Raw genomic sequence first — 61,829 nt, 5'->3', positions numbered from 1 at the left:
GGAGGGACTTCATAGCAGTACAAATGGTGACTTTGACACCACCAGCTGCTGATATGAACTTGGCAAGAATTTGTGAGAAGTGGTGGGTGTCATTGCAAGCAGGAGAGTCCTGCAGCTTTTGGGGTGAACAGGCAAAGGGGAGAGCAGATATGGTGGCTATCCAGGGGCTATTTTTGTCCTGAATGTGAAAATGTCCAGTCCCCTGTTCAATTTTGCAGCCACAACTTCACATGACTCAGGGCATTATTTCCACCAGAATACCATAAAAATATAAACAACCTCTGTTTCCCAAAGTGTTTGTTCTCGATCTGAGATGACTGTCCTGTGCTGGTAGGTAAGTGGGCGATGGGGCCTATTACATCACCCCCTTTCACTAGAAGTCTACCTCGCTGCTTTTCAACCTACTCCTAGAGGTGCTGTCATTCTGTTACACCTAGACCTGTAAGACCGTCTTGCCTGAATCCTCACGTGAAGAGGGATGGTTATGTGCAGTTTTAAAAAATTGCTTGGGTCATGTGGTCCTTTGTTCCTTCCATTGGAAATCACTATTCCAGAGCAAATAGTATGCATCTATACAAACTATATTGTTTGTAAGATGTCTTTAGAGGTTTTGCAGTAGGTTTAAATATTTGCTTGGTGATGGCATCTTGATTGATTGAAGGAGGCAACCCTCACTAGGGGCATTGTGTGCTTTCTGTCTGAGAGTTCCTTTACTGGCAGCAGAGTGTTCGTAGGCAGAGTTAGAAAGTTACCTGGTCTAAGAAGCCGAATTTGCCCGCAGCTGGGAATTGGCGGAAGAGTCTGTTATGGAAGGAAAGCTTTAGGATTATCTGGTAGCAGAGTTCTGGGATCCAAACCCTGGGAAACCTCAGCTTTTGTAGAGTATGTTCTGTAACAATAGGCTATAGGATAATTTTTACACTTGTTATAGGATGTAGAGTTGGGGAAAGGCTTAAAAGTGCAAGAACCTTAAAAGAGAATCTCCGAATATTTTAAAGAAGACAGTTCTCAGAATGAGAGCTTTTCTGGAAAAGACTAGCTCTTCACTTCACAGGGGAAGCAGGGAGCAGGTGTAACTGCACTTACGGTAACTTCAAAGGTAAACCTTACCCTCCCACTTAGCTGTTTCCTGGTGTAGGTTCATCTCCCACATCTGTAGTTATAGACCTGATGTGTCATTTTCTGGTACTCCATTCTGCTTCTTAGTGAGAGACTGACACAAAGTCACATAGCAATTGAAAAATTGCGCAAACGACTTTATTGTTAAAAATGTAGACCTGTGGCTGGGTGCTTCATTTGAAAGTGACTTTCAGTACAGAGAACACTGAAAAGAATGCAGTGTTATTTCTTATTTTATTCCTTTAAGCCTTTGAATAGAAGGTTTTCTTTGCAGAGTGTCTGGAGTACATCAGAACAAGCAGGAACTGAAATAGCTTTAAGAAAGCTCCAGTATAGACGTTGCTTATAGTGTGGTATCTGTCTTATGTTAATTCTTTAAAGCAGGAAGTTGTAACTCTCAATTTCTTAAGCAAATATAAACATTCTTGACTCTTATTGACGTTCTTTGTTGGGTGAAGCTGCTTTTGCTTCCATTCTGAGCATTGAAAGGCCTTCTATGATACTTCTACCACTCCTCAGTATTTTATTTTCCCTCTGTTGTGAACTTGTTTTTAAACTTGAAGCATATATAAATATCACTAACTTGCTACATATGTAGATATTCTGTGTTACATACTCAGAAAGTTTGTGTACATCACACGTATCTACATAATTCCCCCCTTTCCAACTGTGTTCCTGATGAAAGGATGGTGGGAAATGGCATTATGGGGATATGTCTTACAGTACACAGTGTTTCCCCTGTTCCCTCTACCATATCTGGATGTTCTTTCATCTTTCAGCTTCTAGACTTACTAGCTCTTTTTCTTAAGCCAGGTGTATCTCATCCCCCTGCGCACACACACATGTGTACACACACACACACACACACATTCTACTGTAGGGAGTAGTGTGCACCATCCAATTCTCCCACTCCAGCTCTGGACCCACCCACTGGAGGCAGTGTCTTGCACGAATTAATTTGTAAGTTGCTTTTTAAAACTCGAGTGGTCAGGAAATAGGACTGATATCCACACCTAGTAGGCAGGCCCTCAAGGACAACTTCTATGGTTAATGCCAGGTTATCTTAATGTTTGAGTACCTGGGTTTCATGTCTTCCTGTGCCACCTGTGTGACCCATGATTCCCACATTTCTGTCTCCTGCTAGAATTTTTCTCTCCAACTCTGGACTCTTACAATCTTCTGCTGATTTGACATCTTCACTTGAAACTCTGATATCTTAAAAGCAACATGTGTAAAAACTGAGCTCTTTGTTCTCCTACACCCCAAACTGGTTCTTCCTGCAACCTCCCCCATTCAGTTAGTGGAAACTTAATCCATCCAGCTGCTTGGGTCAAAAAACTTGGGGTTATTCTGACTTTCACTGACATACCATATGAATTCTGTCAATAGATCTGGTTTAACACTGCCTTTAAAACATATCCAGAACCCAGCCACTTCTCACCATGGTTCCTGCCTCCACTGCTGCTTCCCTACCCTGAGCCACTGTCCTCTCCTCCTGCACAGCCCTTCTCAGAGGCTTCCCTCCTTTCATCTCTGACCCGTTTCGACTATTCTCACCTGGCAGTCAAGTGAGCCTCGAAAACCTAAGTTAGATTGTGTCGTCCTTCGCAGTGCCTCCCCATTTCACTCTGGGTAAAAGCCACAGTCCTTACAACGTCCTCCAAGGCCATACAGGATCTGCACTGACCCTTCTCCGCAGCTCCAGCCGTGCCCCCATTCTGGAACATGCGAAGTGCACACTGGCCTCTGTGATGGTTATTCCGTCCACCTGGGACTTCTCACCTCCAAGTCTTAGTTCTAACCTCAGTCCTCAGTGTGGCCTGCTCTGGTATTTAATACAACATCACCCTCATCCCATACCCTAAACTCTCTTTACCTTGCCCTTTTTTGATTTTTCCATGGTTCCTCTTTCCTAACATGCCACCTCCTCTGCTGCTCTGTTGTGTGAATTGTCATCTCCACCCCCATCCCAGCTAGACTCCAACAAAGCTCCGTGAGGACAGGACTTTTGTTTTGTTTATTTATCTATTCCAACTGCCTAGACTAGTCCTGGGTACATAGTAGGCAATCAAAAATTATTTGCTGAATAAATTAAAAGACTATTTTAAAAATGAATCATCCTTTCAGGAATGGGTGAGGATAGGAAGCTGCATCAAGGACAATGGTGCAGTAAATAATGATATTTGCCTGTTGTTCTTTGTGTGATTTATATATGTGTTTTAGTCTTAATTTTGTATCCCAGTTTCTTAATTTAATATCTGTATTAAGGTGTAATTTACAGGCCATAAAATTCACACATTATAATTGTACAAGTCAGCCATTTTAGCTATTTCTAGATTTGTGCAACTTTGTCCTCACAAAGTCCCCTTGTGTCCGTCCATATGCAGTTTGCCCCCCCTCAGTGGCACCCTGATTTTATTTCTTTTTTTTTTTTTGGCAATCACATCTCAAACGGATAATTTACACAGCAGTACTAATATAGCTTTGCACTTTTAGAAATGACACACTTAAATATGAAATTAGCGGTCATTGCTGAATGTAGGTAGCAGTATCAGACATTGGTGAGAAGAATGGACCTGAGTGTCAGACTGGCTGCAGTCTTACCCAGCTCCACCATTTACCAAGTTACCCAAATTATTTTCTGCCTCAAGCTCTTTATCTGTTATATGGGGGTAATAATAGCAGCTTACAGAGTTGTTGTGAGGATTAAGCAAACAGGGAAACAAAATTTAGTATAGTGGCCTGCTTATGTTATTACCTAAGAAATAGCCTTGCAGGTAGAGGGCAAAATTCAAATCAGTTTCTAAAGTATATGTAAAATATAATCCAGTTCCTGCCTGGTTTGTAAACACTTATGCCTACTGAAGAATTTAAAAGCAGGCTAATTTCCAACAGAAAAGATCATTTCTCAGCATTTCTTTCAAAGAGAGCTGCAAAATCACTTTTACTAACTAAATGTTCCATGCCCAACTCTGACAGAAATTTGACAACAGGGACGTAATTATCTACATTTTTGTTAAAATGATGCTGACCATCAGGAAGTGTTCTCAATTATATTTTAGCCTTTATGTTGAGAAATACTGTGAGACTTCTTCTAAATTAATGGGTGGGGGCATTCATTGTAGCTCTTGTAGCCTGATAAGCCTGCACTAAATTATCTTTTTTAAACTTTTAATTAAAGTAATAAATTAATTTTTTGCTGGGGGGTGGTAATTAGGTTTTTATTTATTTATTTTATTTTTAGAAGAATTACTGGGGATTGAACCCAGGCCCTTGTGCATGCTAAGAACATGATCGTTCACTTGAGCTATACCCTCCCCCCTAAATTATCTTTAATAAGGTCTTTTTCTCTGTTTTGTTACTTTATGTACAGAAGCACAAAGCAGGGTCATCCGAAGCCTCTCAATCACAAAGATGATAGTAGTGAGAAACATTGCGCAGTGACAGTGAATCCTTGGCATATGAAGAAAGATTGTAAAGTCCTGAATGAATTAAGAAGGTATTGTTACCTTAACATACATGTAAGCATGGCTCTCTTACCTTTATTTTTCACTTAATAATGAAAATAATCCCCACCTGTCAAGGTTGCTTTGTTTGATAGAGGGAATATCTAAACCGTTTTCTGCAAGTTTTTTAAATAAGTAAGAGCAGTTAATTTATCAGAAGTGTGAATGGTGTAATCTGGTCTGTGTAGTATGGTAGACACCAGCCACATGTGGCTATTGTGAATTGAGATGTTTTATAAGTGGAAAATACATAATAGATTTTCAAGACTTTGTACAACAAAAATAATGTAAAATATTAATAAGTTTTAAAAGTGTCAATCACACTTTTGAAATGATAATATATTGGATATTTTGGGATAAATGTAATTATTACTGGAATTAATTTCACTTGTTCCTTTTTATTTTCTAAATGGGATTACTGGAAAATTGTGACTTGCACTATGTTTCTATTGACAGTGCTGGCTTCTAACTTATTGCAAATAATATGAAAAGAAAATTTTGATTAAAAATTTTGTAATTGAGTAGTTGATTTGCATCATATTAGTTTCAGGTGTACAAAACAGAGGCTCAACATTTTTATAGATTATATTCCATTTAAAGTCACCATAAAATAATGGCTATATTTCCCTGTGCTGTATGATACAGCCCTGTAACCTATCCATTTTATACGTAGTAGTTTTACCTCTCAATCCCCTCACCCCTTCCTGCCTCCCCTCTTCTCCTTCTCCCCATTGGTAACCACCAGTCTGTTCTGTGTACCTGTGAGTCTATTTCTGTTTTATTATAGTCATTAATTTGTTTTATTTTTTAGATATACATATAAGTTAATACATAGAATATTTGTTTTTCTTTCTCTGACTTATTTCACTTAGCATAATACCCTGTAGGTCCATCCATGTTATTGCAAATGTCATTATTTTATTTTTTAGTGGCTGAACAGTATTCCATTTGTGTGTGTGTTCATGTGTATATATGCGTGTGTATATATATGCATACATGTATATATACATATATATATATATATAATATACCACAACTTCTTTATCCAGTCATCTGTCAGTGAACATTTGGGTTGTTTCAGTGTCTTGGCTATTTTAAATTGTGCTGCTGTGAATATTGGGGTGCATGTGTCTTTTTGAATTAAATTTTTCTCCAAACATATATCCATGAATGGGATTGCTGGATCACACGGAAGTCTATTTTCATTTTTTTATGGAACCTCTTTTCTGTCCTCCATAGAGGCTGCACCAATTTACATTCCCACCAACCGAGTAGGAGGGTTCCTTTTTCTCTTAAAAGGTAAAAAATTCTCTACATTTACCTACTTTCCTTTCAGTTTAGGACACAGTTTGGCAAAAGCCAGATAGAATTTAATAGGAGTAAATACAGTATTTATTTTGAATGTCCATGCATTATGGATAGATATGTTATTGATGAGTTGGTTCCCTGTTTTTGTAGGTGCAGATGTTTTTATAGCTTCACAGACATTTCAGTCTTGCAGAGAGAAAAATTTCTTTGTATTTTGCTGAACTTGTCCGGGTGTCTTTATCGGACTTGGTCCAGGCCTGCAGAGGTGAATACACATCCAAACCTGAACCATTTGAATGTCTGCAAGATATTAAGAGTCTAGAATATCAGATCTGGACTGTAACTCTGGTAAATGACATCAGTGACTGGACTCAAGAAAACTCCATTTGAGGGCAAAACCTTTCATAAGCCAAAAAGGCTTTGAAACTGTGGCAAAGCCAGAGACTTTTGTGCGCCACTTATGGCCACAAACCCATGAGGACAACCACAGGCCTTCTGGAGTGCCAAGGAAATTCCATGTGAGGAGTCCAGCACTCACAGGAATCCAACAAGTCCCTGTCTGCCAGAGCACCTTCATTGCTACTGTGCTGTTTTGAGTAAATGTCTTTTCATCAGGTTCAAATTGGTTTGTTGTTATTTTTTTGCATAAGAAAACAAATTCTTGTTCCCTGGTGTAAGTAAAAGCCTAACATTTTCTGATTTCTTTTGACAGAGAAAATATGAGCCTGTGGATCTAACATCATCTGTGATGGTCTGCAGCTGGGAGCAACCAGATCAGTGTCAGTCCCCTTGCAGCCATTGGCTGGGAGCCTGCATGTTCCTTGGAATGGTATTTGAAACATGTCACACTAGCCGTGCCTTTGCTGTGGGCTGGGAGGCGAGTCAGTCAGAATCTGCATTATGGAATGTAAGTTTCAGATCCACAGCTAGGAGATCTTTTTTAATAGCCAGAGAATATAGTCATAAATATATCTATTAATGTATTTATGCAAGAACCTTTTTAAAGATTTTTTTATTATAAAAAGTTACCCCCAAAATTGAAAGTGAAAGAACAGTGGAATTAAAAACCATCTGTACCTTAATTATATATAAAGGATCATAAAATCCTTCTAAACTTTTTTTTGTTCAAATGAAGATATTTTTCCCTTCCAAAAAGGAAAATTATTATTTCACATTTTTTTGTTTTCTCCTTTTATTATATATTCCATATCAATAAATATAAATCTTTTAAATCCCTTTTAATGGCTGTTTAACAATATATTGAACAGATATGTAAATAGTTCTAGGTTTCAGAAATTTAAAAAATTGTCATTACAATACCACTACAAAGAATATTTTGGTGTTTCTATTTTTAGTTACTAATTTGGACTAAAAATTAACAAGTTTGCTTTTCTTTAAAACATTGGTTATTTTATGAAGGAACTGTAAGGAATTTAAAAAACTTTTCAGTAATTTCAACAAAGAAATTATCTTTAAGGCAAAAATTTATGATGGATTGCAAATCTATTTTTATTATATCTTCACTTTTACTAGTGTGACATATGTGTGTGTTTGCACAAGTGCTTTAACTACCAGCAACGTAGGAAAAATCTGTATACTAAAAATGTGAAAATATTTTCCTGGTTTGTGTTTTCATTCTCCCAATATAGGTTTTGGATGACAAGCTTGTATTTGCAAAAGTACACCCCCTGTGGGAGGTGTTCTGTACATACGCTGAGATACTGCACATAATATTGCCTCTGAAGCCCAATGATTTGAAAACCCGGTCCTCAGCCTTTGATAACTTCCGCTGTTTGATGAAAGTCCTCCAAGTGGATGAAAGTATCAACAACCGGAACAAGAGTTTTTCATTGCCCTATTTGAGAAGAGCTCCATGAAATACTTTTATATTCAGGATAGAGATACATTCTTCAATCCAACCACCAGAAACCGCATTGTAAGTCTAAACCGAGTTTAGCTGCTGTCTTGGGGGTGATTTAGAACCTGCTGTTGAATTATCAGTGATTTGGTTTGGTTGGTTTGATTTGGTTTTTAAAAGCTGCCCATGAAAAGGAAAAAAGAGAAAGAAAAGAAATATGCCTACAGATTCCTGTTAGGATAGTAAACAGTGGCTGGTTAGTTACCTTGTATAAGCCACAAGCTCTCTTAGAACATTTTTAGGTTTACTTCATCCTTTCTCAGATCAAGTATCAAGTAAGGGACAGTGTTAAAAAAAATTCAGGATTAACAGGTTTGTGAGCTCCAGGATTTGCAAGGCAGCTTTCCCTTCCCATGGTGTAAGTCAAATGGCAGAATTGAAATAAAGCACCTCATGTATCCTCCGGTGTTAACAGGAAAAGGCTAATCTTCTTGAACTTGTTTCTTCCTGGGTAAAATGAAGATAATATATCAGGAGGCGACAAGCTCATTTAAGGCAGGAAACATGTTGTCTTGTTCACTGCTGAATCTCAGGCACCGGGAAGGCTGAGTTTAACGAGTGAATGAATGAACTGTACTTCCCCCACAGTTACTATGTGAGACAGTGAGGATTAGCAGCTAAGAGCATAGACTCTAGAGGGGAGGGCACAGCTCAAGTGATGGGGCACATGCTTAGCAAGCATAAGGTCCTGGGTTCAGCCCCCATCACTTCCCCTAAAATAGACATATAACCCTAATTACCTCCCCACCCCCCACCAGAATTACCTTATTATCTCCCCACCACCAAAAAAAAAAAAAAAGAGAAGTGGCCAAGAGCGTAGACTCAAGCTGGAACACCTGTGTTGGTTTCTCGCTGTCGACCTTGTAAATGTCATTTACCCTCTGTGTCTATCAAGTTCCTCACCAATAAAATGGGGATAATTGTAGTACCCACCTCGTAGAGATGCTATGGGGATTAATGAATCTGTGTCAGTGATACAACTGCCCTGGCTTATATTAAGTACTATGCATCTGTCAGCTCTTTTCATAATTACTGACAGATGTTATTATCCACAAAAGACATATTAGTTCTTTGAAAGGGAAATGCATGTTAGACCATTTCATTTATCACTTTCTGTAATTCAGGCTTTTCCCTCTGAAATACCATTTTATGTCTGTGCACTAGAAAGCCACAGGGCTTTCCAAATTTCATCTGTCTGGGTTCTTGTCATGATGGCAATACTGCAGATTGCTGACATTTTTTAGGGACTCTGTCTGAGATGACAGCAACCCCTCAAATTTAGGAGCTCTTCTCTAACTGATAACATCTCGCTAGAAATGAAGTTTTTATAATGTAACAGCTTCAGACGCTTAATGATGCCATAAATGCAAGGATGTTATATCTAAGCTCTTTAAATAAATCCTGTCATTGAAATAAAGGAAATACTATATTATAGCCCTCTATGACTTTGTTATCTTTGCTATCCATTTATCTGAATCTCTAAGACCAAAGAAAGCAAATACTAAGATTGATCATTACTACTATGTGGTACACGTATTTGTGGATGAAGACAATATTGAAATGCACTGTTTAAGATATTAAAATGGACACTAAACAGCTTCTTGATGCATATGCATGAACAGAACAGGGAGCTGGGTGCAGGGAGCAGACACTGAGCTTCCTGGATTAGAGACCCAGCTTAGCAGTCCAGCCCAGCAGTCCACATGTTTCATATTTATGTCCCAGCAAAATTAGCAGTGAGAGTCTTAAATGAACTTTGGGGACACTTGCAAACAGCTGTCATGATTACTATTGTGGGACACCAGGAATCTACAGTGTTTAGTTGGTATCTGTGCATAACCAGTTCTTTTCCACTAAAGCTTCTTGTAATTGCTGGTCCCACATCCAGGCTGAGGAATCATCTCATGTGGTGTTTGGGAGGGAGGTAAGTGGAGTCAGGACCCTTGTTAAGGCTGGGTGGGTAATAATCTGGTGCTAGTACAAGACAAAGGAAAGTAGGTCAGGTGGGAAGGAGAATGACTGGATTTAAACTTTGTTTCTTGAGTAAGCTAAATATATAACATCATGTCAAGTTACTTTGTTGTTTATATTCCATGTGCTGTCACCAAATAACTACTGAATTGTGGGGACAAAAATGCCTGGGTTTTAGAATTGACCCTGCCCCTAACCTGTCAGGGTCCAAGTTCCTCCGGGTGTCCAAAGAGGGGGCTGGACCATCAGGTGTCCCTCCACTGCAGCAGTTTGGGCACTTGGGTGGACTAGATTTTTGCTGTGGAACACTGGCCCGGTTGTAGAACATTAAGCATCTGCAAGGCTCTCACCAGGTACCCACGGTGGTCCCAGGACTGTGACATCCAAGCGTTCCTTTCCACCCACGTTTGCAAATGACCCTCAAGGGGTTAATATTAATCCTGGGTGAGAATTATGAAAAATTATATGGTACCTCCGTCCCTCCTGGCAAGTGAGGGCCCCTTATTTACAAATGACCATGAAGTGTTAGCACCAAATTTTATCAACAGAACATGTGAACATTTTGTGACAGTGACGCTCACCTGTTTGCTTCTGATCCCCAGTGCCACTTCAGCCTCCGTCAGAGGACCTCAGCTGCCCCAGTGATCAGGGCCTTCTGTACAGGGAATGGGCTCCTCCTCGAAGCACAGACAAGCAGCAGCCCTTAGGTCTCATCAGGTGAGCTGTTGTGGAGAGCACCCCAGTGGGAAGGGCTCAGGGTTGTCCTCATGGCATCTGAGTGTGACAGTCCTCCAAGAGTGTTACCAACCAGGAAGCTCACAGGAGCTCTGAGCTTCGTTGCCCCAAGTTTTTACTGCAGGCTTTATTACAAAGCCATGATTTATTGGGTCACTACCGACATGGCTAACCCAAACCCTAACTGTAAGTCAAACCTTTCCTTAGCCCTAAATTTTGAGCCCCTTCCTCTCCTGGTAGCCACTCACTTGTCACAAAGCTCAAAGCCCCACTCCTCTAATCACATGGTTGGTGTCTCTGGCTGGCCAGTCCCCATCCTGAGTCATCTCATGAACACAAGCCATCCAATGTTCCACCATGAATAGCAAAGACACTCTTATCTTGGGAAATTTCGAGGCTTTAGCGGTTGCTGCCTAGGAACTGGGAACAAAGACCTACCAATTTCTTCATTACATAGGAGTAAATGTTATAGATCATTTAAATTATAAAATAAGAGAGAAATTCTCACTGCTTTTCTGTATCTGCTGTTCGACACCGTTTCACTACACCATGTGATTGTAATGTCGCGCTCAGCATGTGTCTTCTCAGAGCACCAGCGCCGGCTGCTCCCCGGGGGCTTATGCTGTTTGGGCAAGGCTGCTGGGGGGATGGAGGCCAAGGACAACCGAGAAAACAAAAATAATCGTGCAAATAAGGAAACAATGTCAGATTGAAATGAAGAAATAACACAGTGTTGAGATGGGAGACTTGGGGGGAAGTGAGTTAAGAAAGCTATCTTTGAGTAGGTTACATGTGAGCTGAGATGGCGATAAGGAGGCTGGAATTTGAAGATCTGGGAAAAGTCACCCATGGAATAGAGGCAGCTTGTCCATTGGCCCCGAGGCACAAATGTGCTCAGCAGGTTTGTGGAGACACTGGAGCCAGCGCTGGTGAGAGTGATGAGACGCGAGGTTTAGAAAGGCATCAGGAGCACGGAAAGGAGTGTAGACTCTAAGCGCAGTGAGAAGCAGTCATGATAGCTTAAGCACTTAAGTAATTTTCTCTCACTCACATTTTGCAAAGATAATGTGGAGAATGTATGGCAGGGACCCAGGAAGCAGGGAGGCCAGGTAGGAGGCTCTTGGATTGGGCCAGTTGAGAGATGGTGGGAGCCAATGAGGAATGCATTTGGGGAGTGGGGCTGACGGGATGCAGTTATGGGCTGGCTGTGGATGGTTAGGAGAAGAGGAGGGTCAAGGTAGCCCCAGGTCGGTCTGGAGCCAGGTGTCTGTTCTTTCTTATCTCAGTGCCCCATGCAGGTGCCCACCTACTTGGGCAAACCTCTTAACCTTCAAAGTGAGGGTTTTAAAACACTGAAGTCTATTTGTTGTTTCACATTTTATGGAAAGATTCAAACATGTACAGAAATAGAGAGAACAGTACAGCCAGCCTGCCTGGGTGTTATCAGTCACCCAGCTCCAGAATTATAAACTCAGAGTCACTGTTGTTGGAGATCTTTCATCTCCATCTCCTCCCCTCCCCCACTATGGGGTCATTTTGAAGACAATCCTACATAGCTTAACCTTTCATTAGTGAAATGACAAGGTCTCTTTCAAATAAAATTGGAATATTCCTTTTTTTTAGGGTTACAAAATAATTCCCTGCTTGTCACAAAAATACACTTTTAAGTAGTTTTGGGGTTGAAATCAAGATCCAGACAAGATTCAGACATTGCAGCTAGCATATCTCTCAAGTGCGTTCTAATCTATAATTTTCCTGTTTCTCATTTTCCTTGAAACTGCTGAGGGGTTTCTCTATTTCCTGTTTGGCTGATTTCATTCTCCCCTATGGTGTTAGACTTGTTTCTCCATCCTATGTATTGGCTTTAGCTAAGTGATTTAATCCTCCCCTAAAAGCTTGATCTGATTGAGGTTCAACTTTGTGCAAAAATAATTGTTATGTGAAGTTTTGTACTCCTGTCATAAGGTACATAATATTACATTTGACTCTCTTTTTTGTGATGACAGCAACCAAAAATGATTGTCACCCGGGATCATTATTTCATAAGGAATTTTATTTCATGTGGTCATACTCTAATTTCCTCCCTCAATTATCAGCAGGATCACAGTCATGAAGAGGTACTTTCTCCTTAACCCGGGTTATCCTTTAGAACACAGTTTTAAAGGAGGATATTTGTTAATATGTAAATATTTAAAATTGATAATTTTTTTTTCTTTTTAATTTTTTTTTCTAATGGAGGTACTGAAGATTGAATCTAGGACCTTAAGCATGCTGAGCACACACTCTGCCACTGAGTGTACCCAATCCCCCTTGAGATTCATATTTATATGATATCTTCCTTCTGTTATTTTTGTTTTATGTTATACAGAATTTGCAGGCAGGGCAATGGGTTTGACCGCTCTTTAATCATTCTTTATGGGCTTTTGGGGTTTGTGTGTGTGTTTGTGTTTGTAAAGAAAACAATTTTCCCACTATTTTAAGTATGTATTGCTAAGGCAATTATGTTGATCTTTTCCCTGATCCTGGTCCATGTATTCCCATGTTACTTCCCACTAGTGGCCCCATGAGCTCTGTGACAAGACTAGCATGTCGTTAATCCATGTGGAAGGAGATCTGAGGAGATTTATTCAAGGAGATGAAATTTGTAGACAATGTATTGGAAAGTATTGTGAAAGTTGTTCGTTAAGAGAAGGTCTGAGGTTGAATTATTAAGTGCACAGAAATCTAAGCAATGAAAAACCAAGACAATTATTAACTCCAGGAAAACGAAGTAGGGAAGAAAAGGTAAGACTAGCACAAATTGCTACAGCTTTGAATAGTCTGTACAGAGTAATAATAATGTAAATCAAGGATACTGAGCTGATGAAAATTATAATGTAATTGTATCAAAAGGTTGGAAGAATGAAGGTTTGGGTGTGTAGATGAGATGGGGTTTGAAAGAGAGCTGAATCCTCATTTTCCAAAATAGAAAGTTAAATAGGTGATACATAAAGCTGAAAAAGTCAGTAGGCTGTGATACAAGGATATTAGTCAGAGAAAGGGAGTAAGTATTCCAAGAGTCAGCAGTAGGAGCTGAACGTGGTTGTTTCTGGCCAGGAAATGGGGCGGTTGTTGGGAACTGCTCCTTTTTACAATCGGTGTTCAAGAACTGTTTGACTCTATTAAATGTATGGCATTACTTTGATAAAAAGAAATCAAAGCTGAATTTTGAAAAATTTATGTTAAGAATTGGGGTGCTTTTGACAGAGAGAGATAACAATCAGGCAAAACTACATTTGAAGGGATCCTCATTATTCCTTGCCTTTCAGCAAGGACTAGGAGGCAGATATCTGTTTAAGGTTCAAAAATTCTGTCTGACCTTACTGCCGACTTGTAACCTTTGGAAGTAATGAACTCCCCATCACTGTAAATATCCAGGCAGAGGCTGCCTGACCAGCTATCTAACTGTAGCAGGGTGTGTTTACCATTGGCCAGTTGGAGCAGGCAAATTCTAACATTCTTTCAGTTTTGAATTTGGCATTTTCAGGATGGATAGTTGATAAGAATGTATTACAAAAAGCTTAACAAGAAAGAGTCCAAGACATCTCAAACCCATTGCCAGGGTTTTCTCTGCCAGACACCATCCTGAGCCTGCCACCCGTGAGCCAGGCCACAAAGCCCAGTCACATGAGAATGAACACACTTTGTCGCTCCTATCTGATTTGGCATCGGGCTCAGCCCTTTTCCCCATGGAATGGTCCACGCCCAGGTCTCTGACTATGGAGCTGGTCTCACAGCAGCCCTGTGAGTGCTGGTCCAGCCTCCGGGGTTCCTGCGTGAAATTTTCCAGGATTCCAGGCTATTCTCTGAACAGAGTCCCCCCTAGGCTAAGCCCACGGAACTCATCTCAGCTCCAGACTGAGCCGGAAGCCTCAGAGAGAACTCAGAGCTGAGGAAATCCACAGGTTTTACCCAGCACTGCCGAGTCAGCAGTGAGCCAGTTGAGGGAAGGTTCAGCAACAGCAAGGCACACCTGAGCCGCCGTCTCATTGTTCCGCCTCATCCCTAAACTCTCTGTGTCTGCCTATCTGTGTCGGTCTCCCTTTTAGGATCAGCCTGGCACCACTTCATGCCCTGCCTCCTTTCTTCTAATCTTGCCTCCCTGGCCTGTTCCATCTACTCCAGATTAACTGAGAAGAGGTTTTAAAACCTAGGAACAACAGACGTGCTAGATACAAAGAATACAGGGCAGTGCCTTCCTCAGTCACATCCCTCCTGCCCTCTCCCATTCCCACAATGAGTTTTATAAATATTTTGTCAGACAGACATTGCACTCCCAGTTGTTATCATTATCAGCCCTTTCCTTATTATCTGTGGTTTACGATGTATTTGCTCCAGGGACATTCCCGAGATAAGGCAGGAGCAGATGACTGAGCCACTTGTTGATGTCCACTTGTGTCAAGCCTGTTAAGAATGATTTTTGGGGGGATTTGTTGAATGTGTCAGACTGTCCAGTGAGTGGTGATGATCCCCTGCATCTGCTCTGGAGTCGGCCTCGTCCTCTCCTTTGCTCTGTTCTCATTTATCTCTCTTCAGCAGGTGAGCCAGTGATCTGTACTTCTATGATACATAAAACACTTCTTATTTCACGGTAGAATTTGGGGGCTGCTATGAAAACGCATATGTTTTAAGAGTGAATTGAGTCTGAGGATTAAACTTAAAGCCCCCTTGATTTAGAATCAGAAATTAATATGATGGAGGGAGGGTATAGCTCAGTGGTAGAGTGCATGTCTAGCATGCATGAAGTCCTGGGTTCAAGCCCCAATGCCTCCATTTAAAAACAAATAAATAAACCTAATTATGCCCCCCAAAAAAGAAAAAAATAGATTAACATGAGGATGAAGCTACAGAGTGATTATTTGTGTCTTCTGAAACTTCCTTTTGTCTTTCTGCAGGAAATTCTAAGGAGAGAATTTCGGAATCTACTTTGCTTGGCTGGGCTATTACACTCAGATGCTCCTCCTGGCAGCAGTCGTGGGGGTGACTTGCTTTCTGTGTGGATATTTTAATCAAAATAACTGTACCTGTGGGTAATTGTCTTTATTCCTTGTTACCGTTCTTACTTAACTTAGAATGACATTCTCCAGGAGCATCCATGTTGCTGCAAATGGCCCTAAATTGTCAGTTTTTATGGCCGAGTAGTATTCCATTGTATAAATATACCACTTCTTTAGCCAGTCATCTGCTGATGGACATTTAGGCTGTATCCATGTCTTGGCTACTGTAAATAGTGCTGCTATGAACATTGGGATGCAGGTGTCATCCTGAAGTAGGGTTACTTCAGGATACATGCCCAGGAGCAGGATTCCTGGGTCATATGGCAAGTCTATTCCTAGACATTTGAGGGAACTCAATACTGCTTTCCACAGTGGCTGCACCACACTGCATTCCCACCAGAAGTGTAGGAGGTTCCCCTTTCTCCACAGCCTCTCTAGCGTTTGTCATTTGTGGATTTTTGAATGATGGCCATTATGACTGGCTTGAGGTGATACCTCATTGTAGTTTTGATTTGCATTTCTCTGATAATTAGTGACATTGAGCATTTTTTCATGTGCCCATTGATCATTTGTATGTCTTTCTTGGAGAATTGCTTGTTTAGGTCTTCTGCCCATTTTTGGTTTAGGTTATTTGGTTGTTTCTTATTAAGTCATTTGAGCTGCTTATATATTCTGGAGATCAAGCCTTTGTCAGTTTCATTTGCAAAAATATTCTCCCATTCTGTAGGTTGTCTTTTTTTTTTTACATATGGTGTCCTTTGCTGTGCAGAAGCTTGTAAGTTTCTTTAGGTCCCATTTGTTTATTCTTGCTTTTATTTCTATTGCTTGGGTAGGCTGCCCTAAGGGAACATTTCTGAGATTTATGTCAGATATTTTGCCTATATTTTCTTCTAGGAGGTTTATTGAATCTTGTCTTATGTTTATCTTGCTGAAGAGACTGTCTTTATTCCATTGTATATTCTTGCCTCCTTTGTCGAAGATTAGTTGACCAAAAGTTTGTGGGTTCATTTCTGGGCTCTCTATTCTGTTCCATTGGTCTATATGTATGGTTTTGTACCAATACCGTGCTGTCTTGATGACTGTAACTCTATAGTATTGTCTGAAGTCTGGGAGAGTTATTCCTCCAGGCTCTTTCTTTTTTTTCTTCAGTAATACCCTGGAATTTCTATGTCTTTGATGGTTCCATATAAATTTTATTGTGATTTGTTCTAGTTCTATGAAATATGTCTGGGGTAATTTTACAGGGATTGCATTAAATCTGTATATTGCCCTGGGCAGTGTGACCATTTTAACAATATTGATTCTTGCAATCCAAGAGCATGGGATGCCTTTCCATTTTTTCAATTCTTCTTCAATTACCTTCGCCAATGGTTTATAGTTTTCTGTGTAAAATTCTCTCACCTCTGTGGTTAGATTTATTCCTAGAAATTTTATTACTTTGGGTGCTATTTTAAAGTGTTTTATTTCTTTACTTCCTTTTTCTGTTGATTCATCATTAGTGTAAAGAAATGCAACTGATTTTTGAACATTAATCTTGTAACCTGCTACCTTGCTAAATTCTTCGATCAGCTCTAGTAGTTTTGGTGTGGACCCTTTAGGGTTTTCTATATATAGTGTCATGTTATCTGCATGTAGTGACACTTTTACCTCTTCTTTTCCAATTTAGACCCCTTTTACTTCTCTTACTTGCCTGATTGCTATGGTCAGGACTTCCAAGACTATGTTGAATAAGAGTGGTGATAGTGGCATCCTTGTCTTGTCCCAGAATTTAGTGAGAAGCTTTTGAGGTTTTCACCATTCAGTGCTATGCTGGCTGTAGGTTTGTCATATATAGCTTTCATGATGTTGAGTTATGTTCCCTCAATACCCACTTTGGTGAGAATTTTTATCATAAATGGGTGTTGAATTTTATCAAAAGCTTTTATGCATCTATTGAGATGATCATATGGTTTTAGTCCTTTCTCTTGTTGATGTGAAGTATTACATTGATTGATTTGCATATGTTGAACCACACTTGTGTCCCTGAGATGAACCCCATTTGAGCATGTTGTATAATCTTTTTTATGTGCTGTAGAATTCTATTTGTTAGTATTTTGGTAAGGACTTTTTTGCATCTGTGTTCATCAGTGATATTGGTCTGTAATTCTCTTTTTTGGTGGTGTCTTTGCCTGGTTTTGGTATCAGGGTGATTGTGGCTTCATAGAATGAGTTTGGGAATATTCCTTCTTTTCAATCTTCTGGAAGAGTTTGAGAAGGCCTGGTATGAGTACTTCTTTGTATGTGTGGTAGAATTCCCTGGTGAAGCTGTCCAGTTCTGGATTTTATTTGTAGGGATTTTTTTTTTATTGTTTATTCGATTTCATTCCTAGTGATCGGTTTGTTCAAGTGGTCAGTTTCTTCTTGATTCAGTTTTAGTGGACTGTATGTTTCCAGAAACGTGTCCATCTCCTCTAGGTTATCCCTTTTTTTATGTAGTTTTTCATGATATTCTCATATGATATTCTATATTTCTATGTTATTTGTTATAATTTCTCCATTTTCCTTTCTTATTTTGCAAATTTATGCTCTCTCTTTTTTCTTCTTTGTGAGTTTGGCCAGAGGTTCTCGATTTTATTTACTCTTTCAAAAAATTGCTTTTGGTTTGATTGATTATTTTCTCTATTTCTTTAATCTCTATTTTATTTATTTCATCCCAGATCTTAATTATTTCCTTCCTTCTGCTGACTTTTGGGTGTTTTTACTCTTCAGTTTCTAGTTCTTTTAACTGGTGGGTTAGATTGTTTTTTTGATATTGTTCTTCATTTTTGAGGAAGGCCTGTATCGCCCTAAACTTTCCTCTTAGCACTGCTTTTGCTTTGTCCCGTAAGTTTTTTGTGGTCGTTTTCATTTTCATTTGTCTCAAAGTATTCCTTAATTTCAACTTTGATTTCATCATTGACCCTTGTTTTTTTAATAGCATGTTGTTAATCTCTATGCTTTCCTTTTTTTTATGTTTTGTTTCTCTGAAGTTGATTTCTAGTTTCAATGGCATTGTGGTCAGTAAGGATGCTTGAGGTAATTTCTATCATCTTAAAATTTTTGAGGCTTCTTTTGTGACCAAGTACATGATGAATCCTAGAAAATGTTCCACACACACTTGAAAAGAATGTATATCCTATTTTGGGGGGTTGTAATGCTCTGAAAATATCCACTAAATCTAATTTTTCTATTGTATCATTTAATTTCTCTGTTGCCTTATTTATTTTTTGTGTGGAAGATCTGTCTAGTGATGTTAATGTGGTGTTAAAACTTCTGACAATGATTGTATTCCCATCAATTTCCCCGTTTATCTCTGTTAGTAGTTGTTTTATGTACTTAGGTGTTCATGTTGGATGCATATATATTAATGATTGTAATATCCTCATCTTGTATTGCTCCTTTAATCATTATAAAATGCCTTTATTTATCTTTCTTTATGGCCCTTGTTTTAAAGTCTATTTTGTCTGAAATCAGAACTGCTACACCTGCTTTTTTGGCATTTCCATTTGCATGGAATATCCTTTTCCGTCCATTCACTCTCAATCTATATGTGTCCTTCTCCCTAAAGTGTGTCTCTTGTATGCAGTTTATTGAAGTTTCTTGCTTTATTATCCAGTCTGCCACTCTGTCTTTTGACTGGAGCATTTAGTCCATTATCATTTAGAGTAATTAATGATAAATGAGTGTTTATTGCTATTTGAACTTATATTTGCAGTTGATTTCATATTTCTTCTTTGTTCCTTTCTTCTTCCTTTTGTGGTATGGTAAGTTTCCTTTGTGTTATCTTGGATTGTATTTAGTTTTTGTTACTCACTTGTAAGTTTTTGGCTTGTGGTTGCACTTTTATGTAAGTCTGTTAACCAATTACTGTAACTGTGTGTACTAAACAGATAGTAATGTAATCTCAAACCTATCCTACCGAGAACAAAAAATTTAAGAAAAAAGAAGAAAGAAATATACTCTATATTTTCTTGCTTCCCTCTCCCACTCAGTGATTTAGATGTCTTCTTTTACAATTTCATGTTTATTCTATTTGTAATTCATGGTAGTTATCACCTTTCCAGTTATAAGCTCTCATTTCTGTATCATCCTGCTTCTTTTTTATTTAGAGTGTACCTTACATTATTTCTTTTAGCATGGGTTTAGTGTTGCTAAAGTCTCTTAGTTTTTCTTCTCTGTGAAATTCATTACCTCTCCCTCTGTTCTAAAGGATAGCCTTGCTGCAGAAAGTATCCTAGGCTGCATCTGTTTTTTCATTCAGGACTTTGAATATATCTTTCCACTCCCTTCTGGCCTGTAGTGTTTCTGTAGAGAAATCAGCTGAGAGCCATCTCTTGTAACTCACTCTTTGTTTTTCTCTTGCTGCCTTTAGGATCATTTCTTTAACCTTCAGTCTGGCCATCTTGATTTTGTTGTCTTGGTGTGAGTCTCTTTAGGCTCTTCCTGTTTGGGAACCTCTGAGCCTCCTGTACTTGGGTGTCTGATTCTTTACGTTTGGGATTTTTTCAGTTATGATTTCTTTAAATACCTTCTCCATCCCCTTTGTTCTTTCTTCCCCTTCTGGAACTCTTATGATGCATAGATTGGCATGCTTTATATTATCCCATAGGTTTCTTATATTGTTTTCATTGTTTTTTATTTTTTTTCTCTCAACTGTTCTGATTGTGTGCTTTCTGTTGTCCTGTCTTCTAGGTCACTTATTCGTTCCTCTGCATTATCTAGCCTGCATTGTACTGCCTTTAGGTCAGATCTCATTTCAGCCAATGAATTTACCAATTCTACTTGGCTCTTCTTTATAGCTACTGTTTTGTTTTTGACATATTTTATGCCTCTAAACACTATCTCTTTTAATTCCTTCAGTAATTCAATCACTTCTTTTTAGAAATCTTGAACTAATAGGCCATTAATATCTATTTCATTGATCGTTCTTTCAGGGGATTTCTCTTTCTCTTTTAATTGGGAATACTTCCTCTGCTTCTTCAACTGCACATATCTCTCTGGCACTGTGGCTTAAGGAGTATCAGTTATCTATTGTGGCCTTTAAAGGGGTTTATTTCTTTATGTATCTAAGGTCTATGCTGGAATAAAACTTAAAAATGAGAGAGAGAAATAGAATTTTAAAAGAATGGAGGAAAAGAAGGTTTGAAAACAGTGCATAATCAATAATAGAAGAGCAAGTTGAAGAAGAATAGGAATCGAGTTGAGATGTCTTTTTAAAACCTTAATAAAAAGAAGAAAAAAATCAAAACACAATATTTAAAACCTGTGAATAATCAATAACAGATCAAATCCAAGAGAATTAAAAATGAAATGAGAATTGTAAACATATAGAACTGTTTAAAAAGTAAAGATTAAAAAGCTAATAGAAAATAAAACAGGTTTAAAAAGATTTTAAAAACAAAGATGTGTTCTCCTAGAGACTGAACGCTCTTAATGGTTTTATTGAGAGGTCTTTGTGTCTTTGCCCTGTTTCATGAACTCAGCTTGCTCTGTTGGCCCCCTCGTCTGTGCTGCTCACAGTGTCCATTGGCAAGAAGATTGCACCCCTCCAACACTGGGTCAGGTGCTGCTCTCCTTCGCGGTGGGTGGGTGGGTCACTCTCCGTCCGGATGCCACAGTCAGTGCTGTGTCAGTTGCTCCATAGGTGGGCTCAGCTTCAAGAATAACAGGTTTATGGAGATATAATTCACATACCATAAAATGCAGCCTTTGAAAGTGTGCATTAGGGTTTTATGTACATTTCAGGGTTGTGTAGCCATCACCCCCAAAAGGAACCAGTACCCTGTAGTAAGTCAGTCCCTAACCTTCCTTTCCCTTAGCCCTCAACAGCCACCACTCTACTTTCTGCCTCTATGGGTTTGCCAGTTCTAGGCATTTCATATAAGTAGAACCATACAGTATGCTGCCTTTTTTGATTATCGTCTTTCATTTAGTGTGACGTTGTCAAGGCTCATCCATTGTGTAGCATATATCAATACCCAAATTCCTTTTTGTATTCATATAATATGCCATAGTTATAAATACACCACATTGCTTATCCATCCATCAGTTGATGATGAATAATTCTGCTGTAAATGCTCATGGACAAGTTATTGTGTGAACACATATTTTCACTTCTCTTCAGGATATATCAAAAAATGGAATTGCTGGGATGTATTCTACTTCTAAATTTTTGAGGAATTGCTAATATAGCTTTTAAAGTGACTGAAGCATTGTATATTTCCAGAAATAATGTATGAGGAGTCCAGTTTCTCCAAATCCTCATCTACACTTTTTATTACTGGGTTTATAGATTCATATTTATATATCATATATCATATATATTTGTCATCCTAGTTGGTATGAAGTGGTATGTCATTGTGATTTTGATTTCTGTTTCCCTAATGCCTACTGATGTGGAACATCTTTTTATGTGCTTAGTTCCCATTCGTATGTCTTCTTTGGAGAAACACCTATTCAAATTCTTTGCCCATTTTAATTATATTTGTCTTTGTATTGTCATGTTTTAAGTCTTCTTTGTCTATTCTGGATAAAAGTCCCTTATCAGGGAAAATTTTGGAAATATTTTCATCCATCCTGTGGATTGTCTTCTTACTTTCTTGATGAAGTCCTTTGAAGCACAGAAGTTTTTAATTTTACTGAAGTCCAGTTTACTTGATTTTTTTTCTTTTGTTGTTTGTGCTTTTGGTGTCATATATTACAAGTATTTGTAATCCAATTCCTGAAGATTTTCTCATTGTTCATTTTCTAAATGTTTTATATTTTCAGGTCTGTGATTTATTTTGAGTTAATTTCCATAAATGGTGTTAAGATAAAAGTTCAGTTTTCTTTCTTTCCAGGTGTATGTACAGGTGTTCCAGCATCATTTTTGTAAAGATTATTTTTTCCCCATTGGATTGTCATGGCACCTTTGTCAAAAATTAAATGGCTGTGTGTAATACTTTGTTTATGGTCTCTTAGTTCTTTTCTCTCAATCTATTTTTCTGTCCTTTCTGCAAGTATCACACTGTATGGATCACAGTTTTGTTAGTGAGTTTTGAATTTGGAAAATTCAAAACTTTGTTCTTTTTCAAGATTGTTTTGAATATTTTTGGTATCTTGCATTTCCATTTTAGTTTTAGGATCAGCTTGTTCATTTCTGCCAAAAAGCCAGAGCTGCATTGAATGTATAGGTCATTTTGAGGACAATGGCCATCCTAACAATAATAAGGCTTCTGATCCATGAACACAGAAGAGCTTTCCATTTATTTTAGGTCATTTTTAACTTCTATCACTAGTATTTTAGTTTTCAATATACAAGTTTCAGATATTTTTCTCAGTATTCCACATATTTTTCTTAATATTACTAATTATTTTATTATTTTTGATGCTATTGTAAATGAAAAGGTTTCCTTCATTTTATTTTTAGATTATTCACTGTTGTTGAATAGAAATGCAATTAATTTTTATATATTCATTTGTGTCTTACAATTTTGGTCAGACTGGGTTATTAATTCTAAGAGGATTTTTTTTTTTCTTTTCTCTCTATTTTTCCTTTGTGGATTCCTTGTGATTTCAATATATAATATCATGTCATCTGGAATCAAAACAGTTTTATTTCTTTCTTTCTAATCTAGAGGCTTTATTTTCTTTGTCTGATTGATTTGACTAGAACTTCTAGTACAATGTTGATTTTGGGAGGGAATAATTCAGTGCTTCTGCATTATGTATGATCTTTGCTTCAGGTTTTTCATAGATGTTCTCTGTCAAGTTGAGGAAGTTCTCTTCTATTCCTAGTTTTTATCCATTATTCTATTAATATGGTGTATTACATTAATTGACTTTTGTATGTTGTACTGCCTTTGCATAACTGGATACATCCCACTTAATGGTGGTCTATTTTATATGTTACTGTTTTGGATTTGCTTGTATTCTGTTGAGGATTTTTGCATTTATATTCATAAGAGATAGTCTTTAGTTTTCTTGTGATGCCTTTGTCTGGTTTTCCTATCAGTGTGATACTAGTCTCATTGAATGAATTGGGAAGTGTGCCCACCTCATTATTTTCAGACGAATTTGTGAAGCATTTTTTGTTTGTTTTTGTTTTTGTTTTTTCTTTAAGTAGTTGATGGAATTCACCAGCAAAGCCATAAGGGCCTAGCATTTCTTTGTGTGAATGTTTTGGATTGCTATTTCAGTCACTACTTACTGTAGGATTATTTGAGTTTTCTATTTCTCCTTGAATTAGCTTCAGTCATTTATGTCCTTCTAGGAATTTATCCATTTCATCTACATTATCTCATGTATTGGCTATATAATTATCCATGGTATTCCCTTATATTCCTTGTTATTTTTGTAAGGGCAGTAGTGACATCCTTCCTTTCATTTCTCATTTTAGTAATTTGAATCTTCTCTCTTTTTTTTTCAGTACTAGATAAAATTTGTCAATTTTATTGATCTTTTCAAAGAACCAACTATTCCTTTTGTTGATTATTCTCTGTTGTTATCTATTGTCTATTCCATTTATTTCTGCCTTTAGTATTTTGATTAGAATGTTTAATTCATTTATATTAATGTAATTTCTTATCAGGTTGAAGTTACAACTGCTGTCTACTTTCTATATGTCTTTTTTTCCCATTCCTCTATTACTACACATTTTTGTACAAAGTAAGCATTTTCAAGTGTGCCATTTTAACTTGTTTATTTTATCTTTTTCTTCTCTTCCTCCTACTCTTCCTCCTCCTCCTTCTCTCCCATTGCCCTGGAGATTATAATTAACATCTTGTTTTAAAGCAAACTAGTTCACATGAATACCAACTTAATTTCAACAGTACACAAAAACTTTGCTTTGGTATCAGTCTTTTCCCTCCCCCTCCTCATGCTGTCACTGTCATACAAATTGCACCTTTATGCATTTATAAGATCATCTACACAGTTTCATAAGTATTGTTTTATGCAGTTGTCTTTACATCAAATAGAACAAAACATTTACATGTAATACCCGATTTATACTGTTTTATTTTTTTACTCATGTAGTAGTGCTCTTTATTTTTCAGGCGAGTGTCCTTTCATTTACACCTGCTGGACTATCCTTAGTATTTCTTGTAGGGCAGGCCTGCTAGCAATGGATTCTTTCAGATTTTGTTTTTGTAGGAGTGTCTTAATTTTTCCTTTAATTTTTTTAAAGAATCATTTTGCTGGCTATAAAATACTTGGTGACACTCTTTTCCTTTTATCTCTTTGATGATACCATCCACTGCCTTCTGGTCTTCATGGTTTTTGATGAGAAATCAACTGTCTTACTGAGGAGCCTTTCTATATGTTGAGCCACTTTTGTCTTTCGGCTGTCAAGATACTTTATTCTTGTCTTTTGACACACTGAATCTGATGTGCCTATTTTAGATGTCTCTACGTTTATACCACGTGGAGTTTGTTGAGCTGCTGGGATGTACAAATTAATGTTTTCATCAAATTTGGGAAGTTTTCAGCCATTATTTCTTTATATATTCTTTCTGCCCCTTTTTTTCTCTCCCTCCTTCTGGCGCTCCCATTATGTGTGTATTGGAATTGTTGATGGTGTCCCACCTATCTCTGACACAGTGTTCATTTTTTTTTCATTCCTTTTTCTTTCTGTTCCACAGACAGGATAATCTCAGTAGTTTTAATTTAACTGACTTTTTCTTCAACAAGTTCATATCTACAGAGAAACCACTTATTGAAGTTTTTATTTTAGTCATTATATTTGTAACTCTAGAATTTCTAGTTGGTTTTTATTATAAATTTTATTTATTGTTATTCTCTGTACAATGAGATGAGCACATAATTTAATCCTTTAGGCATGGTTTCTGTTAGTATTTTGAACATATGTGTAATTGCTTATTTATGTCTTTGTCTAGTAAGTCCAGTGTCTGGGCTACCTCAGGGAGTTTCTGTTGACTACTTTTTCCCCGTCTGTTATGACCAAACTTTTCTGTTTCTTTGTACATCTTCTAATTTTCTGTTGAAAACTGGACATTTAAAATATTACAATGTGGCAGATCTGAAAGCCTGATTTTCCTCATCTCCAGGGTTTATCGTTGCTTTCATTGTCATTGCTGCTGCTGCTGCTATTTATTTAGTTACTTTCCTGAACAAATTCTGTAAAGTCTGTTTTCTTTATCATGCATGACCATGAGATCAGTGTGTGTGAAGAAAACCTAGTTGTCATCACTGTAGTAATGATTGGACAGTGATTTCTTTCAATGCCTGGAGCCAATTGTTTGAGCTGTTGCCTGGTGGCTGTGTGTCCACGTGCTGAGGGATGCCCTCAGCACCGGCATGCAGTCAGCAGCTCTTCCGTAGCCTTTAGTCCTTGCTTATGCAGAACCTCAAGTTCAGCCAGAGTTGAAGGCTTAGGATTTTCTCAGATCTTTCCTTGCCATGTGCCACACATGTATATTGCCTTCTACAATTCTCAGAATTTTTTGGAGCTTTTTAACCCTACCTTCACCCCCAGAACGTCTCATTACTCAATTTTGCCTTCTAAGTTTCCTAGTCAGCACCTAGTTAGCCTCTACTGGTCCCACTGCCTAAGACAGTTGTAATGTTAGATACTCACTGCTGTTTCCCCCACACACTCTGGGGACAGGCTGTTTGCACAGCATGAGTTTGTGATAGGTCACATAGTGACAGCTCTCTGGGGGCAGATTTTTTGGGTAACTTTAAGTCACTTCTGCCCCTACCTTGATTGTGAGACTATTGCTTATAAAGGCCACCATTTAGGTGAGGATACAGGGATGGGGTAGATCAAGTTACAATGCCTCAAAACTCACTATCTTTATGGAGATTTAGCTGGGTTTTTTTCCTCAAATAAAGACTCCCCGGATTGCTGGAAGTCTTGGTTTAATTTCCAGAGTTCTACAGAGGTTAATTTTGCCAAATTTTGCCATTGTCATTGCTTCATAGAGGAGTAAGTTTTCCAAGATGTTAACTCAGATAGTCTAGAAGTGTATCCCATTTGCATTTGTGCTTAACTGAGTTACTTGCAAGACTAACTAATTCTACAGCTCCAGCCCCATTCACATAAGAGTCCATCTTCATGGATTCTCCTACAGCAGTGTACAACCTGTTGTCAGATTGTTGTTTTTCTTATTAAAGAGTAGGGGTTTTTAAAAATATGCTCATGAATAGCCTTTTGTCATTTTTACACGTTACAAAACTTCCACTAGTCTGTAGCTATTTTTTCCCCTCACTTATCGTTGCTTTAATGAAGTTCTCACATTTATGGATTTTCAGTATAGCAGTTTGTGAATGCTGATCACACGGGTGAGGCATATAACTACTGTCTAAACTTCAGTCTTTGCTCTGATTCACTGTCTGGAACATCTGAACACATCTACTGTTCCCCGTATACCAATGGATGCTGACAGACCTAATTAAAAAAATGCTTTTTAAGTAAAGCAAAAAATATTAACTTTAACACTGGAAACGACAAATCTCAAATTTCCTAGCTGATCTTGCTTTCTGTGATCATCAGCTATATCATGTTTTTAGAGCCGGCAGGCATATTGAACTACTGATTTTATTTCATCGGATTTTAGAATGCAGAACACATTTCAGGCCCACATATAGCACCATATGTGTATCTTAAAGGATATGTACATATGATGATATCTTTATTATAAGTACCTTATTTTATTTTAAGTACCTACTGCTGTGCACCTCATTAAGGAAAGCTTGAAACTGCAGTACTGAAATTTTTCATACCACCATCATCCCATAGCATCACTTTTGCACTTAGATGTTGTGTGGCAGAGTATTTTTCTGCTCCCTAGAAATGATCAATGTTGAAGGGGGAAAAAAAACCCTCCTCAAATAAATATACTCCAAATCACACACTTATCTGAACAATGGCCACCATTTTAGTCCTTAGTCCACACCAATCCATCTACTCATACTGACTCAGAGTACTCAACATAGACAATCCACCCCTGAATTCAGGGTCCTCAACACACGTTCTATCCCCTCCCCATTCCTTGTTGATTCTGACCTACTTTTGTCCAATGCGTCCTGCCAGTCTCTTTGCTACCTGGCTGCACTTTTTAATTTTTACCTTTGAGTTCCAGGCTGCGCCTAGTGATTCCCAGAGAAACGCCAGACACTTGGCTCAACAGGAGGGGCGGTGAGGATTTCAGGAAGATGTTAACCTAACTCACTTGCAGATCAGTGAGTGGCTATTGTGAGCATTCCTTCAAGATCTCTGCCATGCCGGCTGCATCCACCCCAGCAAAATAACGTAGCTCCTCCAACCACCTCTGCCTCCATTCATCTGGATTTCTGCTTTCAGTGACACTCAGATGCTGCTGATGGGCATTATATATATATATATATATTTTTTAAATTGAAGTATAGTCAGTTACAATGTGTCAATTTCTCATGTACAGCACAATGTTCCAGTCCTTCATATTCACATATATATGTATGAATTCCTTTTCATATTTTTTTACTAAAGTTTATTAAAAGATATTAAATATTGTTCCCTGTGCTATACAGAAGAAATTTAGTTTTTTAGCTATTTTTATATATAGTAGTTAATATTTGCAAATCTCAATCTCTGATGGAAATATTTAAAGCCACATCTGGAACCCTTGTTGCGGAAGTGTCTGAGAAATATATTTTCGACCTCATAGCCTTTTGATTAGGAAGTTGGAATAAAGGCTGACCTGGCTCACCTAACTTGTCTGCCTTTGTGAGTAAAGAGGTCTGGAGTTTCAAGTCCCAATGAAATGTCCCAGCCCTTCAGTAGCAAACTCTTAAAGCAACCAAAATGCTCCCATCTACCAGAGCATGACTTGTCCTTAGACACTGCTGGACATAACCACCGACGCTGTCTAAGGCATCGTCTTCATCTGGTGCACACTTTCTTTAGATGTGTAATATCCTGATTAACAGGACAAGCTAGTTTGGATTCCCAAGGCCACAGGCAGCCTTCTGCCTGACTTTGGAGTATATATGTTCATTGAAGAGTCCTCTTTCAGATCAGCTAGAGCTGTCTGGTGTGTGGTTTCCCAGAGAATGTGGGTGCAGTGCTCCCCACCAGAGTCCTACCAGTTGTTTTATTGCAGGAAGAGAGAGAGCAAAAGAGACAGAACAGGAAGTTCTTGTCCAGCCTCAAACACAGTCACCCCCTCCCAGGGCTCTTGCTCTGGGACAGACAGCAGTGCAGGTCAGCAGCGATGTGGCCCCGGTGTACTCCAAAACATGGTGTGGTTTTACTGGGCTATCTGTGTCTTTCATGGGCCCTGCAAAGTTCTCGACTTTGTGAAATGGGGAACTAAGGAACTCCCACCCATGGCTGTAACTCCCAGGGTTTGCACCCTTACGGGTTTTGAGGATTTGCTGGCAACTCATTCTTTTTCACTGGGTCATTTCTCAGTTACACATGCAGTCCTGTGACTTCCTTATCAGAACTGCTCCTTACGTTCGGGATTTAGTGAAAGATGCCATTTTAGCCTGCAAGTTCATGTTCAGGGAGGAGGAGGAAGAAGCACAGATCAGAATTGCTCTTTTGCTTTTTTTTATTATTGTTTTCATAAGCCATCTCCTGTTGTCGAATGGACACTGAGCAAATGAATGACTGTTACACTCCCATTTGAAGGATGAGAAAAACGACACTCAGGGAGAGGAGGCAAACTTCCTGAGGTTCCAAAGACCAAAAGGGATGAGCACAGAATAAGATCCCTGCAAATTTCTTGTCTGTCATTCGCCTTTAGGTCAATGACAGAGTGCCGTGTGTAGTAGTAAAGTTGTAACGTGCTTTTAAAAGGGTGCAGATGTTCTTGTTTTGTTTATAAAATCACAGTGTTTTGTCTGAGACTCTGAGAAAGAGAAATGGGTTAGTAAATGTTGGTTTCTCATCCTTGGTCCTTCCTCCCCTTCACAGATATGGACCCTTCCATCTGTAGCAGGAATAAGACAGCCCCAGCCTTCCCGTCTCATGAGATCAGTACTCATTCATTTCATTCCTGCCCACCAGTAGGTGATAAAGCACAGCGAGATTTTCATGTCCTGCTTCACTGATTCTTGTGAAATTAGGTGTTTGAAGATAGAAACTCATGAAAGGAAGCTGCTTTTTTTTGTATAAAGTGCAGTAATTTTCCTAGCAGAAAAGGAAATTGAGGATTTTCTTCATTGAAAATCAATAGAGATTTCAAGAGCATCTGTATTTCTGATGCATAGATTAAAATGACAAAATCTAGAGGGATTACCGAAACACAAGGAAGATACCAAAAGTGTCTTTAAAGAGCTTTTCTAAGACTGGGCTTGTAAAGAGACTGTTAGTTGACAGAGACCCACTTCTCACCCATAGTCCCTCTCCTTAGGTAGGAAAGGGCCAGCGCTTCCCATGTGTGCAGTCCTGGTGCTTCAAGTGAGTTGTAGGGTAGGGCAGTGCTCATGGTGCTCCCTTCAGTTTGTCCATCCTAAGTAACCCCTGGCAGTCAGGGCGAGTGTGTTGCAACTACGTGAACCATTCACCATGCTCTCCATGGTGTGTGCTCATCTCAGCTCATCCAGGCTCAGGTGATGGCAGAGCAGAGAGTGGTGGCAAGAGGTCAGCCATGAGTAGGAGGGAGCAACTGGAGTCAGCTGGGGCCCAAGTGGCTAGGAGTTCAAGATTGAATTCCCAGGACTTCCCACAGCTTATTCATTCAGCTAATACTTCTCCAGCACCTGTCATGTGCTGGTGCTTCCATTGTGAACAGAACCAAATCCCTGTCCTCATGAAGATGACATTCTAGTGGACATAAGAAATGATAAACGCAGAAGCAGATCCAGGTCAGGACACATGAGTGCTGTCTACTTTGGAGTGCACAAGGTGAGATCATTTGGGAAGGAATGTATGATACAGGAAAATGTGGGGGAGAGGATGGCCGTATCCCAGGTCTTATTTGGGTCCCTGAGATGCACCTCGTGATGTGTGGGTCCTTGGTTTGCACAGGAACGAATCCAAGAGAGAGCCACAATTCAGTAAATGTAGATTTATTCAGAGAGATATATACTCCACAGACAGAGTGGGCTGTTTCAGAAGGCAACAGAAAGGCCATGAGGTGTGAGGGTTGGGTGCTCCAGTTTAAAGGAAAAGTAGATACACACTCCACAGACATAGTGTGGGCTGTCTCCCTCAGCAGAGAGAGCAGCCACGAGGTGTGGTTGTTAGTTTTTATGCACTCAGTATCTTCATATGCTAATAAGTGGGAGGAATATTCCAACCGCTTTGGGGAAGGTGTTGCGATTACCAGAAATTGGGCCACCACTCACCCTTTGACCTTTCATGGTCAGCCTTGAACCTGTCCTGGCACCTGTGGGAGTGCCAGTTAGCATCCTGCTGTATTTCAGTGAGTGTGTATTGAAGCTCAAGATCTACTGGGAGTTGACTTTTCCACCGTCTCAGTGCTAATGGCTGTGCCATGCTTTTAATGGCTGTACCCGGCCCCCTTCCCTCCTGTCTCATGAAGGAGCTCTGGACTGATTGCACAATTGCAGAGCAGGGGATAGAGTGGAAAGAACTTCATAAGTGGAAGGTGGAAGGCAGTGTTGGTAGTAGAATTCTCAAGTTAATTATAAAGTAAGGGTCTTCTGTTTGCTGGGATTACCTGGTGTCACATTAGGGAAATGTGAGCCTTGGGGACTTCAGTGAGTGGGTGGCTCACTGTATATACTGTGTTGCTTCTTAGGCGGCTCGAGAACAGTTGGCTTATATGTGACCCATTCACTCAAGCAGGGGTCTTTTTGGGGATTTTCTGCACTTGTGGCTAACATGGGTCACATGGGGGGGCAGGACCGGCCAGTCACAGCTTGGTCCACAGTCACCTAGTGCCCTCGTGGCTTTCATCCCATGGATGTGTCACCTCCCCCTCGATGGGGACAAGGTCAAAAGTGGTGGGGCAGCTTCTCAGTGGCGAAGGCATTGCTCCCCAGACCCAACACTCAACAGCATGGACCCCTGGTGTTGGCCACAGTCTTGGCTAGATGAGGCTGTTGAGAAGCTGAGCTCATGAGACGTAGGTGCCATGCTTCCACTCTAACCAAGAGCTCTACTTTTGAAGGTTCTGATCAGACAGCCACAAATACTCCCTAGCCCATAAACAAGGAACAGTCCCTTTCACACGGGGAAGGGCACACAGAAGGGGAACGGATCATCCCGAGAGCAGGAGAGGCCAAATCAGTCCTGCCATCAGGGGTCTGACAGACTAGCCAGCTCAGTTCCTCTTACTAGTTGTTTACTTGGAGGATCTGGGGTATTTTGGTGACCTGCAAGTGTCAGGAAATAGTACACGAGGGCTTTGTAGATTTTCTGGTCCGATGTTAACTCACCCCATTGTAGCTGTTGTGCAAGGAAACAAAACTTGGTGGACAACAGGCCGTGGCCTCTGCTCCCTGGTGGAGCCAGGAGATTACAATGTTAAGAACGACTGCAGGGGCATCATTTCTATGTTGAGAGGCCAGATGGCCTTACATATCTCTCATGCTGGATGCCTAAGTTGCAAAGGGAAACAGGATTTCATCCAGCTCTGCAGCCAAGGAGGAGACCACAAGTGGCCTCCCCCACCAACTGTGAGCTCTTTGCCTCCACTGACAGCAGCATGTATAGCAAAAACCTGGGCTGCCACCTGCGTTTCCGTGTAAACATCCGAGTAGCCACAACAATGGCCTCGTGAGCGATGGTGTGCCCAAGGAAGCGCTGTGTGGGACAGAGGGAGGAGTGCTGGGGTCAGACACCGGGAGGGCAGGCAGGCAGTGAGGACATCTGTGCAGCGCAGGTGCCATGGAACTGAGCCAAAGGGAGGCGGGTTTCGGAGCAGGGAGCCTGGGCAGTGCCGTGTTGTTCGTAAGAAGATCCTGGGCTCTGGATCCAAGAAGTCATTGGCTTGATTCCTGACCTCAACCCTCATCTTGGGCAAATGTTTGAAGCTTTCCGTGCCTCTGTTTCTTGGTGTCCCAATTGGGGACAATAGTAGCAATTACCTCTGAGAGTCAGGAGCGTCTTTATAGATGTCATTTCATTACGCTCACAGCAGCCCACGAGCACGGTGCTAGGTCCCCCGTTTTACACGTGGCAGATGAATAACTTTTAATCAGTAATCACGCAGCTAATAATGGTCATAATCAGCATTTGAATTTGATCCCTGTGTCCAGGTAATTTCTATTCTCACTCAGTATTACTGGAAAACTAGTAAAGTCAGAACAAACACTGCTGGGAAGTGGGTGCTTTAAACATGTTTGTCGTCTTTGCCATTGGGGAGTGTTGAGTTCACATTTCTCACAGCACTTCTGAGGCTCCCTGCATCTCCGGCTGCCCCTGGTGGGGTCTACAGGGCTCTGGGCAGCTTCTCCTTGTTCTCTAACCCCAAGGTTCTCTGCTCTCTGCAGGTTGATTCTCAACCCTGGCTGCTCTGTAGAGCTAATGTCTAAAAACAAAAAAAGGTGGGGACGGTATGGCTCAGTGGTAGAGCACGTGCTTAGCATGCAAGAGGTCCTGGGTTCAATTCCCAGTACCTCCATTAAAATAAATAAAGCTCAATACTCCCCACAAAAATAAAAGAAGTATTTAAAAAATAATAAACAGTACAAAGTCCCCACTCCAGGCTGTGGTGCACTATTTTTTAAAGGCTCCCAAATGCATCCCATATGCAGGAGGGTGAGAGCTATCCCTATACACCTCTTGTGAGCTTGTCCACTCACACCCATTAGCCTCTTGAAACAGTAAAACTACTTGGCTCAGCCTCGAACTTTCTCCCGATTTCTAGAGTTTTATTTTCCTACTGCACATCTCTCCTGGAGCCCACAGGCACCCAGCCAGAACTGAATCAGTTGTCTCCTCTCATGACTTGCCGCTCTTCCTGCCCTTCTTTTTTTTTTTTAACATTTTTTATTCATTTATAATCATTTTACCATGTTGTGTCAAATTCCAGTGTTCAGCACAATTTTTCAGTCATTCATGGACATATACACACTCATTGGCACAATTTTTCTCTGTGATTTATCATAACATTTTATGTATATTTCCCTGTGCTATACAGTGTAATCTCGTTTATCTAGTCTACAATTTTGAAATCCCAGTCTATCCCTTCCCACCCTCTACCCCGCTGGTAAACACAAGTCTGTATTCTCTGTCCATGAGTCTATTTCTGTCCTGTATTTATGCTTTGTTTTTGTTTGTTTGTTTGTTTTTGTTTTTTAGATTCCACATAATAGCGATCTCATATGGTATTTTTCTTTCTCTTTCTGGCTTACTTCACTTAGAATGACATTCTCCAGGAGCATCCATGTTGCTGCAAATGACATTATGTTGTCAGTTTTTATGGCCGAGTAGTATTCCATTGTATAAATATACCACATCTTCTTTATCCAGTCACCTGTTGATGGACATTTAGGCTGTTTCCATGTTTTGGCTATTGTAAATAGTGCTGCTATGAACATTGGAGTGCAGGTGTCATCCTGAAGTAGATTTCCTTCTGGATTCAAGCCCAGGAGTGGGATTCCTGGGTCATATGGTAAGTCTATTCCAAGTCTTTTGAGGAATCTCCACACTGTTTTCCATAGTGGCTGCACCAAACTTCATTCCCACCAGCAGTGTAGGAGGGTTCCCCTTTCTCCACAGCCTCTCCAGCATTTGTCATTTGTGGATTTTTGAATGACGGCCATTCTGACTGGTGTGAGGTGATACCTCATTGTAGTTTTGATTTGCATTTCTCTGATGATTAGTGATATTGAACATTTTTTCATGTGCTTTTTGATCATTTGAATGTCTTCCTTGGAGAATTGCTTGTTTAGGTCTTCTGCTCATTTTTGGATTGGGTTGTTTATTTTTCTCTTTTTGAGTCGTATGAGCTGCTTATATATTTTGGAGATCAAGCCTTTGTCGGTTTCACTTGCAAAAATTTTCTCCCATTCCATAGGTTTTCTTCTTGTTTTATTTCTGGTTTCCTTTGCTCTGAAGAAGCTTGTAAGTTTCATTAGGTCCCATTTGTTTATTCTTGCTTTTATTTCTTCTAGGAGAAAATTTTTGAAACGTATGTCAGATAATGTTTTGCCTATGTTTTCCGCTAGGAGGTTCTTGCCCTTCTTATTTCAGGGAATGGCACTATTATTTAGACACTGCCAAAGCCAGAAAGCTGGCCGGCATCTTTGACCTCTTCCTGCCCTTCCATCACACCCGTGGCCAATCCGTCCACCTGCTGAAATGTTTTCTTCTCTCTCCTCCTGGCAGGGCCTCAGCAGGACTTCACATGAACCTGCCAATAGTCCTCCCTGACACTATCTTGTCTCTTTCTAGATCACTTTGCATGTCTCCTCTACCTTGGAGGCACACAGAGTCCTTTGTGATGTACACCTGTGATCTCTCCACCTGGTTGCCTCATCTGCCTCCCACACCCTGTGCTCGCTTGTAGACTATTTGCAGTTCCTGGAAGGGACCTGGCTCTCTTTGGCCTCCCTCCTTTGAGTGTGCAGCTCCCCAGGGAGAAATGGCCTTAACATTATAAGTTCACCTGATCAATTCTAGGGCATCTCAGAGCTCACCACAGTGGTTCTCTCCTCTGGGAGAGCCTTGGCTACAGTTCCGGCTCCCTGCCCCGAGCACCCTCTGCTGACTGTTATCCAAGCCCACTTAACATGCCTCCTCAGCCATCATTTCACAATGAGTCCTGTGCACCTAGGAGCTCCCGGAAGCAGGGACTGTGTCTTTTTCCTCTTTATTCTCAGAGCATTGTAGAAACTCAGGTATAACGGTGGAGGGCACAGTGGTTATTCTGCAATTTCTCTAGAGTTGGGGCCTAGGGGTAACAGTCTGGTGGGAAGAAGGGCTTAGGGGATTTACCCTGAAGCCACATTTTCAATTAACATTTCATGTTGTTTTTGTCTACTATTTAAAGTTACGAGTCTTAAAACACAATGACGATTTCTAAAAATTACATTACCGATGATTGAGAAAAATGGCAGTTTTCCATATTTAAGAATATTATTTTAAGTTTGTGTGACTGGGGTGGTGGAAAATAGAAATGCAGGGGCTACTAAAGCATTCTCATCTCCTTCCCCACCCTCAGGTCCTTTGGACAGAAGAGACAGAGGGATGTGAGGAGAAAGCTTGGAGGGTGCACCGTGCAGTGCTTTTAAATTGTGACAGTTACTTGTGCTTTTTTTTTACTTTTTTTTTAATGGAGGTAATGGGGTTTGAACCCAGGACCTTGTACATGCTTAGCACGTGCTCTATCACTGAGCTATACCCACCCTTCCCCCCGATATTTGTGTTTTTAGTGGGCATAATGTGCTGGTAGCAGGTACTTTAGCATCAGACACAGTCACCTGCCTCTGACCATCACGTTAATACCTTTCCCTTGAGCTAGAGAGCTAGTCTGTTTCCAAAAGTTCAATAAATTACCTACATTTTCTTTTTTCTTAAAAAAGGTATTAACTCATTTTTTTCTTTAGTATCGCCTATAAATAAAATGTGATTTTATTAACCATTTACCAAAGTGTTAAGTGTAATAAATATTAAGTGCAGATTTCTGAAGCATCAGGCATCACTGAAGATCCACATTCTGCTGTTCTGTCTCTCTGTTAGTCACCTTACTTTTGGAGTTCTGGAAGTGGCGCCAGGCAGAACTTGAGTACAAATGGGACACGGTTGAGCAGGAAGAACAAGTCCGGCCAGAATAGGAGGCGCGGTGTCCCCACGTGAAGATAGATGAGATTACCCAGGAAAAGCGGGCGCTGTTTAGATGCACTTTATTCTGTTTACTTCTGGACTTGTCAGCCTTGGCTGCATGTAGGAATCACCAGGGGACCTTAAAAAATGTTGGTGCCTGGGTTCCATCACTGCAAACTCTGATGGTACTTAGTGGCCTGGGGTGCATTCTGGCATAGGGAAGTTTTTAAAGCTCCTCTGGTTATTCTAATGTGCAGCCAAGTTGAAGGAGCACTGCCTGGAATGGTGGACACAGAAGAGAAGTGAGGTCCTTCCTTCATAATAACAGTAAAAAGGGGGAAAAGAAAAAGACTGGTATAAGTGTATATGAAAAGAGGCATTGATTTGTATCCTTTCATAACACCAATAAAAAAATGCAAAATATAAATTAGCTACAATGACATAGATGTAGAAGGAAAGACAAATTGGTTTTTATAGTTGACTCCCATTTTTTTACATGCGCCTTCATTATTGTGGCCTCCCTTTCATCATAGACTAGGTGCCCCTTTGTCTTGAACTAAGTCCCGGTCACTGCTCCCCCTTCCTATTGGGATGTGCACAAAGCAGCATGACTCTCATCCTAAAGTCAGAGAAAGGGTAGAAGAAGCAGAGAAACATTTGTTGAGGTGCCATCAGTGTTTGAGCAGTGTTAAAGCTAGTCATTTTACATAATTGGAAATGTAAATGTATTGCTGCCACTCCTGCTGCAAAATTAAAAAAATAAAACTGTATATCTTTGTATCAACATTCCAGAGCTATGAAAAGATGATTTTTGAGTCATTTGTATTACTGCTTCTTTCCATCAGCTGAGATAATTTAGAGCTGATGGTGCTTGCAGTCAGCAGCAGCAGGACAGTAGGTTGTGAGAATGAATAACCCTTGGGAAAAAAATGCTTTTACTAGGAGTATCTGAAAATGTCTCCAAATATAGATTTAATAAATTGAATCACAGATCTACAGAATGTTGGCATTGAAAAAGTCTGGAGGGAGCAGGTCAAACTCCTCTTTTTATAAATGGAGAAAAATGAGGTTCAGCTACCAATAGAAAGTGACATTTGTCTTTTACAATGTAATAAGCTTCTAATAATCCCCATTATGAATTGTTCCCATTGTTTACAACTGAAGATGGGGGTAAAAGCATATGTTGGTGAAAGACTGTACATTCAGAGATGAAAGCAGAATCTTAGACAAAATTAGATGTTCATAATGCTTTTGAGTCCTGAAAAACAAAAATTTATCATATTGGCAGCATACAAAAAATACTGAAGAGAAGTTTTTTGGTCATTTAAACTGCCAAGTTTAAATTTAAATTTGCAAGCTAATAAGTTTAAATTTTCATTGGGACATGCTTGTTGAAAAATTGAAGATGAAGACTCATTTAACTTTATCATTCTTCCTTATTTAAAAAATTGCCTTATTATTTTTTTTAGTTTTTTATTTGAAGTATTTTACTTTACTTGAGAAAGCATGCTCTATTGTTTAGAGAGGCCAGCATTCTGGTAGTGAGATCTTGCGAATGAATTTGCCTAAATTCATATTTGAGCACAGCAGCTTGCTTCCTGAGTGATCTTGGACAACTTAACTTCTCTGTGCCATAGTTTTCTATAAAATAAGAATAAGAGAGCTGCTTCTTCATGACAGTGGTAAGGACGGGTCGAAGTAATGTATAGAATCTACTTGGAAGGCTTCCTGGCACAGAGGAAGGACCATGTACTTTGTTACAGCTATTATTATACTATATCTGATTTTATAATCCAGTTAAATCTTGATTCTTGCTGATTTCATCTCTTAAAAAATTTCTAAATATAAACTCTAAAATGGAAACTCTTAAACTTCATAGTTGTAGCTAATTAACACATAAAGCTCAACCAAGAAACACACAGTGGACACCAGTTAGCTGCAGACACCTGTGATTCTTTCTGTCCTGCACAGACCCTAAGCTGTCACTACCTTCACTTCTGAAATCAAAGGCAAGCTAAGGAATAGAGCTTTAAATCTTGGCCTCGTCAGGTGCTCAGACCATGGCAGGGAAACAGTTTACTGTTCACATGTGCGTTTTCAAAAAATAGTATTAAAACGAGCACTGTACATATTTTGTTGTGTGTTTGACATCGTTAAGAGAAAAGAAAAGGAAAAAAAACAGGAAAAAACCCATGCATTTACAAACAAGGAGGCTATGTCTGAAATTTTGTTTTTATATTATGTTTAGGACTTACTGACCAGTTAGGAGAAATATCATTTCATTGGTGTAATCCCTTGATTGACTAAACTTGTTTTTTTAATTAGGAAGAAGAGCGTGTTCCCTTTACCTCCTGGGGTAAGTGTATACATATAACCCTTTGTGCAAGTGCTCTTTTTCTGGGTAAGAACATGCCACAGACTTTTAAAATCTAATGTGAAATGCTGAGAAAACTGAATGTCAAGCTGGGAACTATGTAGTCTCATAGAGAAAACTTTTTCCAGAGAACTTCTGAGCCAATGCAGGGCGCCGTTCCGGAGGTTCCACAGTCTCTTCTGCTCACAGTTCTTCCCCCAATTCTTTTCACCTCATATGTTCAAATCAGATCAGTGGTTTAGGATTCTCCAGGGTCTGATTAAGAGACCAGATGGAGGCATTAAATTTCTAAAATTTTCCAAGTGTAACAACCTAGGTAAAATGTCTAAGAATAGCCTAACAAAAGGATAGAAGGAACTATCAAAAAATAAAAGTAAAAACTACTGAAAGATATAAAAGGTGCTTTAATCACATGATTCTAGATTAAAAGATCATATCTCCAAAATATCAGAAGTTATAAAATTGATTTGGGTTTATTGTGAATAAAATCATATTAGTAATATAAAAATTAATAAGATAATGAGAGTTTTACTAGTTCAAGAATAGCCAGATTATAAAATAAGGCAGGAAGTCCAGATATGGGCTCTGATATCAATAATAATTTAATATAAGAGATGGAAGGCATTACAAATCAGGGAGATAAATAAAGGTTATTCAGTGAATGGAACACTTGTTAGCTACTTGGGGGAAAAGAAAAGATTGAAATCATACAGTGAACCATATATTGTGATAAATTCCAGAAACATTTAAAAGGTAACACAATTAGAAAAAAACTACAAATAAATATGGATGAGTATACAACCTTTAGATGAACAGTAAGTATCAGAGGAACGTATACAAAGATTTCCATGCATCAGAGCATCTTAATTTTAAACAAAACTCCAGAGAATGTTATTTGTTTAGAAATCCGACAAGGGGCTAATTCCTTCAATATATAGAGAGTTCAGATCCCTTCAAAGGTAACATCAAAATATCTCAGAAGCGTAGAAGCCAGAGAAGATGAACACACATTCACAAAAGAAAAAATAGATGTCACACTTCAATGGTAATTCACTCAGTGCACATCAAAATGAAATAGTTTTCCACCTCTCAAGTGACACAGCTCTGTTTATGAGGATGAATTGCCAGTGATCACCAATCCCATGCCTAGGTTACTGGATAATTTTTGTGAAGTATGGTTGATTTACAATGCTGTGTTAATTTCTGGTGTACTTCTCAAGCCTTCTTAGAAAGCAGTCTGGCAGTTGATATCAAGAGTCAAAAATATTCATATGTTTTAATCCACTAATTCAGCTTTGAAAAACTTTTAATCAGGAATTATTTCAAAATGGCAGGGAGAAGTCAGTATGGATGCAAGTCACAGGCATACTTTTATATGTGTATATATATATATAAAATCTCAGCCAAAATATTCTTCCAACTCTTCACAAAGTAGAATAGTATGCAGTCATGAAAAAGTGTGTCCATGAAAATATTTTATGACATGTCAAATTGTTATGCTTATGATAGATTGGAGAATTAAATTAATATATAAAATGATTTGTAATATACAAACAATGCACCGTTCTGAAGGAATTATGTCTATAGGTCGAAGCATTATTCTTATTTTATTTTTTATTCATTTTCAGAGTTGGAGTCTTTTGATTGTAGGTGACAAAATCAATCTCCAATGTGTTTAAACAACAACCAAAAAATGGGGATCCATGGGATTTATTGGTTCCTGTAAATGAAAACCTCAGGTCTGAGGTCTGGCTTCAGTCAAGGAGAGATACTCTAGCTCAGATGATGTCAAGGGCTACTTTTGTCCTGTCTTCATTCTGTGTCCAAAGATGTCTCAGCATGATGCTTCTAGGCACACAGCATCCCAGATCATCCATCCAAACCAAGACAGGTCTCTTTTGGCAGTTTCCTCTCTTGATAGAAGAAGCTTATGATTCACATGGGCACCAGCATGTATCTCCTCACATAATAGTGGCTCTTCCTGGATTATTTGCCAATTCTCCAATCATGTGCGAGGCCAATACAATGAGGGGTATTATTTGTCTTAAACCAACTGAGATCTACTTCTGGTGCTTCAGAAAGAGTGGGTCAATCGAGGTTAAATCACAGGACTAAAAACAAAAGGGAGGTTATTTATCCTAAAGCAATTTCTGGGTCCTCTTCTAAGACTGGGGACAGATCCAGGACAGCAGTTCTGTCCACTACTGAGTACTTTCAAATTTTCTTTAATGAGCAAATGTTAAATTTATGATCAGAAAAGATGATAAATAGAAGAAACTTGAGGAAGGAGAACGGAAAGCTTTCCTGTTTCTTAAGAAATAGTGAACCCATTAAGTGCTTGGAAGAAAAATGGAAATGTGTCAAGTTTGTAAAAGTTCTGAAATGAATTAGAATTGATTTTATAGACCATGTAGGAGACAGTGCTATACAGTTAGTGTGTCTTTGGGCTCTTTGAGAATTTCAGTACTTTCACTTAATAGTTGCTTCATTTGGGGCAAATTGCAACATCTCCACGTGGCTCTATTTTCACATCTGTAAAAGAGATATAATATTACCTTCCCCACAGGGTGATTGTGAGGATTTTGAAAAATAGATATGTGCTGAAGCAATAGTAAGTATTTAAGCATTCTTAACTATTATGTTTACTTAATACATAATTAAAAAATTACTATGCAGACTTTTAAAAAATGCATACTATTTAAATGGCCTATATGTGCTGTACAAGAGAGGAAGGCTTAATATACCTTCTATAATACATTTTTCTCAGCCTTAACTAATTTTCACATTTAATCACACACACACCAAAAAGTTATTCCTTTCACAAGCATGAAGACATAACTGTGAAGAAAAGGATGATGAAAGAGTGTAGAGGAGAAAATAAAATGCTTTCTCTACAAACTGATGACTTAAAAACTAAGAAAAACACCTTTTTAAGACTTTGGTCACCATATTCATAGCTTATACTTAGGTAGAGTTTTTCACATGCCTGCGGTTAATGTTCCAATTGTTTTCACAATTAGTAAATAATTGACTCATCACAATAGTCCTATAAATTGCTATTATTATCCCCCCATTATATGGGTGAGGAGATTGAAGCCCCTAGAGGTTAAGAAATTTGCACAAGGCCGGACAGCTAGCATCGGAGCTGGGATCCAGATGCAGGAGTGTGGCTCCAGGAGGGGCTTGTAAACACTCCCTCTGCTCTCCCCTGCAGGTGCAAGCCAGCCGCCCGCTGTTACTGTAAATAACATGATGTGGTTCACTTAGTCCTGAAATTCACATTCTTTGTAGCTTTCTCTCTGGGGCAGCCAGCAGGAGCAGCCAGGGACACTGAGTACATGCTTCTGGACTATGACCAAGAACGTAGATGGAAGGAAAACTGTTTAAAAATGGGATCTTTAATGTGCATTCTTCAGTGGCCAGAAAAAAACCTGCCTAGTGAGGAACTGAAACCCTATTAGCCACGTGCAAATTATGCTTCAGACACCCCCGCTGCCCTTGGGTCCACACAGTCAGAACTACAGTGGATCAGGGACATGAAACTTGTGCAAATGCAGGGAGTAGGAATACCTGCCATTTTAAGATCTCAAGGAGTACAAAAAGCATGTGAAGCTTTCATCAGCAGAGACCTGCTGTCACTTCCACTCTTTCCCTCAGGGCATGTCCACAGCTTCACTGGCTCTATTCAGAATGATGACGACAGCTAGCACCTGCTGACCCCTGAATCAGTGATAGGTTCTCCCTTGGAAGGAAGCATATCCCCTTCATGGGTTACAACTAGTTCATAACCTAAGTAATTCTACAGATGTAGAAGGGATATTTTCATTGGTTCTGCTATCACAGACTTCCCTCCAAAAGAACATGCCACAAGTTACCCCATTTTCACCCATTAAAATATACTTAATAGGCTTCCTTCTTTAGTGCGGTTTTAGGTTTACAGAAAAATTCACAGAAAGTGGAGTTCCCATATATTCCCTATGCCCTGCACACAGCTGCTCCTGCTGTCAGCGTGTTACATTAGTGGATGCACTCATTCTTTTTGACATCTTCCATTCCTCCTCCACTAAAATTTAACATGCCTGATATTCACGTCTCATGGCATTTACGTGTGATTTATATCAATTCTCACGTTTATGTGAAGTTTACAACACATGCATGTTTTCTGTTTAAGCTGGGTTGGGGGCAAGTTTTCTGTGTAAAAATACGATCATTAGTGAGTCTCATACTGCTGGGTTTTTGGGTTGTCAGGTCCTGTTGACCATTGCTTCAGTTATTGGGATCATTGTCTAAGGACTTTCAGTGTTCATTGTATTTTCTGCAAAACTTCCCAAGAACCTGAATGGAACAGACCCAATCCAAAAGTACCTGACTGTGCAGGTGGGCCACGCCCATCAGTTTTATCAACATGGTGACCCTGAATGCCATATATGAGAAAGTGGCAATCATGATGACTGACTCTGGTAAGCTCCTCCAGCAGCTGAGATAATTTCTACACCAACTTTAGAACCAGGTCAAAACAGAGACTATCTTTTAGGCACTTCAATTGCAGTACATTACAGTCTTTAGTTAACTTCAAGTGCAAACCTATTTTCTCTAGCCTATATGAGAATTGAATTAGCTCCATTTTTGCATTAGTAAAAGGGACAAAGGAAGCTTTAGAATGTCCAAGCTCTGTGTAAATATGTCAGTGCTTAATAATAATTTCAATTACATTAGATAATGTACCCTACTGTTGAAAGTAAATAGTCTCTGTATTGCAAATAAGTGGAAGAGGGTCGTGGCTCCAGTGACAGATTTGCTTGCGTGTTACGGAGAGGACAAGTAATCACACTGTTATGTGTCTTCCTCCCATGCTTTTCCTGTTAGTGTAGCTCCATTCTCATCAGCTGCGGCTTCTATAATAAATGTTTCTTCTCTCTGGCTTGTATCCCACCCAGCGGCTTAGCAGCCTAAGTTAAGTGCTTCCCACACATTGCATGTGGCTGGGTGATTCTCCCAGTGGTCTGCTCAGTGGTCATCTTCTGAAAATACTAAGACCAATTCAAATTCTGAACTAGGAGGATGACCCGTTTTATGTTCCCCAAATGCTTCTAGCAAGTTGCCCCGTGTTTTGTTTGTCTTCTTCAATAGTCCTACCTTACTGCCGTTCAGGGAGACAAGAGAATATTATTTAGCCGTTTGTTTAGAAGTAGCTTTCTTTCAAATAACACCTGACAGAGGACAGTTCTTGCCCATTGGATAATGTTGTGCTTATAAATTTTAAGGCACGGGTGATTTTTTTTTTTTTTTGCCTTGTGGGATATTGTGTTCTTAGTGGGAGAAACTCTTACAACAATGTGTACAGTTGGAATTAACATAGTGGATATGTTAAGAAATTCAAAACAGCTGATATGAAAACAGTGTGAATTGTGTATATATATATATATATATATACATATTTATTGTGTTAACTCATGTGTCCGTGGCTTTGATTAGGGTCTCAAAGCCGTTCACAGTTTTACAGACTTACCTTTTCTTTATTCTAGCTGCAGAGCTCCCAAGGACCAGACTGACTATGAGAACAACCCAGCCATGAAGGTGTTCTTGTTCCATTTTGTCAACTACTACTCCTCGTGTTTCTACATCACATTCTTTAAGGGCAGATTTGTGACTTATCCATGAGATCTGGTGTATTGCCTGTAACAATACAGAAATGAAGAGGTGTGAATACAGATTTGTGTTCTGACAGTCTAACCTGTTTCAGGTTTTCTCTTAGTTGCCCAATGAGGAGTGTCTTTACTCTCTGTTCCTTAGATTTTTTTTAGGCATAAAATAATGACTTTATTTCATGTTAGAGCTATCTAAAATTTAGATGAGATTTTCTTTCTAATATTCCAGTGTGACTCAAGTGGCTGTCTCCTTGAACTGATGACACAGCTGACAATAATCATGGGAGGACAGTCCATCTGGAAGAACATACAAGAGGTGTTACTTCCGTGAGTACTCAGTCATGTGATCTTGGGGTGAGAATGGCCCACCCACCCACGTCATTTTCCTGCGTGCCCATCTCTAGAACAGGGGAGACTCTCTGCTTATTAAAGCTCTCCAGATAAGATGATCCAGCCAACATTTTAAACGTACCTGCTGTTTAATAATTATGTTTAAATACCTTCCTTTTTATGTTTAACATAAATCCTCAAGTGCTATAGTCTCTGCTTATTAGCACATCACTGGGGACTGACTGATCAGAGCCCATTGAGAGATGGCCCTTTTTTGGGTCATGAACTAAGTTTTCCTACAACTTCCTGCAAATTTCTCCTCCTTTTATATATGCATTTAAAAATCCATAACAGGAATTTGTTGAGTGCCTAGTATGTGCTAGTAACTGTATTAAATGTTGTACATATATGTATGTGTGCGTGTGTGTGTGTGTACAATTTAATCACCCAAAGAATCCTTATTCTTATCTTCCTTTTGTAAATGAAGATCCTGTGGCTTAAAGAGGGTAACTGATTTGCCCAAGCTCTCATTGCCAATAAGAGACCACTGTGGGACTCAGATGTAAGACCCTATCTCTCTGAATCCAGGTTCTTCTAAGAACAGAGACTCTCTTAGGGTCCTAAGGCACAGGGTTACATAATGTTTTAAGAGACACTTGTCTAAAATAATAACAACAGAGGTTTTGACTTACTGTTCTCTTCCTAAAAATGAGAAAAACAGATGTTAGCAAAGGTCACACTGTCCTTTTGATTTTCACATAAGCCCAATCCCACATCAAAGTGGACAGTCCAGTGTTATCTGCAATTTCTGAACATTTCAAGGAGCTTACTGTATTTGCTTTCTGTTGCTGTTGTATCTAGTATCCCCAAACATCATGGTAGTAGGAAGAAAAAAGAAAAAGTCTCCACTAAACAACACAAATTTAACCTTGTAGGGTTCTTGAACGCAGAAGCCTGCTTAAGTCAAAGTGTTGGCACGGCTGTTTCTGAAGGCCTCAGGGGAGCCTCTATCTTTGACTTTTCTGTCTTCCAGAGGCCACCTGCGTCTCTTGGCCTGGGACCTCTTTTCTCTATCTCAAGGTCAGCATGGTTGTGTGCCTCTGACTCTGATCCTGTGGTCAGATCTCCTGTCCTCTCTCCCCCCTTCTGCCTCCTTCTTCCTCCGTTAACGACCCTGGTGATTACACTGGGCCCACATCTATAATCCAGCTGGTCTCTCTTAGAGTTGACTGGTTAGCAACCTTAACCACATCTGAAACCATAGGCCCCTTTGCCAGGGAATCTGACCTCTTCCTATGTTCTGGGGATAAGAACATAGACATAATGGCGGGGAACATTTTTCTGCCTACCACACTAAACTTTTTAAGATAATTTCTGGCTTTGAGTTTCTGTTTTCATGAAACTGTTGATCTCTCTTCTGTCTTGCCTTCCACACCAGCATTCTGCTCCTGGCCAACCTAACTGCAGAGCTCGCCCCTCTCTGTGGTGTCCCCCAAAACCACTTACACAAGCAGGTCTTATTGTTGTTTGTAGCATGGGGGAGAAACTCAAACAACTTGAATTTTGAAATAAAAAACCTCCATCATTTTAAAATCTTCCATGCCACTATAAAAAAATTTATTTTTTTAACTTTGTTTTTTAATTTTTAAACTATTTTAAACTTTGTAACTTTTTTAAACTTTACTTTTTTTCTTATCATCCTTCATTGTAGGCTCAAGAAACCTGGTATTCTGCCCACCACATCCAAGTTTCTTTTCATTGTTTCTCCTCCCTTCCCTAACCTTCCTTCTCTCTCCCTTATTACCAAGTTTCTGTCCATTCTCTTTATAGGGCAGTTAAATTATTTTTTCTTTCTTTCTTTCTGTTTTTGCAGAGTGAACATATTTGCGTTTCAGTGTGTCCTTCCACATTTCTTTACAAGGGCTTCATCTTTCAGCTTCAGTATGGATTACTGGGGTCTGTCTCGAAACAAAGGCATTTCCCTTGTCCCCCAGCTCACCACGCCCCTCAAAAAAAGATTCTGATCTTTTCTGTGAAATGAAACTTTTTTTCCCTACTGTGCAGTAGACAACCCTTAACCTGAGCTCACAGTCAGATATTTCCAGAGAAGTAAAAGTAGGTCATGTGCAAATAATGCTACTTTTCTCTGTGAAAAGAAATAGAGCAGATAGAGGAAATACTTAACTCAGATTACTCAAAAGCGTTTCCTGAAGGAAATAAGTAAATTATTTAATACTAAATTTTGTTGAATCTGGTAATCCGTGAGCTATTTTTACCAATCAAGAAGGATATATTTCCAAAACTGTTACTTAGCAATTTATGTGAAATGAAACTTGCTCACATGAACTAGTTTAAAATAAGGATGCATTATAGTATCTGTGGTCTGTTTATACCTTCGCTTAAGTAAGCACATTGTTCTAGGTTCCAGTGAGCTGAACTTAGCCTCCATGTATTTCTACTAGGGGCTAAAATATTTAGAGAATATATTTTGAATTATGTTTCCCTTTTTTGAAAACCAGGAATTCTGAATTGTAGCCAAGTTCGAGGGTGGCTTGTTTTTTCCTCACTGCCTCTTCTCTTTGTATAAGTGCAGTTTCCTTCTTAATTTTTCATATAAAATCCTAACATACCAAAGATCTATCAATTACTGTTGCTGCACCAAAACTATACCCATCCTCAAAAATACATAGGAAGGGAAAAGGAAACTTATCAAAATTAGCGACAATTTTCATGCTATTTAAATATGTCTAAAGGAACATAATGAAATGAATTTCACTGTATCTCACCTGCCTCCATCCCCCCAATCCCATGTAGGGTTCTTGAGTAGGATTCTGGGAGCAAATAAAGAAGGACAGTGATGCCGTGATCCAGGCTCCCTCTGGGGTCTCCCCAGCACTTGGATCGGCACCTGGTATAACGTAGGTCCCAGTCTGAGCCAGCTGAGTGAGTGACTGACTCACAGGCATCGAATGCGTAACATCAGTGAATTAACAGCATTCTTTGTAGGACTCAGACAATAAGCTGAGTGTCCTGTGGCCTTCCCAGCCTCACATACCATTTTGATGTTGGGGTCATTTCTGGGAATGTTATTCTGTACTGGACAAAAGGCTAGTACAATTCCAGGGTTAAGCAACTTTCCTAGGGAAATTTTATGATAAAATATTAAGAAAAATAGTTAAATGCCCAAAATGACATAGCATTGTCCTTTGGTGTTTAGATAATGTATGGCTGTAATTTTCTTACTTTATATGTTTTCTACATTTTCCACTGTGCGTATGTACTACTATATAATAAGAAAATCAAATGATTAAAAGAGAAAATCTCTCTTCTCCAGATATGATTTGGTTAGAGGATGAGTCAGATACATATAATAAGAGAATCTTAAATACATGTGTCCATAATTCACTCTTTAAATTCAGGAACAGGAAACTCAGGAATGAAATAGATTAAGAGAATCAAAAATACTTGTATTCAAGATTAGCAAGTAGGAGTGTCCTCAACAGAAATGGTGATAATCTATAATTCAGGGATTAAATGTGATAATAAAGGTACAAAGACAACATGAAGTAGAAAATGCCACGTGGCAAGCACAGAGTAAAGGGCAGTTTACTATGATTATGCGAATATGTGTGGTCAATTCCCAAGCAAATGATTGTGTAACCCCCGCTAGAGGGAGAAAGCTTCCAGCCTTGGCTGGAGAGGGGGGAGGATCCAGTGTCTGTATTTTTTAAAATGTTTACAGGTGCTTCTCATGTGCAAATTGATATCCCTGCATGAGAACCATAACCCAACAGAAAACCCAAAAGACCGAGGACAATGATGGGTGGACGACAGCCCAAGCTTTTCTGCCACTGATGAGTGGTTCCACTCAGGAAGACTGAGCAAGAGGCTCAGAGTCTTAGCTAAGGACAAGCAAGTCGGGACTTCTAATATGACCTAATGCCACCGACGTGGGAGGGCAGTTCAGCACAAGAAGGGAGCGCCAGGTGATTTAACATGGAAGTTTCACCCTGGATCCATACCGTGATAGATTTGGGTCCCGGAGGGTAAAAGCCCTTCTTCGCTGGGGCATGGACCGGATTCCACAAGTGGCTGAGACAGGAAGTATGAGGCAGAGAAAAATTCCCCCAGGAGAATCCCGAGTCTGGTTGCCAGGGAGGGTGATAGATGAGCACGGTCCCAGCGCCACCCACACCGCAGGGCTCTGAGTGGCTGTGGAGCTGCGCGCCCCCGACTGGACTTCAGACCTGCCTGCAGTGCTCTGGGCTGCGGCCTGGGGAGCGGCTTCAGCAGCAGGCTGGCCCCGTCATTCTCGTAGGTGCTGCAGTGACCCACACCCCTGTGGCCACGGTGATCCCAAGCCAAGGATCTAAGTGACTTCAACCCTATTTACAGGTGACCACAGCCGGTTAGCCTGTGCTGCTCAAAAGGAAGACCCCACATGGGGTTTTGCTGTGTCAGGGGGTTGCTGATACCTGGCCTGCTTTGAATCGTTTCATCATGATAGCATCCTGGACGGTGGAAGTTTCATCTCCCAATTTTATTTCAACTTTTTTTGTTGAAAGTATAATTGGATTACAATACTGTGTTAATTCTTGGTGTACAGCATAGTGATTCATATATATATATATATATATATATATATATATTATATATATATATATATATATATATTCCTTGTCATATATTTTTCCACTATAGGCTATTAAAAGTTATTGAGTGTAGTTCCCTGTGCTATACAGTAGGATCTTGTTGTTTGAAACAAAAATTACTAAACAAAGTAACAAAGTAAGCAGACTAAACCTAGCCATATATATGACACAGTTGAGTTTATCTCAGGGTTTAAATGTGGTTTTGATCTCCAGGATCGCTTTATCAAATTATCATATGTAAGGTGCCTGTGGAACACTTCTCAGAAAAATGTTTTAAAATCATTAGATTTAGAGAATAAAGAAGGAAGATAATTATACTGAAAAGCAGATATCAAAATAAAGAAATGGCCATTTGTGATACAGTAATATCTGAAATATTGGAAGAACGTGTTGATTAAGAGTATCCAGTGATGGGTCTTCTAACTGCAACATTCTGCCATAGCTGTGAGTGTAAATCATCTTCTGAGATCTGCAACAGTTGCATTTTGAATGTAAATAAAGTTAAATAACAAATAAGCCATGAAGTGCGGATTCAGATTCAGGGGTATCTCGAGTCCATATCCCCAGCACTTCCCAGAGCTCCCTGCTCTTCCCCTAATGTCATTGAAAGAAGTGGGGAAAGTTTGTGAAGCGAAGGGCATGTTCCATTGCAAAGAAATCTCGTAGCAAACCTGGGAGCATGGCCAGTGAAAGGTTAATGCTGAGATTAGAGGCCGTGGGAAACCAAGCAGAGGCAGCTCTTTACAAGTCACATCATATGCTCTGTGTGTGTCTACGTGTGTATGCATACAGACGTGTGGGCATGTATGATGTATACACCTGCCTTTCGTGTGAAGCCGCCTCACTGTCCAAATTTGAAATCCATCCAAAAGTGCAGTGCAGTCAGTCGAAGCTCAGCCAGACGCTATGTTGTCTGTTGTTGCTCTGTCTCTTCTGCTGAACTCCACGAGTAAACCACGTGCCAGCTGTTGCTTTCAGGGACAAGAGCTCTGTAGGTCACAGGTCCATGCCTTGTTTCACTGTCAAATCTGATTTCCTTTCAGGACAAATTGCCATTTGAAAAAGGGGGAAGCATTCAGTTGACCCACAAGCCTCTGAGTGAGGAAAAAAGTATCCTTAGAGATAGCTCTATGGGACAGCATCCAGAAGGGGGCAGAGCACTGGGCTGCGATTCGAGGCTGTGTTTCTTTCAAGCTCTGCACTGAATTTGAGGTGGCATGTCACTTCTCTGGCCCTTGATTTGTTCAGCTTAAATTAGGGTTTTGGACCTGTTCTATCCAACGTTAGAGTATCACTTTTTTGCTCAGTGACCCTCCATGGCTCCGCAATTCCTTCAAAGGGAAAGATGCCCACATCCTCACGGCAGCCTCTAAGGCTCCACCCCCAAAACCACCACTTATTTCCTATTCACTGTGGCCCACACCAGTCTCCATGCTGTCTGTCCTGCGTGAGGGTCCTCCAGGCCTGTGATCACTCTTCCCTCTGCCCCTCCGCTGCCCACTCCTTTGCTTCTGTCTTTGCCTTATTCAAAGGTCACTGCCCCATCCCCACTCCTCCCTAGCACACATTCCTCACCCTCCTTTATTTTCCTCCACAGCACTTATCACAGCTCAAAGTCCCTGTATTACTTTCTTTTACTTATTTTCTCTGACGATTTTCAGACTGGAAAGGCCATGGTGGATAATAGCAGAGAAATGGGGGTAAAAATGTCAAATGAGGGAAGGCATCTTCTAAAATCTAAAATGCCCACCTGAAAAGGAGGTAGGAGATAAAGTAGTAGTAGTCGTTACAATTTTGGTAAACCCAAGGTGCGTAGTCAGGACTAGTTTTCACAATATTTGAGGGTAGGGAGGCAGCAATAAAAAGAAATTTATCCTGAAAACAAGAAATTAAATTCTTGGGAAGATGATGTGTTCAGCTTGAGATGTCAGTAATACTTTTATGACCTTGGTCTGATAATATCCTGCCTTATAATTTGATCTGTTTGACAGCTGGGTCATGAATCTAATGGTGCCACAGTTTCGGGAGCAGAACAGACCACTCCACGATGGGAACGGGACAACCATCTGTATCCCATGGACAAACAGGGGTTATTTTATGAATACCCTGAAATGAGTAAGACATCAGTGGAGATTTCTGTGCTGTCGGTTATACTAGAATATGCTTTGGGTCTCAGAAGCATCGGTTACCGAGCCAAACAATGAACTAGCATACCGAAACGGAGCCCACTTTTCTCCATTAGACGCAATTATGCAGTCAGGCTTTCAAATAGGGTGCCTGTGTGTATCTTTGTCAATATTTATGTTGTACAAAGCTGAAGATTGACTGCCAAAGAATGAAATGGAATATTCATTCAGGTACATCTCCACCATTGATTCTCAGATCCTTCTGGTCATGTCGTCTAATGATGAACTCAGAACCATAACTAGATGTGACTCAGCTCGGGATGTAGCCCGTGTGGCACAGCTGTTGGCTGATATCCTTCTAAACAGAGTCATGTGAGCCAGCCAGCCTGTGCAGAAAGCCCGCAAAAGCATCCTGCCTCATTGCAGCAAGGTTCACAGGGTCACCCCTTCCACATCTCACACCTGCCTTTGATATGGTTTCTGCCTGATTCCTTGAGTGACCTCATGGCACATCACTGACTTGATTTCAGGATGAATTTGCTGATCTGGAGTATCGGTAGTACACAGACCCCTCCTTCTCCAATATCTTTGTCCATTTCTGTACATTTGCTTGGGCTCTGTTTCTCTTTGGTTGAACTTGGTTTTGAGCTCTCAGTTGCCTTTAAATTGTTGCATCTCAAAATAGATTTCCATAGGAAACTTTATCTTTACTATTATTCATGGCGCACTTTTATCTACTAGAAGGCTGATGATGTGCACGTTTTGTATCTGAGCCCTTTCAGCTCACCATTGCCTTGAAGTAGTTTTTTTTTTTTTTTTTTTTTTTTTAGCTTAGGAGACAGGAAAGGATTTTTGTCAATAGGCTTTGCATTTAAGCATGCAGGTTCATGTCTGCAAAGTCACCCCTTTGTGCTTCCTGTTTATAAGTCTACAGATAGAGGGAGTTTTCTTTTTCCTAATTTACATTCTATATATAAAATAACTGCTTTTAAAAATATACATTATACATAGAAACGCATCTGGTTCCCTCGGTGAATGAAAGGTCATCTTGTGGCATCTTCAGTCAGCTATGCTTTGTGGCCTGGTGTCTGATTTGAGTTTCATCTTTGCTTTTGTTGTGTTTAGTGACCAGGTTCCATTAAGGGTGCAGCTGCTGTCCCTGGTGTAGAAATTATGTTCGTTTATTCTTCTTATTTTCAAAAGGACTTTGAGCCAATGACCTGTTATTCCAAAATGAGTCATAATTGTAAATATGTGTTATTGGGGCTATTACCAGCATTAATAATAACAACAACATTTTGGGGGCAGCATATCATTTGGTATTTTAATACACACACAAAAAAGCCTTGGAAAAAAGTTATTGTTCTAATTAAGTCAAATAAATGTCATGAAAGGAAAAATTGTACGCTTTTGGGAGAAATTGATAGGACTTTTAGAACTTTATAGTCTCATTAAAATACCAATTAAATAATTCAGCCTAACTCTACCCTACATAACAGGATGGAATAACAGCTATTCTAGAGAGATTGTTCAGATTTATTCGTTTTCCTTTTATCTAAATAATCCCTGATGAATTAGAAAATTCAATCCATTTCTGAGAGTAGGCAGCCTGTTATTCTGTATTCAACGCTGGAGTGAAACTTATTTTTGTGTTCTTTTCATTCACGGGAGATAGAATTTCCAAGTGTTTTTTGAATTCTTTTTGTTCCTCTAAAATAAAGTGCCTTTGGTGGTGATCTCCTGACCTCAGTTTCCTCCTCCCAGTTTTTCCCATGATCATTAATGACACCCCACCTGCCTTTTTAGTTATGCCTCTTAGCTGCTGAAGGGGAACAGCTTCTGACAGATGACCCTGGAGCCCTCCACCCGTGCCTCGTTTGGCCTCGAAACCAGCAACCAACACTAGTCTCCTTCGCCTGAAGTAACTTTCTCTGCTTTTCTGCCTGGAAGGACTCTTGCCAAGCCTTGGCAGGAACCCCTCCACTTTTTAGAGATTTTCTGCTCTCCTTTCTAGGCATGAATTGCACTTGATTCCTGTCTTGATGGTGCGTGATCGTGTCCGTGTCCATTGTGCTCCCCGGATGGACTGATCCTGTCGGAGGCAGTAGTCAGGCTTTTCATATTCCCGTCCATGTCTGGTGCACCACAGCCTGGACCCAGGTTCTCATACATGTTTAAGTGACTTGAGCTTGGAGTTTCAACACACTCACATACAACTGTTAGATGAGGTGGCGGTAAAATTGTCCCCAAGGCCCCCACAAGGTTCTATATGGCATATGCTTTTTTCTGAGAGAAATTTCTCTTTTTTTTGTTTTCATGAATTCCCCACTGTCCTTTGAGATTATTAGAGTAACCCTGAGTTGTTAACCACAATATCTCTCCCCCCACCAGCCAATGATCCTGCTGCCTGAGAACTCAGACATGGGACATAAGAGAAATAATCTATCAGTCTTAAAATCTGGAAGCCATAAGATACCGTTTTGTACTTAGAGCACCCACAGCACAAACACCAGTCTCTCAAGAATTTGACGCTGCCTTCCCAGAGGGCGGGCGCCATAAGTGGAATGCTGTGAGGGATGAAGAGAGAGCTCTGCATCTCTGGTACTGCCTTTTCCACCCTTGCTGTGTTAACTTGATCTTCCCTTCATATATTATGTTCTCCATTTAATTTACTGCATTTAATATCAGTTGTACTTCAACATCTCCTTGCACCTGCCCCCTCCATTCCCTCTCTCTCCAGTGCTCTCCCACCCACGCCTCTCCTGCGCTCTCCAGGACCAGGCCTGTCTCCCCCACGCCCTCACCTCTGTTCTGTCTGCCCAACACCTGCATTGACATTTCCATAACTCCGCAGAATGAACTTTCCAAAATGGCAGCTGAGTAACTGGGGGGGATTGTAGACCTCTCATCCCTTTACTGATTCATTCATTTATCCAACCAACAAACATTGAGCACTGCTATGCCAAACACTGTATCAGCTGCTGGGGGACCAAGACAGGTAAGACTTGGTGTCTGCACTCCCCAGGCCAGGCAAGGCATGGCGATTAGTTGATGGATTGCTAAGCAGGGGAAAACAAATTGGACTTCTTAGAGCTGGAAATATTTCAACTGAATCTTGAAAGGTGAAAGGAAGTTAGCTCTCTATTTTGTGGTAGAGGGAGTGGACACTATATGCAGAGAGGTAGAGACATATAAGAGTACACGGCATGAAGCGGCTTGGCCAGACTGAAGAACAACAAGTAGGCCTAGAACAAAGGATACATAGGTGGGAATATCAGGTAAACAAGGCCTCTGTCACGATGGGCCTTGTGTGCTTAGACTTCAATATATCCTTAAGGAAGCAGGGATATATTGGAATATTTGTAAGTAAGAGAACTGCATAATGTTTATGTTGAAGAATATCTGGTTATTCTGGCAGCAGAGTGGAAGATACTATTTTTGGGGGGAGGCCCATATTTTGGGGGGAAAGGGTATTTCGGGGACCAGCCCAGGTAACCCAGACAACAAGTGGCACACGCCTGCAGTGAGGCCCTGGGCAGAAGGAGAGAGACATGGGTGGCAGAAGTGGTGACTGCTGCAGTGGGGACAGCAGGGCCAGGGCGGCCGGCCGCAGAGCTGCTCAGGTGACTTTCCAGTGACCTATCCGGAGAGCGGATCTGCAGGGGGAGTGTAAGGGGAGGAGCTGGTTTCGAGGAGATATTTCTGTGTGTGGCATTTTCAGTGCGAAGTGTCTATGGGATATCTAAGGGGTGATGTCCATTGTTAAGCTGGGTTCACCAGTCAGGAGCTCAAAGGAGCTGTGGGTGAGGCCGTGGGGGCAATTCAGTCCTGCCAGGCGGAGGATTGAAGACGAGGCCCTGGGGAAAAGGGCCATGTACATGGCAAAAGGGAGAAGAGAAATCCACCAAGGGAAAGAATAGCAGAGCAGTTGAGAGAAAACTAGTTGAGGCAACACAGAAAAGGCTGTAACCTGGCTTAAGAGGGATTTGAACAATGACTAAAAGGAGCATAGTGAGAAAGGGGGGTGTGTGGGGCAAAAAAGCAAGGGCTAAATCCCACTTTTAATTGTTTAAACTGAGGAAAAGGTGGAGGAGGACTACACTTAGGTAGCCTTTAAAAAACAGATCTGCATATGTGCACACACACCTTTCTGCCTGGGCTTTTAAAATTTATTTAAGTAAAACAAAAATTAAGGGGGGGAAATATTCCCCTGAGAGGAAAATATATGTCCACGGCAAAAGCTACCTGGTAATCAAATAAAGAGGAGCTGAAAATGCCCACTGGTTTGAAACACGCAGCCACTGGCAGTGCAGCTCCTGTCTCATTGCCACGGTGAGGGCCGTGGGGGTTGCAGTGCTCTGAGCCCTGGAGGAGTCATCAGCGCAGGCACTTCTCCAAGAAACTAAACTTTAAAGGGAAGAAGAAAGTATAGAAAGTAACAGAGAGCAATACAGGGCTGTGAGAGAGGGTTGGGCGAGGGTCAGTTTTGTTTTACAGGGGGCGTTTCTGGCCTTGCTGAGTTGCCAGGCCTTTGTTCTTCTTGGTCTTTGTTCCAAAAGCTTTTTAGAAAGTTCTTCTCGCTGGAATATCTGAACAGATTAAATCATGTTGGGTTATTTCTAGTGTTTTATTTTTTAATTAAAAAATTATCTGGAATTTATTTTAATGTCAAAAGTGTGGACAATGTACCAGGCCTTCTAGTGATTTAGCTAATTACACCAGTACCTGAATCCACTGATTTTAAGTGTCAGTTTTATAATATTACTAAAATCTCTTAAATATCCATGCCTATTCTTGAAATGTATTCTATTTCATTCATACTCTCAGCGCACTATTACTATACTGTTTCCACGACCATAGATTAATACCTCCTACAATTGGTCCTATTTTATCCTTTTCCAGAATGTCCCTAATATTACAAATTCAAACATCCCTCCTCATTATTTTATTTGTATATTTGTGTATATTTCTGGAAGAAATTTAGGATCACCTTTCAGAATTTTTTCTTAAATCCATTCAGGTTTATTAAGTAAATTTGCATTCAGATACTAAATTTATTTTGGAGAAAAAATGTTCTATGTCCCCCAAATTTGAGTCTGCCAACTGAAGAGGATGGTACATTCTACTGTTCATTCAATCATCATTTTTTTCTCTTTTTTTAAATCATTTATCAGAATCATTTTAACATTTTTCATTAATTTATTTCTGAAGAGTCTGTGCCTTTGTTGTCATTATAAATGGTAACTTTTCTGGGTTTGAACAGGGATGATTGCTAATGAAGTCTTAATTTCTAGTTTCTCTTGAATAAGAAGGGGATCAGACAGTGTGGGGCCCTCTTTCCAATATGGTGACTGTGAGCAGTGCATTTCATTAGGATGTCCACTTGCCAATTTGCCAGTGGCTGCAACCACTCCACATATTTCTGCTACTTACCTGCCCCCTGTAGGCAGATGTGTTCATGTAGGGTTAGGTGGGTTATGGAAACAGATACTGACGTCACTGCTGCCACACTGCTGACCCTGTGGCATCACTAACTCTGGTTCTTTCTCTGTGACCTCCCTGAATATGACAGCTCCTTTTGGGCTGTGGACATGAGGCATCTTTACAGCACTGTCGGTTTTTCTGCAACACACCCCTGCCTCTCAGGTCAGAATCAAATGTCAGCTCCTCCTACCCATCCACCCCATCCACGGTCTTGCCGTTCCTGCCCAGAGTGGTCCCTATCACTTGACTGAGCAGTTACACTAAAGGGACTACAAACTTGCCTCTCATCCACTGTCTTAGTTACATACCTATGTTAGTTTACTTAAATGTCTGCCAGTTAGGGTCTAAAAGTCTTTTAGTTCTCTGGCCTTATAATTTCTAACTGCTCCCCCACCCCATGGAACAGCTTAATGCAGATCCCTTCTGCCCCATCTGTAGCAATGCCCTGTAAATTACAGACAGAGAGAAAAGAACTTCTAAGCCACCACCATAACTTTGACTTCTTGTGACCACACAGACCATAGAAATATCAAGATAAAAATTCCTGAAGAAGGATATTTTGCTTAGGAAGACACTTTAATTGCATACCTTTCTGTGACTTGTAATAACTTCATAGACTCTCTGAATGTGCTGCACTCACCTTCCCAGACTCAAGGGAGCTTGCTCACTTGCCTGTTTTCAGTGCATTTCCTCCAACATTCTCTATGCAGAGCTTTCCCAAAAGTATATTCCTTATTCCGATTTAAATTCTTATATACAACCACAGTATTCTTTTTCTTAATCCTCAATGACAAATCATCTTCCAAGATTGTATTATTTCAACACTGAGAGTGAATAATATGCTTCAAGATTCCCAAGTTTATTACCAGCAAATAACTGTGGTTGGTTGAAGATTTTTATGTGTGTTATTCCTACTAAGGTTATATACGTGAAAGAAACAGGTTGTAATGAGTCTTCTTCCCAGAGATTTTATATTTGCCTTTTGTTTGGATTCTTTCACTGTTGAACAATATTATTACCATGAATGTCTTTTCTCTTTGGGATTTAGTTCACCATTTGCCCCTCTCTCTTTACAGGAGTAGAGGAATTGATGTTGTCCTTCCATCCATCCACCACTCCATGTTGTGTGTCCATTCTTTCAACAGGTATTCAGTTTGGGTTCACCACCTTATCTGTGGCCTCTTTCCAGTGGCCCCTCTTTTGGCTCTGGAGAACAATATATTGCAAATCAGAGTGGTTATGTGGAAACTTGACTACCCAGTATAGACGCATGGTGCCAAAAAAAGCCCAGGACATCGCAGCGTGGCAGCCCACCATGCAAGGAACAGCAATTCTGGCTGTGGTGGACCAATGTGAGTAAAAAGGCTTCATGGGCTGAAGACTTTGAGAAGTCCAAACATGCATAGGCATTGCTTCCTAAGGAATCCAGTGTTGAGTATTGTTTAATATGAGAGGGAGATGCTAACACTATCATCGCTATAAACAACATATTTGTTGTAACTGTAATTGTTATTATTTTAATATTTTTATAATTATTATTTGTGACATACAAGAGCTCTTACAGAAGCAGTTGTTAAGAAGCGTGGCCATTATACTGTTGCTGAAGTGTTAATTCAGTAGAAGCATGGTAATAGTATTAATAAGTACTCACTCGTTTGATCCTCACTTGGCTTTAAAGGTTTCCCAGCAGTGCTTGTATAATGGAGATAGAAATCCATCCATTTAAGAGTTTGTAGAACCTAAAATAAGAGCAGTCATTCCACCGTATTTTACCATATATTCCAGACTCTCAGTTTAAAGTAGGAAAAACATGATGAGGCCATACAAACCCTTTGTGCATCCCCAATGATTCATTATATTCCTGGACCCCTGGAGCAGAGGTTCTTCCAGAATGTGGTCCCATTTCTCCTCCCCACCCCACTCTTGGCCTTTGCTACTCACTGTTGGTCATTAGCTAAGCTTCCTCATGTCCTGCATGTGTCTGTTCTGTGAGGAAACAGAGCTCAGCTGTTTACAAACTGTAGTGACTATGATCAGTCTGAACAGTCTCTCTCCTTCCCTGCCCACACCCCCACAGGGCAACAGGGGGCTCACAACCACAGCGATTCCCATGCCAGCCCATCAGGGAGCCTTCTTCCCTAGAAATGTTCTTACAACCAGGGCTGTTTCTTCCCTTACTTCACTGCCAGTTTCACTCCCAGATTACAGTCCCCAACAAAAGGCTATCCCAGTTTGAATGCCTTAATCAAGTCATATTTACGCTAAGTCCCTGGCACTTTCCCATGAGCACTCATAGAAACAGAACAGGGCCTGGCAGTGGCTGTGGGCCAGGTTCCTGGGTGAGGGGACTTGCTGGGCCCTTCAGGTTCTGTAGTCTGGCCCAAGATTTGCTCCCATCACGGTGTCTTCCCATCTGCATGATTTCGGGCAAGGCTTCAACACATCAGAGCTTCATTTAATCCCTGCTTCATATTTTAAGACTGTTATGTACCAAAAAGTGTGCTTAGGGAATTCAGTGAGTCAATGAATGGATGTCACATAAGATGGTCCTCAGGGAAGGTTAGTTATTTTCATTATGCACCATCGATAAAATTGGCTGCACAGACTTGGCCAGGTGTCACAGCTACAGGCACAAGAATTTGACAATGTGTCACTGTGGCTCATAGTCACTATTTTACACAGTAAAACAGCTACATGAGACCACTCAGCTGTCAGCCCACCAGACTCCCCACCCCAAGATCCCTGAATTTATCTGATTTGCTTGCTACCCCTTCTTTTTGGAGAAAGTTGGCAAATCACACAGTCAATGACTGCAAGTTTATGTCCATTCCCATTCACTCAATTTGCCCCATTTTCAGTATCCACTGTGCTGCAAAACATAGACTAATGTTCAGAATATGACAGCAAGGCCTTTCCCGTTCCACAGTCAGAGAAGAATGAATCTGTCATGTTTAATATGGCATATGACACTAAGCAAGGCAGGAAAACAGGCTACTGTGCTTTAAGAAAATTTTTAGTAATGACGTTTGAAATTAAAAGTGTTTTTGTTTGACCTTCACCTAACCAGAAAATTCAATTGACTCCTATTACCCATTCCTCAGGTGTCCTGGTTTGATTGTATTAGGCACTTTTTCCTCATCTCCCCAGCATGACTTTGCTCCATCAGCACAGATGGAGTGTCTCCAAGGCTGCTCCGTGTGCATGGCTGTGTGTGTGCACACATGTGCCCCCACTGATTGGTGCCACTGATTCATATCCAGGGGTTGTTCTGTCTTATAACTCAGGCATTGCTTTATTATATCCTAGAAAACTGCTTTTAGATCATTGATTGAACTATAGACCATCCTCTTGCCCACATTAGGAAGTGACGCCTTCCAAGACACAGGTCCTGTGCGTTTGTATTTATGTATAAGTAAGAATTAAATATGCATGTCATCCCCTCATATATTTAACATGTGCCTTCCCAATTGAATGTGCACAGTAAAGGCTAACTTCCCATAACAGGAGAACTTTTAGGAAGAAAGAAGAAGGAATTAGCCACCAGGGAGAAGACAGGACATCAAGGAGGAGTTTGGTATAAAATCATTTACTCTAAAGCTGCTCTGGCTCAATAAATAAGTGGAATTGACATTGTTGTATCATGCCAGAGCATCTGCTATTGAAGACCGATTTTAATTTACTTTGATACAACTGGAAAATTGTGTTGGAACAACATGAGAAATGAAGCACACTGCATGTATCTGTACTCCTGAAGTGTGTCTCACAGCTACTCAGTTTTGAGGAAAAGTATCTTGTCTGGAGACAATATAATTATTTTCATTGTTGGAATATTTCTAGCTTCCAGAAACACATCTGCAGGTGATTCTGTAAAAGTCTAGAGTTGACATAAATAGCAGGAAATTTTAGCCTATTGTAATCAGGAGAAGTGAAATATTTTTGCCTACCACCACCACCACCACCACCAGGCAAGCACTTGTACACCCAGAGAGATTTCACATCAGACAGAATGACAAAGCTGGTTCTGATACCGAGGCCGAACTTGTTCTGCTCGCTACACAACAGTGATACAAAAATAAATCAGGAGACAAGGTTTTGGAGCAATGTATAGTAACTTTACTCAGAAAGCTGGCAGACCAAGAAGATGGGGGACTAATGTCCTGGAGAATCATCTTGCTCAAGTCAGAATTCAGGACCCTTTTAAGCTAAAAAGGGGAGGGGGTGTGGTAGGCTGTGCAAACTTCTTGCTGCAGGCATTCTTTGTTGTTGCAGTCATCCATGTGTGTCAGGCTGTGGTGTCCCTGTAAACCTCCAACAAAACAAAGGTTATTCTCTATTTTGAAACTTGCCATCCCTGTGTAAGTGCAGAAGTGCTAACATCATTAAAGGTCAGAGCCCCGAGATTAGGCTTTCCTGTAGGTATTAGGCTAAAGGCAACGTTGTTTTACAAAAGGTGCAGAGCCAGCAAGATTAAGCCTGGAAAACAGGGCACAGTGCTTCAAACAAAAGGAACAGATCCAATGTGGCGTCAGATTTTTTCTCTATTACAGTTCAATTTAGGGGAAATTTTGCAGTAGAAAGTCCCCTCAGTTTTTTTTCTTGCTTTACCTGACATCTTGTTTGTTGGCTTGTGGTCTCATGGTGTCTAAACCGTATGTTCAGATGAATAATATTAAAATCATATGGTGCAGAAAACATATCTGTTCCGCTTCAAAAAATGACTGAAACATTTAGCTTTGTTTATTCCCATAGAATTTGGATTGAATCATTTATCGACTTTCTACTTCCTTCAAACCAGTATTTTACTGGAGGGTTTAAAGCCCAAATTAAAGAATTTTGCAGGGAAATATACACAAAATTTTATGATAACTCACAAAGAAAAAATGTGATAATGAGTGTGTATATGTCCATGAATGACTAAAAAATTGTGCTGAACACTGGA

General features: G+C 40.0%; 1 long non-coding RNA gene across 1 annotated transcript; it reads left to right on the top strand.

The window, feature by feature from the left end:
- The first annotated feature begins 4,518 nt into the window (after positions 1-4,518).
- LOC140693905 (uncharacterized) lies at positions 4,519-7,812 on the top strand. Its single transcript, XR_012069609.1, has 4 exons — positions 4,519-4,618; positions 5,865-5,924; positions 6,646-6,840; positions 7,583-7,812. It is a non-coding gene; the product is annotated as an uncharacterized lncRNA (long non-coding RNA).
- Positions 7,813-61,829: the final 54,017 nt, after the last annotated feature.

This window comes from Vicugna pacos, unplaced genomic scaffold (genome assembly GCF_048564905.1).
Source record: "Vicugna pacos unplaced genomic scaffold, VicPac4 scaffold_20, whole genome shotgun sequence".
NCBI lineage: Eukaryota > Metazoa > Chordata > Mammalia > Artiodactyla > Camelidae > Vicugna > Vicugna pacos.
This window is presented reverse-complemented; position numbering and strand designations above follow the sequence as displayed.